The 64,767-nt window shown below is 38.6% G+C and overlaps 4 protein-coding genes across 4 annotated transcripts; 3 read left to right on the top strand and 1 right to left on the bottom strand.

Moving 5' to 3' along the window:
• The first annotated feature begins 11,476 nt into the window (after positions 1-11,476).
• On the top strand, positions 11,477-14,084 carry LOC113168730 (zinc finger protein 726-like). Its single transcript, XM_026369764.2, has 2 exons — positions 11,477-11,590; positions 12,296-14,084. The coding sequence occupies exons 1-2, from the start codon at positions 11,477-11,479 to the stop codon at positions 13,724-13,726; spliced, it is 1,545 nt and encodes a 514-aa protein (XP_026225549.1). The 3' UTR covers positions 13,727-14,084.
• A 7,651-nt stretch (positions 14,085-21,735) lies between these two features.
• On the top strand, positions 21,736-27,058 carry LOC113168241 (zinc finger protein 726-like). The gene is made up of 3 exons (XM_026369248.1): positions 21,736-21,799; positions 24,664-24,770; positions 24,863-27,058. The coding sequence occupies exons 2-3, from the start codon at positions 24,753-24,755 to the stop codon at positions 26,303-26,305; spliced, it is 1,461 nt and encodes a 486-aa protein (XP_026225033.1). The 5' UTR covers positions 21,736-21,799; positions 24,664-24,752; the 3' UTR covers positions 26,306-27,058.
• Positions 27,059-34,592: 7,534 nt separating this feature from the next.
• LOC113168260 (zinc finger protein 239-like) lies at positions 34,593-42,025 on the top strand. The gene is made up of 3 exons (XM_026369272.1): positions 34,593-34,610; positions 39,016-39,122; positions 39,215-42,025. Exons 2-3 carry the CDS (start codon positions 39,105-39,107, stop codon positions 40,223-40,225), a joined length of 1,029 nt encoding a protein of 342 aa, XP_026225057.1. The 5' UTR covers positions 34,593-34,610; positions 39,016-39,104; the 3' UTR covers positions 40,226-42,025.
• Positions 42,026-44,233: 2,208 nt separating this feature from the next.
• LOC113168729 (alpha-tectorin-like) lies at positions 44,234-52,984 on the bottom strand. Its single transcript, XM_026369763.1, has 18 exons — positions 52,925-52,984; positions 50,944-51,020; positions 50,574-50,668; positions 50,186-50,404; positions 49,578-49,689; positions 49,403-49,490; positions 48,851-49,181; positions 48,552-48,708; positions 48,360-48,450; positions 47,950-48,012; positions 47,613-47,815; positions 47,305-47,436; positions 46,801-46,988; positions 46,429-46,580; positions 46,095-46,340; positions 45,810-45,972; positions 45,200-45,295; positions 44,234-44,475 (listed from the first exon to the last, which is right to left on the bottom strand). Exons 2-17 carry the CDS (start codon positions 50,987-50,989, stop codon positions 45,200-45,202), a joined length of 2,382 nt encoding a protein of 793 aa, XP_026225548.1. The 5' UTR covers positions 50,990-51,020; positions 52,925-52,984; the 3' UTR covers positions 44,234-44,475.
• Between the last annotated feature and the right edge of the window lie 11,783 nt (positions 52,985-64,767).

Here is a 64,767-nt window from a genome sequence, read left to right as displayed (position 1 = left end):
GTCACACAACACTCCTGACACTTTCCTCCACCCGCTCCAACCTGCCTGCACTCGCCTCTTCACCTCTTTTCCACACTCCCCATCACACTGAACTGTTGACCCCAAGTACTTAAACTCCTGCACCTTCTTCACCTCAGCCCCCTGTAACCTAACGCTTCTACCTTGATCCCTCTCGTTCAGACACATGTATTCTGTCTTACTACGACTGACCTTCATGCCTCTTCTTTCCAGAGCAAACCTCCACCTCTCCAGCTGTTCCTCTACCTGCTCTCTACTCTCACTGCAAATCACAATGTCAAAGATACTAGCAAAGATACTAACATGTATAATATATAAATATAATGGGAATGCATGTGCCGAGCAAAATAACTCAGATGACACAATTTACTCACACTCTCACTCTTATTCTCTCTGTTTAGTTTAAATAATGTGATTGTTAGTCTTTATATTACACCGTCTATTGTCAGGTAGGGTACATCAGGCATTCTTCTTCCTCCAGACATAGCTATGATCTAGTCCAGAATCGTTACACAGAACTCCACAGAACAGAATCCCAAAACCTCTTGTTTATTTATATGATTTTAAACATACTGCTGCCGGCTTTTAAGATAAGAAAAGATAAGAAACCCTTTATTTGTCGCACAATGGGAAAATTGCATTGTCGCAACAGCAAAGTACAAGTACATAGCACAGTGCCAAAAGAAGCAAAGATTCAAGATAAATAAGAAATTAAAGTGGTATAAAGCTACAAGAGCTATACATGTGTACATTGTGTTCCGATGGGTATGTACAGTATATGGAAATCAATGGAAAAATAAATAAACACAGTAGTGACTATAGTATATTGCACTGGTGGTGATTCACCTTATAATACAACACAGTACTGCACACGATTACAGCAGATAGATGCCAAATGTACAGTGTTAGTAGTGTTTGTTGTAGAATCTGAATGCAGCAGGGAGAAAAGATCAGAGCAGGACTTGATGACTTTGTCCAGCTTCTTCCTCTCCCTCTCATTGACACTGCTGCTCCAGCAGACCACTCCGAGTCATAGAAGGTCCTCAGGGGTGCCCCACTCACCCCAAAGACCTCAGTGTCCTCAGGAGGTTGAGCCGGCTCTGGCCCTTCCTGTACAGTGCGTCTGTCTTATGGGTCCAGTCCAGTTTGTTGTTCAGGTGAACACCCAGGTACTCATAAGAGTCTACTCTCTCAATGTGCCATTCCCTGGATGTTCACTGGGAGGGGTGAGTAATGGGGTACATCTTAGAGGTCTGGGACGGAAACATTCAGCACCTTTCTGTGCAACTGAAACCTCCTTTGAAATGTAGATACAGCTCTTGGTAGCTTGCTTTTTCTGCCACATCCATGTAGTGTCGCCAATGTTTCTTTCAAACTTTCAATGGTGTCTACAAGACCATTTAGTCCTAGATCATAGAGACATAAAGCAACTCAGACTAAAATAATCTTTGAGATTTTAGCACAAAAAGACTTTAAAGTACCACACAAAGAGTTTATCAGCTCCTCTAAAGCTCACTGATTAACACACTGTATTTGTTTAACTTGTAAACAACAAAGGTAGAAACAGCCTCAAAGTCTTAAGAAGGACTACATTTAAAACTGCATGGAAATATGAAACTGTAATTTCAGGAGCAGTAAATGGACTAAAATGTTACAGACAAACACATTGTTTAAATACTTAAGTTGAACTAGAACCTATACACATTTTTTTGAAACACCAGGACCGGTATGAAGACTTTCCCTGGCTCTGACCTTCTCGTGGACCACTAATGAGAAAAAATAATTTGCCTGCTGCAATTTACCACAAAAAGTATCATAATACCAGCATCAAATTTGCAACATGCAAAGAACCTCACAGTCCTGCTTTCACCCGGTCAAGATACACACAATCATAAAAATCAACACACACACACCTGAATAACAGAGATGTATTAATACATTTGGATACCAGTGATCAGCAGTCCAGAGTTCAGAGAGATAGAAGACCAGAATCAGAAACTGAAGGTTGAGGTGTTGAGGTAAGTGTTCTTTAATGGCTACATGACTTGTTAAATAATAACTAAATTTCCAATGTAAAGTAATAAAATGTCAGTTTAAAAAACAATAATTTTGTCTTGTAATGAGTCCAATAATCCATTATTAAGTGAAGCTCATATTTAACACAAAAGACAGATTCCCTGTCAGAAAATGGTTCTGGTCTGGTATAGTTAAAGAAACAGTGACTATATTGGAGGTGTTCACAATATGCAATGATTTAGAGCTAAAACTACATATTATTATTTTAGTTTTAGAGTTTTTTGTGCATTTTATTTTACAGCAGTTTGTTATCCCTTCTTTTCTATTAATCTTCTCATTTCCTCAGGCCTCCATAAAAAACAGATATGGCAGTGAGCTCAGCTTCTCCAGCCAATAACACCTTCAATCTGTTTGATTGCTTGGAAGTCAGTGAAATTATTTCCATTGCCATTGCCTTCACCATTACCAAAGTCTTCCTCGTCTTCCCTCTCTCCATCTTCATCCTGCACCTGGGATGCCAACGATGGCGGCAGCAGCGCTCCTACAAATCGAGCTACTCCGACTTCTACACGTTCCAGATGGCTGTCATAGAGCTGGTCAGCGCTGTGGGATGGGGTCTCCTCTGTTGTAGCTCCTACACACATGTCATGCTGATGACAGAAATTGGGTTTGATGTTTTTGTTGCCCTTTTCCCTGGACACATTCTTTTTCACGTCCTCACCTGTGTGGACCGTTACCTGGCTGTTGTTCACCCCATCACCTACCGGGCAATGAAACAGTCGGGCGGGGTCAGGTTCAGAAACCTCTCCACTGGATGTGTTTGGCTGCTGTGTGTTGGGTGGGGAGGTTTAACGGCTTCGTACTACCCAATGTTGCCAATGATTCCGCTGTTGAGCTTATTGGTTTTGTCTTTGGTTGTTGTCACTTTCTTCAGTATCTCTGTCCTCTGTGTTCTGATTCGCCCAGGACCAGGAGACTTAGGCAAGGACAAGGAGCGGGTTGACCAATTAAAGCAGAGGGCTTTCTACACAATCACCACTATAATGGCAGTGTTGTGGCTGTTGTTTGCGGGGTTTCTAGTTTGCCTTGGTCTCACTGCTTCTCCACTGCTGACCTACAAGACTTGGTGTGTGGCAACAACATCTGCAGTCTGGTTTGATCTGCCCAGCAGTTTGGTGTTGCTTCTGCTGTTTCTGCACAGGACAGGAAAACTACCATTTTGCAGTTCTAATGCTAACTAGCATTAAATATAAAGCTTTTGAGAATCTATTTTTCTGTCATTTTCAACAAAAGCAATAACTGACAAATTTAATTTTCTAGAACAGATGACCATTTCTGTTGGGAACTATTTTCAGCTGTGGATTAATTTGTATTTGGCAAAGTACAGTAGCGAGGATTGTAGGGCAGCTGGATATAAATAGCAGAGGATTAAGATCTATGAGGTTTTAAATAAGTACATAAAAATGGTGTTCTCACCTACATTATGTAATTTGATTTGAATGCAAATTTTCCTCTTGTTTGATTTTACATTTGACATCAGCTTGTTAACATCACCAGTATCTCAACCACAAAGGTTCTGTTTGACCCTGTTGTCTAACAAGGGTAAGTCATAGCATGCACACTTGACATACAATATCTAAGTACCCTAAAGAAAAAGAGGTAATTACCTCAAATTAAAAGTGATATACCTACACTGTAGTTCTGGAGATACCAAAACCACCACCAGTCAATAGTTAGTGTCTAATAGAAGACACATTGACTATATTATAATTGAGTATTGTACCTATTTTTACATAAACATACAGAGGTATATCATCAGCAAACATTGGTACAGTTCCAGTAGCACGTAACAGTTTACCTATGCAATGTTATGTATTTAAAAGGATAATTAATCAATTTGCAGTGATCTTTTAATTAAAAACATAGTAATTCTTATGTGTTAGAGTTTTGTTTAATTTTTAATGCATTAAGTGCATTTCTAGAGTTTGCAAACTGTATTAGACAGACATATCGAATTAAATACACTTCTTTACACTTTATAAGTAATTTTAATCTTAGTAAATGTTTGTCTGTGTGATTGATTAAATGACTGGCAAAGGTCAGTTCAGAAGTTTAAAATTGTTCAATAAAAGTGCTAAACAAAAAATTCTTAAGAAATGCTTTTTGCAAGATTGTAGTGAAACAATACTATATTCCATTAAATGAAATCACAATTAATTAATATGGTGTGTGTCTCAGTTTCTTCGTTTTCACTATTTTTTAGTTTTTACTATTTTTAAAAGAAATAATCCAACCACAAGGGGGCACAATCTAGTGTCATCTTGTGCCAGTCCCAAGTCTGGATATTTGCAGAGGGTTGTGTCAGTTAGGGCATCTGGCATGAAACATTTGCCAAACCAAACATGCAAATTATTAACATGACTTCGATACTGGATCAGTCCCAGCCTTTGTTAACAAGATCGCCGCCGTTGACCTATAAGGTGCTGGTGAAAACTGGGCTACTATTGGTCGAAAAATGAGAGGAGGAAGGTGTGTTTGTAGGCAGAGAGAGAAGAGGAAGAGAAGGGAGGAGGTGAGACAGGCTCTGGGTGTAAGGAGGTATTTTTATATGACTGGACTGGAACTACAGCTGAGATCAGAGAGGTAAGTGGGTAAATGGCCTGTCGTTAGTAGACACGGTGGTAGAATGAGGAAGTCCAGGTGTGTATACAGAGAAAGAGGTTAGCTGGGAACAAGTGGGACACTCAGAGGACTGAAGAGAGTAGACAGGAGGACAGGGAGACACAGCGTAAGGTAGCTGTGGCCAATCAAAGGGCATATGGGGACTTGAATGCTGGGAGAAGTGCATTTGCCAATTTTTAAGAGCAAGGGACATGTTCAGAGCTGTGGCAACTACAGAGGAAAAAAGCTGATGAGCCATACGATGAGTATAAGTATAATATAAAATATAAGTACAAGTTGTGGGAAAGAATAACGGAAGCTAGGATAAGGGCAGAGGTGAGCATTTGGTTTGCCTAGATAGAGAACAACAGATTGAACGTTTGCTCTGAGGATGTTGATAGAGAAGTACAGAGATTAGCAAACGGAGTTGCATTGTGTCTTCATCGATCTGGCTAGTGTAGTGGTAACATCACTGCCTCCCATGTGGGAGACTGGGGTTCAAATCCCAGCAGTGGCCTCCTTAGGCAAGACCTTCTCATGCTGCCCTGCCTCCCCTTGTGAGTCACTTTGAATAAATGTAACTGTAGCAGAAGCAGATTGAGCTGTGGTTTGTATGAAGAAGTCTGGAGTGGCAGAGTAGTGCAGGATTGTTGTAAGACAGTGTAGAGGTGAGCTGTAGACTGCATGACAGAGGAGTTCAAGGGGGAAGTGGGTCTGCATCTGCGCCTCTTCTTGTTTGCCCTGGTGATGGACAGGCTGACAGACGAGGTTAGACAGGAATCTCCATGGACTATGATGTTCGCAGATGACATTGTGTTCTGTGGCGAGAGCAGGGAGCAGGTGGAGGTAGAGAGGTGGAGGTGTGCTCTGGAAAGCAGGTTAGCTGCAGCAAAACAGAAGATGTGTGTACACGAGTGGCTGGTTAGTGTAGTGTAGAGACTGGGGTTCGAATCCCAGCTGTGGCAACCTTCCAGTAGGGGTCCTTAGGCAAGACATTCTTATGCTTATCTTAAATGCTGAGGTTGGAGCTGCCATGAAGGGGACGTACTGAGAGAGGACATGAAGTTAGTTGGTGTGAGATTAGAGGAAGCAGAGGAGAGGGTTAAATTAAGACAAATCATTCATTGTGGCAATAACTGAAATGGAAACAGTCAAAAGGAAAAAAAAAAATGTTTTTCATCACAAAGAAACATGTCGCTCAGTGCAGCAGTGTGTTTTACTGATGAAATTAATAAGAGTAAAAATATGAAAAATGACAGATCTTATACTTGAAGTTAATAAAATATCTGTTCAGTTTCTTGAATCAACATCATTTAACTTAGTAGTAGAAATATTCTGAATAATGCACTTTGGTATTTGTTTTGTGTTGTTTATCTTGTTGTTTGTCGGTGTACAAACACTTTTTCTATCCAGGTTTTATCACATTCAGTTTGACTCAAATCCTTTCTAAATCATTATTTTTCATTTTTTATAAAAATATTATGTCTTTTACAAAACCTCTCTGTGAGGTGCTCAGCATTGGTTCTTTTATCAACAGTTGGGTCTTTAGTATCTGGTGGATAATCTGCTAGAAGAAGGCCTCCAGATTAAAACTGAGTATCATTAAATAGATTTTACCCTTTAAGAAAGCACACACAGTTGCAATGTCTTTAATTTCCATACTTTAATTTGCTCACACACAGATTATTATAATAGTTATTTTCAGAAAACAACCCACAGACTTGAAATTTTTAAATACATCAAACAGATGACAAACTAGAAGGACAGTGACTATACACCTCCAAACACATTTATATTTATGATAAGATACTGTTTCTTTAAAGAAGAAGATCACAGGACAATATTTCCTGAGGTTGTGAACTGTCTCCAAAATTTTAGGAGATGTAGTGATGCAACAAGTTTTCAATTAGAGTTTGTTATGTTTGATATATCACAGATATAATTATGAATATAAAGAAAACCAAATCTAAACCCACACACTTCCCTTTCACCGTGTTATTATGAATAGTGTGATACGTAGATCAGGATCCATCAAAAGTCAGGGATTGTTGTGGTCGACGACCTGGCACCATGGAAACAACCTGAGAAAACAACCAGACCAAACTGTAACTGTTTATTTTCAGTCACACTTTCTGTCGTTAGAGTGGGGACAGCAACCATGCTCCTCGAGGACCACTGTCCTGACTGTTACATTTTCCTAAGGTTATAGTAAAGCTATAGTTCCTCTTTCTCTGCCTGTTGTTACTAACAAACATAACACTACACATAAATGTCTGAAACTAATTGTAACCTACAGCAGAAAAGTTGTGTCTTACCTAATTAGTCCAGGTCATAGTGATGAGTGCTGCAGCTTCATGTTCATATTTAGGAAGTCTGGCAGATCTGTGACTTCGAAGAGGTATGACACAATCCTGGAAAAGGTGAATTCCAGACAATCAATTGTTGTTTTGTTTATTGTTGTAAACAATACAAATTTACAGATCAACTAACGTAACTGGGAAAAGGAAGAAAACAAGATTAGTAATAAAACATTTGACTTGAGTTTAATGATGGATTAAAACACTGTGAATAGACTGTGTCATTATTGTTAGTAGCACATTTTGTGATTGTGAATACAGCTTAATGTTGCTGAGACTCTTAATGCTGACTGTCATTTATTTCTTGGTGAGTGTATATGAACATTGTTCTGTAAGCTGTAGAAACCGGAGGATGTCGTTCAGATATATTTAATTAAACTGGGTGTAATATCACAATATCAGTAATAATGTTGATTCGATATGGGTCTGAGAAGTGTCTGAGGTGATTATTGTAGTGTGTAGTGGAATCCTACAGGTAATCTGGGTCAGGTGAGCGATGCAGGTTAGGAAACGAGGGGGAGGAGAAGACTGAGCAACACAAGCAATGGACCAAAACAATAGAACCACGATTAAAGGATTAAAAACTGACCTTTTATTATGATGTCATCAAACATTCCAGTTTTGCTAATTTGTTGGCTTTTTTCTTGGGCTCTGACTAAAAATAATAGACTAGATATGTAGTTATCATACTCCAGCTGTGTCAGTCCACCAGAAAGACCAGAGTTTCTCTCATATGTCAAAGAATGAACCATTTGATTTTCCCACCACGGCAGCTTAACAGCAACTAACAAACACAAGAGAAAAACTAAATGCTGCTGTAACAGACGGAGTGTGGTAAAATCATCCTGATGAAATATTAACGTTCCTGAAAAAAACGTCGTCTGGATGAAACATCTGCTGCTCTGAAACCTGGATCTATCTTCCAGCATTGATGGAGTTTTTCCAGATGATGATTATTCTGTAGGTGCTAATTCAGCAGATAAGCTGGTTCACATATGTTCACTCTAAAGTCTGCTGATCTGTAGTTTATAGATGTAGATAATAAAGCACTTCATGATGATGATGTAGAAACACAGGTGGTAACAGCATGTCTGACAGTTTTTCTTTCCTTAAGCAGCAACAGGTGACATCCTGTGGTGATGTAATCAGTTGTTGAACAAAGTGAAGCTGCTGTGTTGGTTCTGAGGAGGTGAAGTGTTTCCACCTGCTGCTTCACACAACTCACAACAGGAAATCTACCAGGAATTATTGACTAATGTCTTTTACTGTGTTTGAAATTTAACAAAAACTAATTTAAAACACAACTATTGAACATTTAATTCAAAATAAATCCTAATTTACACAGTACACATGTTTAATGTTAGTAAGTGTAGTTTTGTGTTCTTAACAGAAGTCACAGCCAGGATAAGACATTGAAGTTAGCAACAAATATGTTTCTCTGTTTATGTTTACTCACAAAAATATCAGATTTTGCTCACGCATACAGTTTCAGAAACATGTTTCTTTCCTTTAACCAGTTTCATTTATTAATAAAAAAAGACAAATGGAATAAATAGACTACACGTATTATTAGACCCTTTGGTGTGAATACATTACATATCCTGCCTTTCATTTTGAAAACAGGAACTCAGCCATTGTGTCTTCTTGTCTTGTTGATACGTTGGGTGCTAAACTTGTTTTGTTTGGTAATTAAATGTGTTGAAAGTGATTTAAAACATAGCTTATGTTAGTGTAGAGCAGGTGTAGCAGGTGCATTAATGTGTGTTAATGTATTTTATATTTCAGCAAGAATCCATCTGTTGTGTCTGAACAAATGTCATTTGTTTCTCTGTAGTGGAGCTGAGTCTAAGTTGTGTTGTTTAGTAATAAGACACACATTTCCCAAGACTGTCTTTGAACAATTTCTTCCTGAATCACTTGTAATGGTTTAAAAATCTAACATTCATTGGGTTTCTCTCACATGAAGACTTACATTAAAATTGTAAAACATTATTCAGTCAATAGAAATCCAAGATGTTGCCAACATTTAGATTAATGCTCTGTTTAGACTGTTAGGGCTCAAACATTTGTGCAGATGTTATTTTAGTAACCTGATTTGACTAACATCAACTTTTCTGATAAGTCACAGCATTTATTCTTAAAACGAATGTGACAGTGTGAACTCTACTAGGAAAAAACACTTAAAATAAAAAAATAAAATAAAAAATAAAAGTTTCTATAAAACTTCCTGTGGCTGATCCAACACCTGAACTAATCAGATCCTGGATCAGGGGAGAGCCAGGTGTTTCCCATCAAGCCTTGAGGTCTTACAGTTGATAGAGAACACCTGCAGCACCTGGCTCCACTATCTGCGGCCAAGTAGGTCTCATGAGCATGAAGTCAGAACAAGTCGGGCTAAAGTAGGACAGAACAGAACCGAATATACGGAACTGGAAAGTGGCCTGTACCCACCAAAATAAAAGGATATATTAAACAAGTAGACTTTTACTATAACGTAAAATGCCCTGTTCATATCACAGCAAAACAACATCATTACTACATCTACACGTTTGGATTTGATTTTGTGAACTGTATATTTAATCTTATTTTGAAGGAGCTTTTATTTTCTTAACTAATTTTCTGTACATGACCTATGACCCGATGATGTCACTTCCTGTTTTCCTCCGTCTCTGAGTTGAGGTGAGTCCATGCGGGTTCTCCCGTTTTTACGTCGTTAAAACGTAGTTAAAAGTACTAAATAGTTTTAAACTTATATTTCAAAGAAACTAAACTGAGTTATTTCAGTTTTAGCAACAATCGTGGGTTTTACGTGTTTTTGTTGGACTCTACAGCTCTTTAAAGAAACCAAAGTTTCCACGCTTCCTTTCATAACAGTGTAACCGTGTCTTTGTTTTCACTGTTAATGTTTAACTTTATTTTATGAAGACATATATTTACTACTGAAAACCAAGAAAAATGTTTCTTCCAGGTTGTTTTGATTATGTTCAAATGAATCAATTCATCAACTGTCTTGAAAATGGGTTCATTCATTCAAAGATTTGTGGTAAAAGCAGCGTCTTTATAATGATGTGATGAGTGTAACTAGAGTTTCTGTGAATAATGTTCATACATGTTTGTAAAGATTAGTGGATTATTAGTCAGTAGTTGTTGGTAAAAGGTGTTCTTGGTGAAACATGTTGTGCATTATTTAGAGTGGCTATATACTGTAGTGCTAATACACATCAAGGAACCTGTTGAATGTGTGTCTGACTTCACCTGATCTTACTTTGGTGTTGAAAAAGACACGGGACCAATGACTTTTGAAGCACTGACTGCTTCGGTCTCTAGTGTGAATCACTTGACTGGATCAAACCAGATTCAACTGGTCTGATCCAGTCTTTTTCCAGATCTTTTTCCACAACAAAACAAGATCAGGTGAAGTCAGACAGACATCACTAGTTGGTTTCCAGCCTGAAGGGTTTGTTGTTTGTCTCTAACCAACTTTCCTCAGACTGAAGAAGCGACTTTGATGAGTAGTGAAACATTTCAACCTAACAAGAAAGACGTACAGTTGTCACGACTCAACTTCCAGATAACTTTACCTGGAGGACTGAAAATCTTCACAGACATATTATTATTTGATATTTTACAGCATGTCCACTGTAGTGGACAGCAGAACAAATTTACTGTTAGAAAACAGCTACACTTCAAAATCAGAATAGACTGACAAGAAAACAAGAATGTCAATCCATTTTCTAATGAAACTTTCTAAATGAAACTGAACATGAACATAAATTAAAGTCTCCAGTCCAGAGGTCCTGGGTAGCACAGGTTTGAATCTGTAACACCACCTTCTCTTCCCTGTTCTCCTTCTCTTCCTCTTTCTTTTCTTCCTTCATTAAAGTCTTAGTGACGGTACTTTAGGAAGCAGTTTCTCTGCTTTGTTATGCAGAGGAACATCTTGCAGCTGATGCATGTCATGTATTTTTAGCCGTTGCAACCTTGGTTTCATCAGTCTAGTATCTCTGGTATGTGTCTGGCCCCGTATGTTGTTAATGGTGCTTCTAGTTGTGGAATACGTTTTTTGATGGATGGCTCATACTCTTCGCTCTCTTCACCGTCGTCTACTGTCTTGTTAGTTTTCCTCAGGTTCTAGGTAGTTCAGCAGCTCATATGCAAGATGACGTTTGGAGTCCAGGAACTGTTGAGTTTTTTTTGCTGATCATTTGTTTGTGGTGGTGTGTGTGACGACACCATACAAGAAATAAGAAATCACACACATGCTTCATTTCTTGGTTCTGGTTGCCACAAGGTAGAAGCTCATCATGCAGTCACAGGGGTCCATGCCACCCATGTTGTCATCGTACTCTCTAATGACTGTGGGTCTTCTCACCTGGACCTGGACTTTGTCTTTGTTTGACCATCTGATGAGACCATCATGCTATATGGATTCAGGATCTTTCCCATGTGCCGTAGAGGCCATCAGCACTGGATCGTTGTCAGACCATTTTGTGATCAGGGACCCAGGACTTCTTCTGACCACCATCATTGATCCCCGGGTAGAGGTCTCTCTCTGATACTGGAGAGAAACTGCCCCAGTTATCATCCTTTGACCTTCAAATGTATTGTTCCCTTGGTAGACTTTAGAGTCCAGAATCAGACCATCTGGAGACGCAAGTACAAATACGTTGAAGCTTTAAACTTTTCCTGGTTTCTGAAGGTTAAGACAGCCTTACCTTACCCTCCAAAGAATGTCTCTCTTTGTCTTCTCTATTACTTTTAAGTTATTGACAATTTTCAGTGAGATTCTCAACTTGAAGAACGTGTTCTTGTCATTTTCTAGCTTATTATTGGCCCTGTGGTTTTGCTCTCACAAAACATTTAGAGTCTGGGGAAGCCAAGGCAGGTCATGTGGATTGACAAGCCAGAAAAGATAATTTCTTCAGTGGTGGTGTTAAGAGAGACATTCCTCATCTGTAGCTCCCTCTCATTTGTGAATGCTGCCAAGTCTCTCCTGGACTCCAGTTTCTATAAATGGTGTGTTCACTGTGACAGTCAGGAGGACTGGGTAGGACAGGTTTAAATCTATGATTGGAAAAATACAATCAATGAGGAAATGTCTCTGAACATAGCATCTACCCTTCTGTTAAAAAAGAAAATCCCACAGTCGTCTGAAATAACATGAAAGTGAAAAAAGTAATAAGAAATATACATTTACAAAAATAATAAAGAAGCATTACTAATCATGTGACTTGCGGCTATAGAGTACAGATATAAACACCGGGGAATTGTCTTCATCATACAAACTAAAGATTCATGAGAGAGTTCATACTGGAGAGAAACCATACAGCTGTGATCAGTGTGGTAAGGCATTCAAATCAGTAGGAAAACTAAATGTACACAAGAGAATTCACACTGGAGCTAAACCGCATCAGTGTCAGGAGTGCGGCAGTGCATTCTTATTAAAAGATCACCTAAAAAGTCACTATCAGAGATTTCACAGTGGAGAGAAACCATACAGCTGTAAACAGTGTGACAAAGCTTTCGTAACATTAACAGAATTAAAACTTCATCAGAGAGTTCACAGTGGAGAGAAACCATACAGCTGTGAGCAGTGTGGTAAAGCTTTCTCTTGGTCGGGTTCCCTAAAAATTCACTTTCGCATTCACACTGGAGAGAAACCTTATCGCTGTGATGAGTGTGGGAAAGACTTTACTCACTCAGAAAACCTAAAAAGACATAAACGTATTCACAGTGGAGAGAAACCATACCAGTGCAGACACTGTGAGAAAACTTTCACTTGTTCAGCAAACTGTTACAAACATGAACAAACACATACTAGACTGAAACCATATAGATGTGAGGAGTGTGGAAAAACATTTGTTCACCTAGAAAGATTAAAGGTTCATAGAAACATCCACACTAAAGAAACAATCTATCCTTGTGAGCAATGTGGGAAGATCTTTAGCAGCTCCTCTTCATTAAGGTGTCATGAACGGATTCACACTGGAGAGAAGCCTTATCATTGTGACGATTGTGGGAAAGCTTTTAATCTATCAAAAAATCTAATAGTTCATAAACGTATTCACAGTGGAGAGAAACCATACCAGTGCAGACACTGTGAAAAAACTTTCACTTGTTTAACAAACTGCAGCAGACATGAACGAACACATACTGGACTGAAACCATATAGATGTGAGGAGTGTGGGAAAAGATTCACTCAGAAAGGAGCATTAACAATTCATAGAAACATCCACACTAAAGAAACGATCTATCCTTGTGAGCAATGTGGGAAGATCTTTAGCAGATCCACTTCATTAAAGTATCACGAACGGATTCACACTGGAGAGAAGCCTTATCACTGTGACGAGTGTGGGAAAGATTTTGCTCGATCAGAAAGCCTAAAATTTCATAAATGTATTCACAGTGGAGAGAAACCATACCAGTGCAGACATTGTGAAAAAACTTTCACTTCTTCATCAGCCTGCAGCAGACATGAACGAACACATACTGGACTGAAACCATATAGATGTGAGGAGTGTGGGAAAAGATTCACTCAGAAAGGAGCATTAACAATTCATAGAAACATCCACACTAAAGAAACAATCTACCCTTGTGAGCAATGTGGGAAGATCTTTAGCTGGTTCGCTTCATTAAGGCGTCATGAACGGATTCACACTGGAGAAAAACCCTAATAATGTGAGAAAACATTCCTATCAGCACAGAATTAGGTTTTGTAATCATACATTTACCTGGAGGATTAAAGAGTCTGCGCCACACTTATGTTTGAAGACCTTTTTTGTCACCTTTTATGGATCCTCAGATCTTAAGCTGTTATGCTTTGTTAAGGCGTCATGAACAGAATCACACTGGAGAAAAACCCTATAAGTGCAAATATTGTCAGAAAATATTCCTAAAAGCACAGACGAGCGCAAGAGCGAGTCCACACTGGAGAGAAACCATACAGTTGTAAACAAAGTAGAAAAGGTTACAGCCAGTTATCTTCATATCACAGACACAAGCTTTTCCACGCTGGACTAAAACCACACTGGTGTCAAGACTGTGACAAATGTTTATATACTTCATCCGAACTCTCACGGCATCAACGTGTCCACACTGGACACAAACCGTACTCATGCTCTAATTATGTAAAAGGTTTCTTGCAGAAAAGGTTTTTTAAGAAGCACAAATGTGTTCAAAATCATTAGTTGAATTAATTATAAAATCTGTAACTTTGTAAGCAACTAGATCGTTTAGTGGTAACATCGCCGCCCTCCATGTGGGGGAACCGGGAATTTAAATCTTTCTCGCTCCTTAGGTACGACCCCCTTAACCCTCAACTAGCTGTTCTCAGTAATACAGTTTGTTTTCCATGAGTAAAATTTTAAATCTGTTAAACTAAACTGCTGAAAAAATGTAAGGATCACTTTTAAAACTCATCAGAACTCAATGGGTAAAAAGGTCATGCTGGATATTTACACTGATCTGGACTCGGTTATGTGTAAGAAACAACAGGACGCCACATTGTTTGATGGAAATTCAAGTTATCACCCTACAGAGGACTGAATTCAAAGACACCTTCAAAACCAAAGTGAAAAACATCTGGTGGGAGGTTTGTCCATTTTGTTGAAATGTCATTGCAGCAAGTCAAATGGTTTTCAGTAGCTGTTATGTCCTTGTATACACGACTGACAACATCAGGACATGCTCCTAATGAGACAACAGATGTTGTTATGTCCTTCCAGATCTGGACTTTGCATCACTTTTTTCCTTGTTAAAATCTCCTAAAGTTAGATAAAATTAATTTGATGTATGTTGTTATCTTTTGAAAATATTCTACTCATTGTGTTTTTATTTTAACATGTAGTATTACAGTTGTCTGTTTTTTCATTTTGAATTAGATTAAATTCATTATTGTTCTATTATAGTTAGCTCCAGTAGCTCATATTGTTTTATATCAGCATTCAATAGTCTTTAAAACATATTGGTATTTTCAACACCTAGTATTATTGTCTGTTTTTCTATTTCTTAAACAACTAATTAATTTTACTAAAATGTCAAACAGCAGCATGAATGATGTGAATTCAGTGTTTTAAATTGATGACAGGACAAATGAAACGTGCTGTTGTTGGTGGATAGAAACCTGATGATCTTTAATTATCTTGTGAATCTGAATGTTCATATCATGTCAATATTGTGTTAAGATCCTCAGTATTTGATTGGTTCAGCTATGTGTAGGTCTACAGTAGTAAAACAGACCCTCAGCCACCATCACAGGTAGAATCAACTTCTGGGAGAAACACTGTTTGTTTATTTGTTTGTTTTATTTTTAATTCTGGTCTTTTACTGATAAATGTATTCTGTGATGATGATGTTGAATTGTTTTTTACATTCATAAAGAAATTATAAGACATGAACTGATAACTCTCGTTAGTTCAACATAAAAAAACAACAACAAAGCTGTAGTTTGTAAAAACTGAAGAAGAAAACTGGTTGATATGTAACTAGCAAATATTAAACTAAGAAAATTAAAAAAAATTAAAAATATTTAATTAACTCATGAAGTATGGCTGGAACTAATAAATGTTATCAGGATCAATATTTTCTCCCATAATTGACCTTTTTTGCCTCCTGTGATGATTATAAGGCTAAAGGTTGATTCACAGATCAGTACAACAATTATCAGACCAGAGTACTGACAGTACTGCAGTAAACTCTGGTGATGTAGTTATGTGTTGTAGTAATGTTCTGTTAGCACTACAAGTCTTCAAATGGTCCAGAGTGCTGCAGATTTTAATTTGAACTAAATCCAGAAGGTTCAGACACATTACACCAGTCGTATCTTCCCTTTATTGGATCTCTGTTTGTTTCAGATCAGACTTTAAGCTGCTTCTTTCTGTGGTCAGGAAGTGTTTTCAGATGACAACTACAGCTAATGTGATCAGGGAGACAGGTAGGAGGGTACTTGTTGTGTTATTAAGGAAGTAGACAGTGAGACAAGGAGACTTGGTGGAATGAGGACGTTCAGGTGTGTATATACAAAGAAAGAGGTTAGTTAAGAAGAAGTAGGACACTGAGAGGACTGAAGAGAGTAGACAGGAGTACAGGGAGATACAGTGTAAGGTAAAGGTAGAGTTGGCTAAGGACAAACAATATGACATAGGAATATGAGGACTTACAGGTGGAGCGGCACATTTCGCTGCCTCGTTCCTGCAGGAATTCTGGCTGATCTCTGCATGACATTTGCATGACTTGGGCACCAACTCACTAAGCCCCCCTGCACCAGTCACAACCCCCTACTGTGATGTACTTAATGTGTAGCTACCTTGTTAACGCCCCCTAAACTTTTCCTGAGGAATGAGTTGCAATGGTTGCATTCATGCACCAGGTGGAGCAGTGACGTGTAATCCAGTTATATATAAGTTATATATCAAAATAGAGTATGATGCTCTCCTGCAGGATATATATAACTTTAAATCCATCTGTAAACTACTTCAGATTTTAGACACTGATGAGGTTTGTTCAGCACAAACATGTTGTTGTTCTTTACCTGCAGTATATTTATGGATTGTAACAGCAGAACAAAGTTACAGAAAATTATAGTTTTGAATAAAATACCCTTTAGTCAAACATTAATAATCTACATGGATATTTAATTTGTGTTAATTATACTACTTGCTTACTACTGTTCTAACTTTGACATTTCACTTTAACATTATCTTCCATTTTAGCTTCACTTCACAAATGTAAAGAACCGGGTCGTTAGGTGGACGAAAGACTGAGTAGGTGTGAAGACCATCCCCCAAGAAGGACACAAACTGTAGAAGCTACTGTTTCTGCTCAAGCAGTTGACACGACTGAGCTTTTATGAACTGAGTCATGAGAACCAGATATATTTGTGAACTCCTTAACAAGAAAATTCTTCAGAGATCCATCACTTTAAAGATCGTGGTCAAATCAAGGCTTTGTTAACATTATGCTGTATGAGGGAATTTGCCTAGTGGTTAAGGCACAGAACCTCCCAACTACAGACCCCTGGTTTGAACCTTCCCTCTGGTGTGTTTTGTTTACCGCGCTGCTTCAAGTGACACAAAATACAGACATCCTTGCATCCCATTTACGATGTGTATAAAGCCAGAGCCCTTAGTTTTATTTTTGGAGTCCAACGGTAGAACCACCGTGGCTGTGCAGCTATTTCAGGAAGTGACTCTGGGCTCTGTTGGTGGACCGAGAAGAGTCAGACACAAGGCAAAGCACGTCAGTACCTCAGCTCTGGAGAGACACTGGGCCTAGTTGTACAGCAGGAGATCAGAATATGTGCTGTCCACCTCATACAGTAATAAACATCTGAATACATATATTTGTGTTAGTAGTTATGTCAGGTGATATTTTTTAGTTCTGTTTCATTTCATTCACCTTTTACTGTCAGACGTGACCACAATCTCTTCTGGCTTCTGGATTTACTGTATATAAGTTCCTTTTATTAAACCACCAACTAACAAAAGAGGTTTGTTTAAAAAACTGTGGGTGGGAAGTTGTGTGCTTTAACCACGAGGCTGTTTGAAGTGATGGATCTCTGAAGAAATGTTTGTTCACAAATTCACAAATATGGTGAGTTTGTCTGAAGGTTGAGTCATGTCAACTGATTCTTTCTAGAGCAGAAACATTTCTCCACCAACATAGAAATATGCGTCATTTTAAACAAAGTCTGTCCAGAGGCAACATTTCAGTATCATCAGATCAGGTAACAGCACTGCAGGACTCTGATGCTTTAGGGAGAAGGGGGGTGGTGTAAGACCATTCTAACCAGTGCTGTTGGTTGGTCGTTCTGTCTGAATGGAGGCTCCTATTGTTGTGTTTATCTAAGCTTGATTAGAAGATTCAAATGTCCTTTCTAATGATAAACAGCTCCTGAAGCAGGCAGACTGAGACACACTACATCCAGGTGTAATGAGAATTAGTGAATTTTATTAGGTACATTTGTGAAGTCCAAAGTTTTCTCAGTTGAAGGAGTCATGTGACTTTTGTCTGTCTTACCAAACAGTGTGTGATAGTGACATTATCAATTTTAAATTCTGTTCTCAGAACTCTGCGATGATTTTATTTGTTAAGAAGTTCATTAAATCATTGCTGCTGAGAGTTGAGGGAATACTAGGCTCAACAGAGCTATGACTCTTTGTCAGCCTGGCTACAGTGCTGAGAAGAAACCCAGGGTTGTTCTTATTTGCCTCTATTAATGAGGAGTAATATGAGGTTCTAGCTTTACGGAGTGCTTCTTTATATATTATTAAGCTAGGAAATATTTACCTAAATTGGTAGAACTCCACCTCCTTTCCAGCTTACGTGATTTCTGCTTTAAGCTACAGATTTGTGAATTGTACCATGGAGCTAACTTCCTCTGATTCATTAGCCTCTTTTTCAGAGCAGCAATAGTATCAAGTATTGTTCCAAGTGAAGCTGCAGTATTATCAACAAGACAGTCGACTTGTGCTGGAGTAACATTGAAATAACTGCCTTCCTCTGTGTTGGTACATGGCTCTGAAATAAAAGATGGAATCAGTTCCTTAAATTTGTCAACAGCATTTTCACATAAACATCTACTGTAGAGAATCTTATCAGTAGGTTTAGTAAAGTTTGGTACTGTAAATTCAAATGTAATTAAGAAATGGTCAGACAAAAGAAGGTTTTGGGGGAAAAACTATTAACTGATCAACCTCCACACCGTATGTCAGAATAAGATCAATGGTGTGATTAAAACAGTGAGTGGGTTTATTTTCATTTTTGGTAAAACCAATGGAGTCTAATAGAGAATTAAATGCAGTGTTGAGGCAGTTATCATCAACATCTACATGGATATTAAAGTCACCCACTATAATGAACTAAATCAGATAGAAAGTCTGAGAATTCAGTTAAAAACTCAGAGTAAGGGACAGGAGGACGGTACACAATAACGAACAGGACTGGTTTTTGATTTTTCCAGTTTGGATCAGAGAGGCTAAGAGTGAGGCTCTCAAATGAATTCAAACTATGTTTGGGTCTGGGGTTGATTAATAAACTTGAGTGGCCTCGCCAACCTGTACAAATCCACGTCCCCTTAGTGTCCAACCTCGTATAAGTCCTCATATACCTATGTCATATTGTTTGTCCTTAGCCAACTCTACCTTTACCTTACACTGTATCTCCCTGTACTCCTGTCTACTCTCTTAAGTCCTCTCAGTGTCCTACTTCTTCTTAGCTAACCTCTTTTTTATATATACACACCTGAACTTCCTCATTCCACCATGTCTCCTTGTCTCACTGTCTACTTCCTTAATAACACACCAAGTACCCTCCTACCTGTCTCCCTGATCACATTAGCTGTAGTTGTCATCTGAAAACACATCACAGAAAGAAGCAGCTGAAAGTCTGATCTGAAATGAACAGAGATCCAATAAAGGGAAGATACGACTGGTGTAATGTGTCTGAACCTTCTGGATTTAGTTCAAATTAAAATCTGCAGCAGTCTGGACCATTTGAAGACTTGTAGTGCCAACAACAACAACAACAACAACAAAAAAAAAACATTACTACAACACATCACTACATCACCAGAGTTTACTGCAGTACTGTCAGTACTCTGGACTGATAATTGTTGTACTGATCTCCTGTGACAGGAGCCAATAAAGGTAAATTATGGGAGAAAAAATATTGATGCTAAAAAACATTTATCAGTTGCAGTTATTTTAATATTTATCATTTTGTTTTGTCTCAGTTCTTAGTTTAATATTTGCTCAGTTATAAATCAACCAGTTTTTACACACTTCAGCTTTGTTGTTTTTATTTTCATGTCGACCTCTGAGGCCACAAGAACAGCTGAAGACCAGACAAGATCTGCAGACACAAGAATCAGGTCTGGATCTGTGCAGTGTGGAAGGTTTTATTATCATTTAAGAGTCATCAAAGTTTGTGTTTTGTCTTTGTTATTACTTCAAAAGTATTCTTTAAATAAAACAGCTGCAGGTTTTTAATAGATCACAGGTTAATTATTCACAAACACTCACAGAGAAAACAGATGTGAACACTTTGACCCAATGAAGTCAGACCGGTGTGTGGAGTGTGTTCTGAAATATGTGTTGTTTAGAAACAGCGTGTGTGTGTGTTGGAGGTTCAGTGGCTCCATCGAAGATAAACACGGTTTTGAAGTTAACTCTTGCAGAAATAGACATTTTCCATTAATAGTTTGCTAAGAGTTCATATATCCTTCACTTATTTTACACATCATAAAACTTTCTTTGCTGAAGGAGCAGATGTTTTAGAGCAGAGATACGTTTGACTGAGTTAGAGTGGGAGACAACACAAAGTCTCTGACTATGGAAATGAAGATAGCAAAACAGGGAGTATGAGGAGTGAGAAAGTGAGAGAGGCTTTGATAAATAGCCGAGTAACAGATAGTTCTTGGTTCATTTGCTGAGCCCTCTCTTGAGAGTCCAGTCATGTTCTCCTTTCTGTGCTTTTCTAACTTCTTTATACTTTGTAATAAACTGACTCAAATTATTGATACAAATTCTCTTTATTTGCATAAAATAAACCAGACGGTGAAATTTGGACTGGAAACCTGGATCCACACACTACTAAAGTACAGAAATGTGTTTGAGGGTGTTTTTAATGGAAAATCCCATTTCAGACAGTCAAGGTCAGAATACAGGCTTATCTCAGTATTTCAGAAAGCACTCAGACACTTTATTGACAAGAATCTACTCCCACATCACAGTGTGTATATCATAAAGAGATATGAAGTGATTAGAAAAACTTATAAACCAACCTAAAACAATAAATACAGTTAAAGTAGAGCACTGAAAATCAGCAAACACCAACAGAGACGTGTTTTCTTCATAATTATTATCTGTAAAAATACCAATAAATCCCCCTAAAAAGAGTTGAAAGCTGTAACATTACATCATTAATGTTTAATAAAGTCGATAAATAAAGGTCCAGGAAGTAACAACTGTACTAAAGTACATTTCAGTGTTGTCATTAAAGTCTACTTTGTATTTGTACCGTATCAAATGGAACCAGTTAATAAAGGACTGAATCATTTCAGATTAACCAGCTGTCAGTAGATGAAGTGGATGAAATCAGTGATGTTCAGTCAATAGTTATTAAAATAAGTGTGTAAAAGTTGTCGTTGAGCAGTTTTTCCTTCCTGCAGCTCAGCTCGAAGATCCAACATCCAACATGTGGGACAGTAACAACTGTGGAGACTGATGAAGACAAGAGAAGCAGCAGGAGTCTCACTGAGGATTTAACAAGACTGTGGACAGAAACTGTGCTAAAGGACAGTTTCACACTTTATTCTTCTTTGTTCTTATATTAATAATAATATAATAATAAAATTATGAACACTTTAAATTAGCAAACAAACCGGAGAGTTTAGTACAGACATTATATGATAAGACAAGAAGACTTCCTGTTTTCAAAAAAAAAAAACTAATTATATGTGTAAGTTTTCTTATAGAAATAAAACAAACTACTTGATACTGTAATGTGAGGAGAAGATCTTTTTTAATCTTTTTCAGATTATTTATGGAATTTTTAGTACAACGTAAAATGTCCTGTTCACATCACAGTGCAACAACATCACTCTACTACATCTACATGTATGGAACTGTATATTTAATCTTATTTTGAAGGAGCTTTTATTTTCGTAACTGATTTTCTGTGCGTGACCTATGACCCGATGATGTCACTTCCTGTGGATACTTCCTGTTTTCCTCCGTCTCTGAGTTGAGGTGAGTCCATGCGGGTTCTCCCGTTTTTACGTCGTTAAAACGTAGTTAAAAGTACTAAATGATAGTTTTAAACTTATATTTCTAAGAAACTAAACTGAGTTATTTCAGTTTTAGCAACAATCGTGGGTTTTACGTGTTTTTGTTGGACTCTACAGCTCTTTAAAGAAACCAAAGTTTCCACGCTTCCTTTCATAACAGTGTAACCGTGTCTTTGTTTTCACTGTTAATGTTTAACTTTATTTTATGAAGACATATATTTACTACTGAAAACCAAGAAAAATGTTTCTTCCAGGTTGTTTTGATCATGTTCAAATGAATCAATTCATCAATTGTCTTGAAAATGGGTTCATTCATTCAAAGATTTGTGGTAAAAGCAGCGTCTTTATAAAGATGTGATGAGTGTAACTAGAGTTTCTGTGAATAATGTTCATACATGTTTGTAAAGATTAGTTGATTATTAGTCAGTAGTTGTTGGTAAAAGGTGTTCTTGGTGAAACATGTTGTGCATTATTTAGAGTGGCTATATACTGTAGTGCTAATACACATCAAGGAACCTGTTGAATGTGTGTCTGACTTCACCTGATCTTACTTTGGTGTTGAAAAAGACACGGGACCAATGACTTTTGAAGCACTGACTGCTTCGGTCTCTAGTGTGAATCACTTGACTGGATCAAACCAGATTCAACTGGTCTGATCCAGTCTTTTTCCAGATCTTTTTCCACAACAAAACAAGATCAGGTGAAGTCAGACAGACATCACTAGTTGGTTTCCAGCCTGAAGGGTTTGTTGTTTGTCTCTAACCAACTTTCCTCAGACTGAAGAAGCGACTTTGATGAGTAGTGAAACATTTCAACCTAACAAGAAAGACGTACAGTTGTCACGACTCAACTTCCAGATAACTTTACCTGGAGGACTGAAAATCTTCACAGACATATTATTATTTGATATTTTACAGCATGTCCACTGTAGTGGACAGCAAAACAAATTTACTGTTAGAAAACAGCTACACTTCAAAATCAGAATAGACTGACAAGAAAACAAGAATGTCAATCCATTTTCTAATGAAACTTTCTAAATGAAACTGAACATGAACATAACTTAAAGTCTCCAGTCCAGAGGTCCTGGGTAGCACAGGTTTGAATCTGTAACACCACCTTCTCTTCACTGTTCTCCTTCTCTTCCTCTTTCTTTTCTTCCTTCATTAAAGTCTTAGTGACGGTACTTTAGGACGCAGTTTCTCTTCTTTGTTATGCAGAGGAACATCTTGCAGCTGATGCATGTCATGTATTTTTAGCCGTTGCAACCTTGGTTTCATCAGTCTAGTATCTCTGGTATGTGTCTGGCCCCGTATGTTGTTAATGGTGCTTCTGGTTGTGGAATATGTTTTTTGATGGATGGTTCATACTCTTCGCTCTCTTCACCGTCGTCTACTGTCTTGTTAGTTTTCCTCAGGTTCTAGGTAGTTCAGCAGCTCATATGCAAGATGACGTTTGGAGTCCAGGAACTGTTGAGTTTTTTTTGCTGATCATTTGTTTGTGGTGGTGTGTGTGACGACACCATACAAGAAATAAGAAATCACACACATGCTTCATTTCTTGGTTCTGGTTGCCACAAGGTAGAAGCTCATCATGCAGTCACAGGGGTCCATGCCACCCATGTTGTCATCGTACTCTCTAATGACTGTGGGTCTTCTCACCTGGACCTGGACTTTGTCTTTGTTTGACCATCTGATGAGACCATCATGCTATATGGATTCAGGATCTTTCCCATGTGCCGTAGAGGCCATCAGCACTGGATCGTTGTCAGACCATTTTGTGATCAGGGACCCAGGACTTCTTCTGACCACCATCATTGATCCCCGGGTAGAGGTCTCTCTCTGATACTGGAGAGAAACTGCCCCAGTTATCATCCTTTGACCTTCAAATGTATTGTTCCCTTGGTAGACTTTAGAGTCCAGAATCAGACCATCTGGAGACGCAAGTACAAATACGTTGAAGCTTTAAACTTTTCCTGGTTTCTGAAGGTTAAGACAGCCTTACCTTACCCTCCAAAGAATGTCTCTCTTTGTCTTCTCTATTACTTTTAAGTTATTGACAATTTTCAGTGAGATTCTCAACTTGAAGAACGTGTTCTTGTCATTTTCTAGCTTATTATTGACCCTGTGGTTTTGCTCTCACAAAACATTTAGAGTCTGGGGAAGCCAAGGCAGGTCATGTGGATTGACAAGCCAGAAAAGATAATTTCTTCAGTGGTGGTGTTAAGAGAGACATTCCTCATCTGTAGCTCCCTCTCATTTGTGAATGCTGCCAAGTCTCTCCTGGACTCCAGTTTCTATAAATGGTGTGTTCACTGTGACAGTCAGGAGGACTGGGTAGGACAGGTTTAAATCTATGATTGGAAAAATACAATCAATGAGGAAATGTCTCTGAACATAGCATCTACCCTTCTGTTAAAAAAGAAAATCCCACAGTCGTGTGAAATAACATGAAAGTGAAAAAAGTAATAAGAAATATACATTTACAAAAATAATAAAGAAGCATTACTAATCATGTGACTTGCGGCTATAGAGTACAGATATAAACACTATACACAACATTTATAGTTGGACACACAAGTCATTTTATTTACATTTGTATCCTATAATTTCCAGTTGCATATGAAATGGTCCCAGTGAAAGATGCAGATGTGTTTGCAGATGTTTTTCACTAACTTTACCGGTATGAGAGCAGACATCATGAGATCAGCCTGATTAATCATCTGAAGGATCGACTGGATCAATTACACACAGTGATCCTCATCTGCTGAGTCAGTGATATTCTGTAGCTGTGGTTTTTGTCTTATCTTGTGTCTTTGTTTGTTCACAGATCACATTCATCTCAGGTGAGGACGAGCATTGTTTTGTCTGACATCAGGACAGCTTTGTGAAATCTGGTGCCACTGAGAAAGAAGCAGGATGAGTTCTCCCCAAAAGGTGAGAATTTAAATCTCTTAAATCTCACATACTTTGCATTTTTTATTATCTCCATTAACAAAACCTTAAATTTTCTCTCTCTGTCATTTTAGAAACACAGAAACGCAAAGAAACAATGTAACAAAGAATTCTCTTCATCATACAAACTAAAGATTCATGAGAGAGTTCATACTGGAGAGAAACCATACAGCTGTGATCAGTGTGGTAAGGCATTCAAATCAGTAGGAAAACTAAATGTCCACAAGAGAATTCACACTGGAGCTAAACCGCATCAGTGTCAGGAGTGCGGCAGTGCATTCTTATTAAAAGATCACCTAAAAAGTCACTATCAGAGATTTCACAGTGGAGAGAAACCATACAGCTGTGAGCAGTGTGACAGAGCTTTCGTAACAGCAGGAGAATTAAAACTTCATCAGAGAGTTCACAGTGGAGAGAAACCATACAGCTGTGAGCAGTGTGGTAAAGCTTTCTCTCAGTCGGGTTCCCTAAAACTTCACTTTCGCATTCACACTGGAGAGAAACCTTATTGCTGTGATGAGTGTGGGAAAGACTTTACTCGCTCAGGAAACCTAAAAAATCATAAACGTATTCACAGTGGAGAGAAACCATACCAGTGCAGACACTGTGATAAAACTTTCACTTGTTCAGCAAACTGTTACAAACATGAACAAACACATACTGGACTGAAACCATATAGATGTGAGGAGTGTGGGAAAACATTTGTTCATCTAGGAAATTTAAATGTTCATAGAAACATCCACACTAAAGAAACAATCTATCCTTGTGAGCAATGTGGGAAGATCTTTAGCAGCTCCTCTTCATTAAGGTGTCATGAACGGATTCACACTGGAGAGAAGCCTTATCATTGTGACGATTGTGGGAAAGCTTTTGCTCTATCAGAAAGCCTAAGAGTTCATAAACGTATTCACAGTGGAGAGAAACCATACCAGTGCAGACACTGTGAAAAAACTTTCACTTGTTTAACAAACTGCAACAAACATGAACGAATACATACTGGAGTGAAAGCATATAGATGTGAGGAGTGTGGAAAAACATTTGGTCACCTAAGTAGTTTAAAGGTTCATAGAAACATCCACACTAAAGAAAAAATCTATCCTTGTGAGCAATGTGGGAAGATCTTTAGCAGATCCACTTCATTAAAGTATCACGAACGGATTCACACTGGAGAGAAACCTTATCACTGTGACGAGTGTGGGAAAGATTTTGCTCGATCAGAAAGCCTAAAATTTCATAAATGTATTTACAGTGGAGAGAAACCCTACCAGTGCAGACATTGTGAAAAAACTTTCACTTCTTCATCAGCCCGTGGCAGACATGAACGAACACATACTGGACTGAAACCATATAGATGTGAGGAGTGTGGGAAGAGATTCACTCAGAAAGGAGCATTAACAATTCATAGAAACATCCACACTAAAGAAACAATCTACCCTTGTGAGCAATGTGGGAAAATCTTTAGCTGGTTCGCTTCATTAAGGCGTCATGAACGGATTCACACTGGAGAAAAACCCTAATAATGTGAGAAAACATTACTATCAGCACAGAATTAGGTTTTGTAATCATACATTTACCTGGAGGATTAAAGAGTCTGCGCCACACTTATGATTGAAGACCTTTTTTGTCACCTTTTATGGATCCTCAGATCTTAAGCTGTTATGCTTTGTTAAGGCGTCATGAACAGAATCACACTGGAGAAAAACCCTATAAGTGCAAATATCGTCGAATCGAAAAATATTCCTAAAAGCACAGACGAGCGCAAGAGCGAGTCCACACTGGAGAGAAACCATACAGTTGTAAACAAAGTAGAAACAGTTATAGCCAGTCATCTTCATATCACAGAGACGAGCTTTCCCATGCTGGACTAAAACCACACTGGTGTCAAGAATCTGACAAATGTTTCTATACATCATCCGAACTCTCACGGTATCAACATGTCCACACTGGACACAAACCGTACTCATGCTCTAATTGTGTAAAAGGTTTCTTGCAGAAAAGTTTTTTAAGAAGCACAATTGTGTTCATAATCGTTAGTTTAATTAATTATAAAATCTGTAACTTTGTAAGCAACTAGATCGTTTAGTGGTAACATCGCCACCCTCCATGTAGGGGACCAGGCATTTAAATCTTTCTCGCTCCTTAGGTACGACCCCCTTAACCCTCAACTAGCTGTTCTCAGTAATACAGTCTGTTTTCCATAAGTTAAATCAAAATCTGTCGATCTAAACTGCTCAAAAAATGTAAGTATCACAACTCAATGGGTAAAAAGGTCATGCTGGATATTTACACTGATCTGGACTCGGTTATGTGTAAGAAACAACAGGACGCCACATCGTTTGATGGAAATTCAAGTTATCAACCTACAGAGGACTGAATTCAAAGACACCTTCAAAACCAAAGTGAAAAACATCTGGTGGGAGGTTTGTCCATTTTGTTGAAATGTCATTGCAGCAAGTCAAATGGTTTTCAGGAGCTGTTATGTCCTTGTATACACGACTGACTACATCAGGACATGCTCCTAATGAGACAACATATGTTGTTATGTCCTTCCAGATCTGGACTTTGCATCACTTTTTTCCTTGTTAAAATCTCCTAAAGTTAGATAAAATTAATTTGATGTATGTTGCTATCTTTTGAAAATATTCTACTCATTGTGTTTTTATTTTAACATGTAGTATTACAGTTGTCTGTTTTTTCATTTTGAATTAGATTAAATTCATTATTGTTCTATTATAGTCAGCTCTAGCTAGTATCTCACATTGTTTTATATCAGCATTCAATAGTCTTTAAAACATATTGGTATTTTCAACACCTAGTATTATTGTCTGTTTTTCTATTTCTTAAACAACTAATTAATTTTACTAAAATGTCAAACAGCAGCATGAATGATGTGAATTCAGTGTTTTAAATTGATGACAGGACAAATGAAACGTGCTGTTGTTGGTGGATAGAAACCTGATGATCTTTAATTATCTTGTGAATCTGAATGTTCATATCATGTCAATATTGTGTTAAGATCCTCAGTATTTGATTGGTTCAGCTATGTGTAGGTCTACAGTAGTAAAACAGACCCTCAGCCACCATCACAGGTAGAATCAACTTCTGGGAGAAACACTGTTTGTTTGTTTGTTGTCGATTTTTAATTCCGGTCTTTTGCTGATAAATGTCTTCTGTGATGATGTTGAATTGTTTTTTACATTCATAAAGAAATTATAAGACATGAACTGATAACTGTAACAATCAAGCAACCTTTTTATTAAACAATATATGGTTTGAAGCGATTTAATAAACCAGTGTTAGTGTTGTGTCTTTTGAGAAGTTTTAACATTTGAATAAGAAACTGACTCTCGTTAGTTCAACATAAAAATAAAAACAACAAAGCTGTAGTTTGTAAAAACTGAATAAGAAAATTGGTTGATTTGTAACTGAGCAAATATTTAAGTAAGAAAATTTTAAAAAATTATAAATATTTAATTAACTCACGAAGTATGGCTGGAACTAATAAATGTTATCAGGATCAATATTTTCTCCCATAATTGACCTTTTTTGCCTCCTGTGATGATTAGAAGGCTAAAAGTTGATTCACAGATCAGTACAACAATTATCAGACCAGAGTACTGACAGTACTGCAGTAAACTCTGGTGATGTAGGGATGTGTTGTAGTAATGTTCTGTTAACACTAAAAGTCTTCAAATGGTCCAGAGTGCTGCAGATTTTAATTTGAACTAAATCCAGAAGGTTCAGACACATTACACCAGTCGTATCTTCCCTTTATTGGATCTCTGTTTGTTTCAGATCAGACTTTAAGCTGCTTCTTTCTGTGGTCAGGAAGTGTTTTCAGATGACAACTACAGCTAATGTGATCAGGGAGACAGGTAGGAGGGTACTTGGTGTGTTATTAAGGAAGTAGACAGTGAGACAAGGAGACTTGGTGGAATGAGGAAGTTCAGGTGTGTATATACAAAGAAAGAGGTTATTTAAGAAGAAGTAGGACACTGAGAGGACTGAAGAGAGTAGACAGGAGTACAGGGAGATACAGTGTAAGGTAAAGGTAGAGTTGGCTAAGGACAAACAATATGACATAGGTATATGAGGACTTACAGATGGAGCGGCACATTTCGCTGCCTCGTTCCTGCAGGAATTCTGGCTGATCTCTGCATGACATTTGCATGACTTGGGCACCAACTCACTAAGCCCCCCTGCACCAGTCACGACCCTCCACTCTGATGTACTTAATGTGTAGCTGCCTTGTTAACGCCCCCTAAACTTTTCCTGAGGAATGAGTTGCAATGGTGCATTCATGCACCAGGTGGAGCAGTGACGTGTAATCCAGTTATATATAAGTTATATATCAAAATAAAGTATGATGCTCTCCTGCAGGATATATATAACTTTAAATCCATCTGTAAACTACTTCAGATTTTAGACACTGATGAGGTTTGTTCAGCACAAACATGTTGTTGTTCTTTTATTTATGGATTGTAACAGTAGAACAAAGTTACAGAAAATTACAGTAGTTTTGAATAAAATGCCCTTTAGTCAAACATTAATAATCTACATGGATATTTAATTTGTGCTAATTATACTACTTGCTTACTACTGTTCTAACTTTGAAATTTCACTTTCACATTTTCTTCCAGTTTAGCGTCACTTCACAAATGTAAAGAACCGGGTCGTTAGGTGGACGAAAGACTGAGTAGGTGTGAAGACCATCCCCCAAGAAGGACACAAACTGTAGAAGCTACTGTTTCTGCTGAAGCAGTTGACACGACTGAGCTTTTATGAACTGAGTCATGAGAACCAGATATATTTGTGAACTCCTTAACAAGAAAATTCTTCAGAGATCCATCACTTTAAAGATCGTGGTCAAATCAAGGCTTTGTTAACATTATGCTGTATGAGGGAATTTGCCTAGTGGTTAAGGCACAGAACCTCCCAACTACAGACCCCTGGTTTGAACCTTCCCTCTGGTGTGTTTTGTTTACCGCGCTGCTTCAAGTGACACAAAATACAGAGATCCTTGCATCCCATTTACGATGTGTATAAAGCCAGAGCCCTTAGTTTTATTTTTGGAGTTCAACGGTAGAACCACCGTGGCTGTGCAGCTATTTCAGGAAGTGACTCTGGGCTCTGTTGGTGGACCGAGAAGAGTCAGACACAAGGCAAAGCACGTCAGTACCTCAGCTCTGGAGAGACACTGGGCCTAGTTGTACAGCAGGAGATCAGAATATGTGCTGTCCACCTCATACAGTAATAAACATCTGAATACATATATTTGTGTTAGTAGTTATGTCAGGTGATATTTTTTAGTTCTGTTTCATTTCATTCACCTTTTACTGTCAGACGTGACCACAATCTCTTATTTCAACTGGATGTTTATAATAAAATTGTAAATATAATCAGCAGTGCTTGGTTAGGCTTGTTAAAAAAGAAAGCGGTAAGTTTGTGGCTTCTGGATTTACTGTATATAAGTTCCTTTTATTAAACCACCAACTAACAAAAGAGGTTTGTTTAAAAAACTGTGGGTGGGAAGTTGTGTGCTTTAACCACGAGGCTGTTTGAAGTGATGGATCTCTGAAGAAATGTTTGTTCACAAATATGGTGAGTTTGTCTGAAAGTTGAGTCATGTCAACTGATTCTTTCTAGAGCAGAAACATTTCTCCACCAACATAGAAATATGTGTCATTTTAAACCAGATCTGTCCAGAGGCAACAGTTCAGGTATCATCAGATCAGGTAACAGCACTGCAGGACTCTGATGCTTTAGGGAGAAGGGGGGTGGTGTAAGACCATTCTAACCAGTGCTGTTGGTTGGTCGTTCTGTCTGAATGGAGGCTCCTATTGTTATGTTTATCTGAGCTTGATGAGAAGATTCAAATGTCCTTTGTAATGATAAACAGATCCTGAAGCAGGCAGACTGAGACACACTACATCCAGGTGTAATGAGAATTAGTGAATTTTATTAGGTACATTTGTGAAGTCCAAAGTTTTCTCAGTTGAAGGAGTCATGTGACTTTTGTCTGTCTTACCAAACAGTGTGTGATAGTGACATTATCAATTTTAAATTCTGTTCTCAGAACTGTGTGATGATTTTATTTGTAAAGAAGTTCATTAAATCATTGCTGCTGAGAGTTGAGGGAATACTAGGCTCAACAGAGCTATGACTTTTTGTCAGCCTGGCTACAGTGCTGAAAAGAAACCCAGGGTTGTTCTTATTTGCCTCTATTAATGAGGAGTAATATGAGGTTCTAGCTTTACGGAGTGCTTCTTTATATATTATTAAGCTAGGAAATATTTACCTAAATTTGTGGAACTCCACCTCCTTTCCAGCTTACGTGATTTCTGCTTTAAGCTACAGATTTGTGAATTGTACCATGGAGCTAACTTCCTCTGATTCATTAGCCTCTTTTTCAGAGCAGCAATAGTATTGAGTATTGTTCCAAGTGAGGCTGCAGTATTATCAACAAGACAGTCGACTTGTGCTGGAGTAACATTGAAATAACTGCCTTCCTCTGTGTTGGTACATGGCTCTGAAATAAAAGATGGAATCAGTTCCTTAAATTTGTCAACAGCATTTTCACATAAACATCTACTGTAGAGAATCTTATCAGTAGGTTTAGTAAAGTTTGGTACTGTAAATTAAAATGTAATTAAGAAATGGTCAGATAAAAGAGGGTTTTGGGGGAAAAACTTTTAACTGATCAGCTTCAACACTGTATGTCAGAATAAGATCACGGGTGTGATTAAAACAGTGAGTGGGTTTATTTTCATTTTGGGTAAAACCAATGGAGTCTAATAGAGAATTAAAGGCAGTGTTGAGGCAGTTATCATCAACATCTACATGGATATTAAAGTCACCCACTATAATGAACTAAATCAGATAGAAAGTCTGAGAATTCAGTTAAAAACTCAGAGTAAGGGACAGGAGGACGGTACACAATAACAAACAGGACTGGTTTTGGATTTTTCCAGTTCTCAGGCTCTCAAATGAATTCAAACTATGTTTAGGTCTGGGGTTGATTAATAAACTTGAGTGGCCTCGCCAACCTGTACAAATCCACGTCTTCCTCCTTAGTGTCCAACCTCGTATAAGTCCTCATATACCTATGTCATATTGTTTGTCCTTAGCCAACTCTACCTTTACCTTACACTGTATCTCCCTGTACTCCTGTCTACTCTCTTCAGTCCTCTCAGTGTCCTACTTCTTCTTAAATAACCTCTTTCTTTGTATATACACACCTGAACTTACTCATCCACCAAGTCTCCTTGTCTCACTGTCTACTTCCTTAATAACACACCAAGTACCCTCCTACCTGTCTCCCTGATCACATTAGCTGTAGTTGTCATCTAAAAACACTTCCTGACCACAGAAAGAAGCAGCTTAAAGTCTGATCTGAAATGAACAGAGATCCAATAAACAGAAGATACGACTGGTGTAATGTGTCTGAACCTTCTGGATTTAGTTCAAATTAAAATCTGCAGCACTCTGGACCATTTGAAGAATTGTAGTGCTAACAGAACATTACTACAACACATCACTACATCACCAGAGTTTACTGCAGTACTGTCAGTACTCTGGTCTGATAATTGTTGTACTGATCTCCTGTGACAGGAGCCAATAAAGGTAAATTATGGGAGAAAAAATATTGATGCTAAAAAACATTTATCAGTTGCAGTTATTTTAATATTTATCATTTTGTTTTGTCTCAGTTCTTAGTTTAATATTTGCTCAGTTATAAATCAACCAGTTTTCTTCTTCAGTTTTTACACACTTCAGCTTTGTTGTTTTTATTTTCATGTCGACCTCTGAGGCCACAAGAACAGCTGAAGACCAGACAAGATCTGCAGACACAAGAATCAGGTCTGGATCTGTGCAGTGTGGAAGGTTTTATTATCATTTAAGAGTCATCAAAGTTTGTGTTTTGTCTTTGTTATTACTTCAAAAGTATTCTTTAAATAAAACAGCTGCAGTTTTTTAATAGATCACAGGTTAATTATTCACAAACACTCACAGAGAAAGCAGATGTGAACACTTTGACCCAATGAAGTCAGACCGGTGTGTGGAGTGTGTTCTGAAATATGTGCTGTTTAGAAACAGCGTGTGTGTGTGTTGGAGGTTCAGTGGCTCCATCGAAGATAAACACGGTTTTTAAGTTAACTCTTGCAGAAATTGATATTTTCCATTAATAGTTTGCTAAGAGTTCATATATCCTTCACTTATTTTACACATCATAAAACTTTCTTTGCTGAAGGAGCAGATGTTTTAGAGCAGAGATACGTTTGACTGAGTTAGAGTGGGAGACAACACAAAGTCTCTGACCCTGGAAATGAAGAAAGCAAAACAGGGAGTATGAGGAGTGAGAAAGTGAGAGAGGCTTTGATAAATAGCCGAGTAACAGATAGTTCTTGGTTCATTTGCTGAGCCCTCTCTTGAGAGTCCAGTCATGTTCTCCTTTCTGTGCTTTTCTAACTTCTTTATACTTTGTAATAAACTGATTCAAATTATTGATACAAATTCTCTTTATTTGCATGACATAAACCAGAGGGTGAAATGTAGAAGAACAGGTGAGAAACTTAAAAAAAGTTAAAGTTTAGAAGTTTAGAAACGGGTGATTGAGAAGAGAAAGGGTGCTCCCTCCTGGACTGGAAACCTGGATCCACACAGTACTAAAGTACAGAAATGTGTTTGAGGGTGTTTTTAATGGAAAATCCCATTTCAGACAGTCAAAGTCAGAATACAGGCTTATCTCAGTATTTCAGAAAACACTCAGACTCTTTGTTGAGGAGAATCTACTCCCACAGCACAGTGTGTTTATCATAAAGAGATATGAAGTGATTAGAAAAACTTATAAACCGACCTAAAAAAATAAATACAGTTAAAGTAGAGCACTGAATCAGCAAACACCAACAGAGACGTGTTTTCTTCATAATTATTATCTGTAAAAATACCAATAAATCCCCCTAAAAAGAGTTGAAAGCTGTAACATTACATCATTAATGTTTAATAAAGTCGATAAATAAAGGTCCAGGAAGTAACAACTGTACTAAAGTACATTACAGTGTTGTCATTAAAGTCTACTTTGTATTTGTACCGTATCAAATAGAACCAGTTAATAAAGGACTGAATCATTTCAGATTAACCAGCTGTCAGTAGATGAAGTGGATGAAATCAGTGATGTTCAGTCAATAGTTATTAAAATAAGTGTGTAAAAGTTGTCGTTGAGCAGTTTTTCCTTCCTGCAGCTCAGCTCGAAGATCCAACATCCAACATGTGGGACAGTAACAACTGTGGAGACTGATGAAGACAAGAGAAGCAGCAGGAGTCTCACTGAGGATTTAACGAGACTGTGGACAGAAACTGTGCTAAAGGACAGTTTCACACTTTATTCTTCTTTGTTCTCATATTAATAATAATATAATAATAAAATTATGAACACTTTAAATTAGCAAACAAACCGGAGAGTTTAGTACAGCGACTATATGATAAGACAAGAAAACTTCCTGTTGTCAGAATAAAATACCTAATTATATGTGTAAGTTTTCTTATAGAAATAAATCAAACTGCTTGATACTGTAATGTGAGGAGAAGATCTTTTTTAATCTTTTTCAGATTATTTATGGAATTTTTAGTACAACGTAAAATGTCCTGTTCACATCACAGTGCAACAACATCACTCTACTACATCTACATGTATGGAACTGTATATTTAATCTTATTTTGAAGGAGCTTTTATTTTCGTAACTGATTTTCTGTGCGTGACCTATGACCCGATGATGTCACTTCCTGTGGATACTTCCTGTTTTCCTCCGTCTCTGAGTTGAGGTGAGTCCATGCGGGTTCTCCCGTTTTTACGTCGTTAAAACGTAGTTAAAAGTACTAAATGATAGTTTTAAACTTATATTTCTAAGAAACTAAACTGAGTTATTTCCGTTTTAGCAACAATCGTGGGTTTTACGTGTTTTTGTTGGACTCTACAGCTCTTTAAAGAAACCAAAGTTTCCACGCTTCCTTTCATAACAGTGTAACCGTGTCTTTGTTTTCACTGTTAATGTTTAACTTTATTTTATGAAGACATATATTTACTCCTGAAAACCAAGAAAAATGTTTCTTCCAGGTTGTTTTGATCGTGTTGAAATGAATCAATTCATCAATTGTCTTGAAAATGGGTTCATTCATTCAAAGATTTGTGGTAAAAGCAGCGTCTTTATAATGATGTGATGAGTGTAACTAGAGTTTCTGTGAATAATGTTCATACATGTTTGTAAAGATTAGTTGATTATTAGTCAGTAGTTGTTGGTAAAAGGTGTTCTTGGTGAAACATGTTGTGCATTATTTAGAGTGGCTATATACTGTAGTGCTAATACACATCAAGGAACCTGTTGAATGTGTGTCTGACTTCACCTGATCTTACTTTGGTGTTGAAAAAGACACGGGACCAATGACTTTTGAAGAACTGACTGCTTCGGTCTCTAGTGTGAATCACTTGACTGGATCAAACCAGATTCAACTGGTCTGATCCAGTCTTTTTCCAGATCTTTTTCCACAACAAAACAAGATCAGGTGAAGTCAGACAGACATCACTAGTTGGTTTCCAGCCTGAAGGGTTTGTTGTTTGTCTCTAACCAACTTTCCTCAGACTGAAGAAGCGACTTTGATGAGTAGTGAAACATTTCAACCTAACAAGAAAGACGTACAGTTGTCACGACTCAACTTCCAGATAACTTTACCTGGAGGACTGAAAATCTTCACAGACATATTATTATTTGATATTTTACAGCATGTCCACTGTAGTGGACAGCAGAACAAATTTACTGTTAGAAAACAGCTACACTTCAAAATCAGAATAGACTGACAAGAAAACAAGAATGTCAATCCATTTTCTAATGAAACTTTCTAAATGAAACTGAACATGAACATAACTTAAAGTCTTCAGTCCAGAGGTCCTGGGTAGCACAGGTTTGAATCTGTAACACCACCTTCTCTTCACTGTTCTCTTCATTGTTCTTCCAACTAGAAGCCTTCTCTGGGATCCAGAGAATGCTTCTTCTATAGTGGAGTAATCTGGGCCTGCTTGAATGAGGTGGGAAAGGTGCCTGTTGTGAAAGAGGTGTTGATGATCTGTGTAATGGCTGGTATTAGTGTTGGTGCGATAGCTTGAAGAAGAGTAGAGGGGATCGGATCCAGAGAGCAGGTGGTCGGGCGATTTGAGAGGAGGAGGTGGATACATCGTCCTCTGACAGTGTTGAAAAAGTGAAGTGAGATGCATCGTCAGGTTTAGTAAGCAGAATGTCATTGTCAGGAGGAGAGAACTGGGAGCTGATGGCTGCCACCTTGTTGGTAAAAAAGGAGGCAAAGTCGTCAGCTGTGAGACAGGTGGGTGGTGGAGGTGGGGGTAGATAGAGTAGAGACTTGAAAGTTGCTTTCTGGTGTCTGTGGTGTTGCTGAGCTTGTCCTGGTAGTATTCAGTCTTCGCCCTGGTGACTCTGTAAGAGAAAGATTGAAGCAAATCCTGATACTCAGTTAGAGCAGGTTGAGACTTGGATTTGCGCCACTTCCTCTCAGCACTTCTGAGCACCGTGCGTTGTTCACGGATCTGGTCGGTGAGCCACGAGTTGGAAGCTGAAGGACCAGCAGGTCTAGTAGATGTTGGGCACAGACTATCCAGGCAGAATGAAAGACTATCGCAGAGCCTGTCCGTGGCTGCGTCGGTGTCGTAGGTGGATAAGACCTGCGATGAGGGCAGTGCTGCAGACCCAGGGAAGAAAACTGCTCCGGGTTGAGAGATCTGAGGTTGCGGCGGAATGTTTCCAATGCAGTGGAAGAATGAGATGGTCTAGAGATGAAGACTGTGAGCTGAATGAAGAAGTGATCCGACAAATGCAGAGGAGTGACAGAGATGTTGTCCATAGTGCAATGTCGGATCAGAACGAGGTCCAGGTTGTTGCCAGCTTTGTGAGTTGGAGGAGTGGAGACTAGTCTAAGGTCAAACGTGTTCAGAAGAGCGAGCACTTCAGATGCCTGTGGTTTATTGAGGTGGATGTTGAGATCTCCTAAGACAATAAGAGGAGTGCCATCCTCAGGGAACTGAGACAATAGCATATCAATATAACAATAGCTTACCATTAAAACAGTAAAGAGGTGGACAGAGGGGGCACACCTTGCCCTGCAGGGATGCTTTGAAGAGACAGACTGGAAGACTCTCTGTGACCCTCACGGTGAGGACATTGATGGACTGACGGACTGCATCTCTGACTACATTAATTTCTGTGTGGACACCCACGTACCCACAAAAACCATTTGCTGCTTCCCAAACAATAAGCCCTGGGTCCTCTTCACCCTGTACACCTCAGACTTCAGGTACAACTCAGAGTCCTGTCATCTTCAGAAGTTCTCTGATGACTCTGCAATTGTAGGATGTATTAAGGGTGGCAATGTCACAGAGTACCGTGGAGTGGTGGACAGTTTCGTTGACTGGTGTGGACTCAACCATCTGCAAATCAACATCAACAAAACAAAGGAGCTGGCGATGGACTTCAGGAAATCTGGGAGTCCTGTCATCCCTCTCTCTATACAGGGGGAGGAGGTGGAGGTTGTATCTGAGTACAAATACCTGGGAGTGTACTTGGACAACAAACTGGACTGGACCAGAAACTCATCAGCATTGTACAGAAAGGCTCAGAGCCGGATGTACTTCCTGAGGAGACTCAGGTCCTTCAACGTCTGCAGCACCATGCTGCGAATGTTTTATGAGTGTCATCTTCTATGCTGTGGTCTGCTGGGGCAGCAACATGAAGGTGGCAGACACTAACAGACTAAACAAGCTGATTAGGAGGGCTGGCTCTGTTCTGGGGGTGGAGCTGGACCCTCTACATGTTGTGGCTGAGAGGAGGATGCTGTCCAAACTCCTCTTAATCTTGGACAATCCCTCCCACCCACTGCACAGTGTGTTGGTTGGACAGAGGAGCACGTTCAGCCAAAGACTTATTAACATTAAATGCTCCACAGAGCGCCACAGGAGATCCTTTCTACCTGTGGCCATCAATCTGTACAATTCCTCCCCCCTCTGTAAGGGGTGGGGGAAGTGAAACTCATATACTTGTGGTGAATGTATTGACCCAATTTCATTTATCTATTTTACATATTCTGTATATATATTGAGTTTTTCGATATTGATGTTATTGTGTATTTATGTTGGTGTTGGATCTTTCCTGGTTGTGGTTCCTTTTCTTTCTGTCTGTTTTGAGAACAATGGTAATGAGGCAAAACAATTTCCCTCTGGGATTAATAAAGTTTTTTGAATCTTGAATATCCAGCTCGTCACAAAAGTCCCCCAGTTGGCCCGGCGGTCGGTAGATCACAATGATGTGGGCTGTGATCGGTGCTGTAATCCTAACGGCATGATATTCCAATGAAGACAGACTACTAAAGGGTGCCGTAGTGAAGAACTTTCACGTATCTGCTACGAGGAGACCAGTCCCGAAACAGACTGACAAACAGGCTAAATCAGCAGACTAGAGAGAAATGACACAAACAAATTTCAAACAACCCTTACTTATTCAGTAGATCTCCTGTCCTAGTTTGGTGCTTGTTATGCAGAAGAATATCTTGCAACTGCGGTCACAGAGGTCCACCCCACCCAGTACAAATACCTTTAACCAGTAGAGTACGGCTTACCTGGAACAAATTGCCTGATGAAACAGTGGCCCATAAAAATAATCATTTGCTTGTCAATGCAGACTTTTCTAGTTTCTGGAGGTTAAGACAGCCTTACCTTACCCTCCAAAGGATGTCTCTCTTTGTCTCCTCTATTACTTTCAGGTCATTGACAATTTTCTGTGAGATTCTCAACTTGAAGAACCTGTTCTTGTCATTTTCTGGCTTATTATTGGCCCTGTGGTTTTGCTCTGACAAAACATTTTGAGTCTAGGGAAGCCAAGGCAGGTCATGTGGATTGACAAGCCAAAAATGATTATTTCTTCAGCGGTGGTGTTTAGAGAGACATTTCTCATCTGTAGCTCTCTCTCATTTGTGAATGCTGCCAAGTCTCTTCAGGACAGAAGTTTTTTTTACTAACTTACCGGTGTGAGAGCAGACATCATGAGATCAGCCCGATTAATCATCTGAAGGATCAACTGGATCAATTGCACACAGTGATCCTCATCTGCTGAGTCAGTGATATTCTGTAGCTGTGTTTTTTGTCTTATCTTGTGTCTTTGTTGGTTCACAGATCACATTCATCTCAGGTGAGGACGAGCATTGTTTTGTCTGATATCAGGACAGCTTTGTCAAATCTGGTGCCTCTGAGAAAGAAGCAGGATGAGTTCTCCCCAAAAGGTGAGAATTTAAATCTCTTACATCTCACATACTGTGCATGTTTTATTATCTCCATTAACAAAACCTTAAATTTTCTCTCTCTGTCATTTTAGAAACACAGAAACGCAAAGAAACAATGTCAGTATTGTAACAAAGAATTGTCTTCATCATACAAACTAAAGATTCATGAGAGAGTTCATACTGGAGAGAAACCATACAGCTGTGATCAGTGTGGTAAAGCTTTTGTAACATCAACAGAATTAAAACGTCATCAGAGAGTTCACAGTGGAGAGAAACCGTTCAGTTGTGATCAGTGTGGCAAAGCTTTCTCTCGGTCATGTTCCCTGAAAAGTCACTTTCTCATTCACACTGGAGAGAAACCTTATCACTGTGATGAGTGTGGGAAAGATTTTGCTCAATTAGAAAACTTAAACAGTCATAAACGTATTCACAGTGGAGAGAAACCATACCAGTGCAGACACTGTGAAAAAACTTTCACTTGTTTAACAAACTGCAGCAGACATGCACGAACACATACTGGACTGAAACCATATAGATGTGAGGAGTGTGGGAAAAGATTCACTCAGAAAGGAGCATTAACAATTCATAGAAACATCCACACTAAAGAAACAATCTATCCTTGTGAGCAATGTGGGAAGATCTTTAGCAGATCCACTTCATTAAAGTATCACGAACGGATTCACACTGGAGAGAAGCCTTATCACTGTGACGAGTGTGGGAAAGATTTTGCTCGATCAGAAAGCCTAAAATTTCATAAATGTATTCACAGTGGAGAGAAACCATACCAGTGCAGACATTGTGAAAAAACGTTCACTTCTTCAGGAAACTGCAACAACCATGAACGAATACATACTGGAGTGAAACCATATAGATGTGAAAAGTGTGGGAAGAGATTCACTCAGAAAGGAGCATTAACAATTCATAGAAACATCCACACTAAAGAAAGAATCTACCCTTGTGAGCAATGTGGGAAGATCTTTAGCAGGTCCTCTTCGTTAAGGCGTCATGAACGGATTCACACTGGAGAAAAACCCTGTGCAAGAAAAAAAGTGCAAATAATGTCAGAAAACATTCCTATCAGCACAGACTTGCTCAATACATGAGCGAGTCCACAATGGAGAGAAACCTCACAGTTGTAAACAAAGAAGAAAAAGCTTCAGCATTTCATCTTTATATCACAGACACAAGCTTTTCCACGCTGGACTAAAACCACACTGGTGTCAAGACTGTGACAAATGTTTCTATACATCATCCGAACTCTCACGGCATTAACGTGTCCACACTGGACACAAACCGTACTCATGCTCTAATTATGTAAAAGGTTTCTTGCAGAAAAGGTTTTTAAGAAGCACAAATGTGTTCAAAATTATTAGTTGAATTAATTATAAAATCTGTAACTTTGTAAGCAACTAGATCGTGTAGTGGTAACATCGCCGCCCTCCATGTGGGGGAACCGGCATTTGAATTTTTCTCGTTCCTTAGGCACGACCCCCTTAACCCTCAACTAGCTGTTCTCAGTAATACAGTTTGTTTTCCATGAGTAAAATTTAAAATCTGTCAAACTAAACTGCTGAAAAAATGTAAGGATCACTTTTAAAACCCATCAGAACTCAATGGGTGAAAAGGTCATGCTGGATATTTACACTGATCCGGACTCGGTTATGTGGAAGAAACAACAGGACGCCACATTGTTTGATGGAAATTCAAGTTATCAACCTACAGAGGACTGAATTCAAAGACACCTTCAAAACCAAAGTGAAAAACATCTGGTGGGAGGTTTGTCCATTTTGTTGAAATGTCATTGCAGCAAGTCAAATGGTTTTCAGTAGCTGTTATGTCCTTGTATACACGACTGACTACATCAGGACATGCTCCTAATGAGACAACAGATGTTGTTATGTCCTTCCAGATCTGGACTTTGCATCACTTTTTTCCTTGTTAAAATCTCCTAAAGTTACATAAGATGAATTTGATGTATGTTGTTATCTTTTGAAAATATTCTACTCATTGTGTTTTTTATTTTTAACATGTAGTATTACAGTTGTCTGTTTTTTCATTTTGAATTAGATTAAATTCATTATTGTTCTATTATTGTCAGTTCTAGTAGCTCATTTTGTTTTTTATCAGCATTCAATAGTCTTTAAAACATATTGGTATTTTCAACACATAGTATTACTGTCTGCTTTTCAATTTATTAAACAACTAATTAATTCTACTAAATTGTCAAACACCAGCATGAATGATGTGAATTCAGTGTTTTAAATTGATGACAGGACAAATGAAACGTGCTGTTGTTGGTTAATACAAACGTGATGATCTTTAATTATCTTCTGAATCTTTCAGTTAAAATGTTCATATCATGTCATTAATGTGTTAAGATCCTCAGTATTTGGTTGGTTCAGCTATGTGTAGGTCTACAGTAGTAAATCAGACCCTCAGCCACCATCACAGGTAGAATCAACATCTGGGAGAAACACTGTTTGTTTGTTTGTTTGTTTTATTTTTAATTCTGCTCTTTTGCTGATAAATGTATTCTGTGATGATGTTGTTGAATTGTTTTTTATATTCATAAAGAAATTATAAGGCATGAACTGTAACAATCAAGCAACCTTTTTAATAAACAATACATGGCTTGAAGCGATTTAATAAACCAGTGTTAGTGTTGTGTCTTTTGAGAAGTTTTAACATTTGAATAAGAAACTGACTCTCGTTAGTTCAACATAAAAATAAAAACAACAAAGCTGTAGTTTGTAAAAACTGAAGAAGAAAACTGCTTGATTTGTAACTGAGCAAATATTAATGTAAGAAAATGGAAATTAAATTATAAATATTAAAATAACTCATGAAGTATGGCTGGAACTAATAAATGTTATCAGGATCAATATTTTCTCCCATAATTGACCTTTTTTGCCTCCTGTGATGATTAGAAGGCTAAAGGTTGATTCACAGATCAGTACAACAATTATCAGACCAGAGTACTGACAGTACTGCAGTAAACTCTGGTGATATATAGATGAGTTGTAGTAATATTCTGTTAGCAGTCTTTATATGGATTGAAGGATTTTAATTTGAACTAAATCCAGAAGGTTCTGACACATAACACCAGTTTTTTCTTCCCTTTATTGGATCTCTGTTCATTTCAGATCAGACTTTAAGCTGCTTCTTTCTGTGGTCAGGAAGTGTTTTCAGATGACAACTACAGCTAATGTGATCAGGGAGACAGGTAGGAGGGTACTTGGTGCACTGAGCTCCTCTCCTCTCTCCTTTCTCCTCTATCAATTCAAATGCCACCATTTCATGTCATTAACTTTGTGTCTTCTCTCTCCTGTAGTTTTGTTTCCTCCTCTCTGTCTCCTGCTCTCTCTGTTCTCCTCTGCAGGTATCCTCCTCCTTGGAGCTGTATATCTCCAGTTACTGGTCCCACTGACAGCCATAGAGTTTCTGACTAGTTTGTTTAACAACATCTTACAGAGCTGTGGCAACTACAGAGGAATAAAGCTGATGAGCAATAAAATGAATTTGTGAGAGAATAGTGGAAGCTGGGCGAAGGGCAGAGATGAGCAGCAAAGAAAGAGTAGAACAGATGCAGTATTTGCTCTGAAGATGCTGATGGAGAAGTACAGAGATGGACAAAAGGAGCTGTATTGTGTCTTTGTAAATCTAGAAGAAGCACGTTACAGAGAGGAGCAGTGGTTTTCATAAGGAAGTGGCAGAGAAGTTTGTCAGAGTAGTGGAGGACATCTATGAGAGCTGTAAGACAGTGGTGAGGTGAGCTGTAGGTGAGACAGAGGAGTTCAAGGTGGAGGTGGGTCTCCATCAATGATCAGCTCTGAGCCTCTTCTTGCTTGCTCTGGTGATGGACAGGCTGACAGACGAGGTTAGACAGGAATCTCCATGGACCATGATGTTCACAGATGACATTGTGTTCTGTGGGGAGAGCAGGGAGCAGGTGGAGGTAGAGAGGTGGAGGTGTGCTCTGGAAAGCAGAGGAATGAAGGTTAGCTGCAGCAAAACAGAAGACCTGAGTGTGAATGAGAGGAAACAGGTGGAACAGTGAGGTTACAGGGAGCAGAGGTAAAGGTCCAGGACTTTAAGTACTGACGGGTCAACGGGTCAGAGCAATGGAAAGTGTGGAAAAGAGGTGAAGAGACGTGTTGACGGGTGGAGAAAAGTGTCAGGAGTGTGGATCAGAGAGAATGCAAGGAAAAGTGTTCAAGAGGGTGGTGAGACCAGCGATGCTGTACGACTTAGAGACAGCGGCAGGGAGAGAGGACATGAAGTTAGTTGTTGTGAGAGAAGAGGAAGCAGAGCAGAGGGTTATATTAAGACAAATCATTCACTGTGGAGACAACTGAAAGGGAACAGCTGACAGGAAAATAACAAATAAACATGTCAGTCAGTGCAGCCGTTTGTTTCACTGATGAAATTAATACGAGTAAAAATATGAAAAATGACAGAACTTATACTAAAAGTTACGAAAATATCTGTTCAGTTTCTAGAATCAACATCGTTTAACTTAATAGTAGAAATATTCTGAATAATACACTTTGGTATTTGTTTTGTGTTGTTTATCTTGTTGTTTGTCGGTGTACAAACACTTTTTCTATCCAGGTTTTATCACATTAAATTTGACTCAAATCTTTTCTAAATCATTATTTTTCATTTTTTATAAAAATATTATGTCTTTTACAAAACCTCTCTGTGAGGTGCTCAGCATTGGTTCATTTATCAACAGTTGGTTCTTGAGTATCTGGTGGATAATCTGCTAGAAGAAGGCCTCCAGATTATAACTGAGTTTCATTAAATAGATTTAACCTAATAAGAAAGCACACACAGTTGCAATGTCTTTAATTTCCATACTTTAATTTGCTCACAAACAGATTATTGTAATAGTTATTTTCAGAAAACAAGTTACAGACTTGAAATTTTAAAACACATCAAACAGATGACAAACTAGGACAGTGCCTTCTAGTTTGTCAGAACAGAACATATTTTATTACCTTTATATTACTTCACTGCCCCATATGTATCTATTTAATGTCCCTATACACCTCCAAACACATTTATATTTATGATAAGATACTGTTTCTGTAAAGAAGAAGATGACAGGACAATATTTCCTGAGGTTGTGAACTGTCTCCAAACATTTAGGAGATGTAGTGATGCAACAAGTTTTCAATTATAGTTTGTTATGTTTGATATATCACAGATATAATGATGAATATAGAGAAAATCAAATCTAAACCCACACACTTCCCTTCACCGTGTAATTATGAATAGTGTGATACGTAGATCAGGATCCATCAAAAGTCAGGGATTGTTGTGGTGGACGACCTGGCACCATGGAAACAACCTGAGAAAACAAACCAGACCAAACTGTGACTTAAGTATTTTCAGTCACTCTTTCTGTGATTAGATAAGCAACCATGCTCCTCGAGGACCACTGTCCTTCCTGTTTCCTTTTCCTTCCTGCTGCTGAGTTCCTGGATTAGGAGTGTTCACTAATCAGGTGCTGAACCTCTCTGGTTCTGGTTCTTCTCAGACGAACCCAAGCCGACATGGACAACCTTCGTCCAGACTACATTTCCCATCAACCCCTTGGTTGTTTTCTCTATATGCTTCAGGTATCACCATCATCCCCCAGGTAAACTTCCACCTAGTCTGCACTATACTGTTTCCGAGGCGAACGAAACCCAAGCACTCACCATTCACCTCATTTCTCATTGACCCCTTTTTAAGTCTTCTTCGATCTACTGGGAGTAAGAGTCACTATCCTCTCAATCTTGCACTTCTTACATTCCTAACTGATTTGGATCAGGGTTATGTTTTAATCAATTGCTCACTTGATTTCTTTCAATAGTTTAACTAAAATGTTGTTTTCTTAAAGGCTCAATTAAGAGCTCAACGTATTCTGTTGCTCCATGTACAACACAACTATTAACCCCACATGTATCATCTAGTAATGTTTCAGTAAAGCTATAGGTCCTCTTTCTCTGCCTGTTGTTACTAACAAACATGACACTACACATAAATGTCTGAAACTGATTGTAATCTACAGAAGAAAAGTTGTGTCTTACCTAATTAGTCCAGGTCATAGTGATGAGTGCTGCAGCTTCATGTTCATATTTAGGAGGTCTGGCAGATCTGCGACTTCGAAGAGGTATGACACAATCCTGGAAAAGGTGAATTCCAGACAATCAATTGTTGTTTATATATTGTTGTAAACAATACAAATTTACAGATCAACAAACGTAACTGGGAAAAGGAGGAAAACAAGATTAGTAATAAAACATTTGACTTGAGTTTAATGATGGATTAAAACACTGTGAATAGACTGTGTCATTATTGCTAGTAGGACATTTTGTGATTGTGAATACAGCTTAATGTTGCTGAGACTCTTAATGCTGACTGCCATTTATTTCTTGGTGAGTGTATATGAACATTGTCCTGTGCGCTGTAGAAACCGGAGGATGTTGTTCAGATATATTTAATTAAACTGGGTGTAATACAGAGATGACAGGAAATAAGGAAAGTGAGCAGAGGAACCACATGAATCAATCCACAGATGTGATAACAGTTTACAGTCTGTGTGTTAACCAGCAGAACGTCTTGTTCTAAGTGTTTTCCAGTGAGGAGGATCTGGTTACATCAGTGTACATGTGTGATGTGTTTGGCTGCGATGTGTACCGGGACACAGTTGTTGTTCTGTTTGACACACAGCTGGACTTTGCAGTGCAGGTAGACGTCACCAGAGTGTCCAGAGAACTGGAACATGTTGAAAGAGAAGTAGTTGGATGTTCCCAGTCCATTTCCCTGCACTCGCACAGTCTGGTCAGCGGGATTTGGACAGCTGCTCACAAACAGGGAAACAAACATCACATCAGGACAGATGTTGTTTTTAGAAGTCAAACATCTAATTAATGAATCTCTTGGATCATCAATGAGCAGCTGACACCTCTGTGTGTGTCTCACCTATTCTTGATCAGGTCGTATCTCAGAGTACTATTGGGTGATGGTTCATTGGTTGCCCAGCAGGAGTCAGTCACCACCGCAATGACCCTGCCATCCAGACCATCAGTTTTTATCTCCACCCAGATCCTCTGGTCCAGCAGAACTTCAGTGCTGGAGTCCACAGCTTGCCTTCGAGCGGCATCAGTGTAGGACTTCATGGTCAGAGTGTAATCCCAAGGTCCAGATTTGATGTTCTGGATCACAGAGCTGCAGAGTAAACACACAACACACACTTGAGTTTTACATTCACTACAAGCTTCACATACAGTAATTTAAACAAACATCTGTCACACACCTGTCTTTAATTCTGAATGACACGCTCTTGATGTCTGGTTGAATATAGAAGCAGGAGAAGTCGATGTAGACCTGGTTTTTGCGAGAAATGACCTCAGAGGAGCTGCTCTGCTTCATGATGGTGTTCTCATAGATTATTTGACTGTTGTTGGCCTGTAGAACCACAGGGATTCAAATCACTGCTCAAGTTCCTCACAAGTTTAAACTATTTAACAAACTTTAGTCTTCAAATAAGTCTGTTGTGTGGCTCAGATAGACAACATAGAGGTCCAACAGTACTAGAAAAACAGAAGTTTAGATCTGAACTCACACAAAGATCTCAAGCTATAGAATATCAGAAAAGATCAGTAAAGAGGTGGAGGAGAGAACCCACCTTGACCACAGCCCCACAGGTGTTGGTGCTGTTGAAGCTGAAGGTCACCAAGTGGGTCAGCTCGTCCATCTGACCTCTGCAGGTCTGGTTTTTGAGGTGTAACGCTGAGTAGTCGATGTTTCTGTCCTCCAGGAGACAACCGACCAGAGTAAGTGAAGCAGAGTTCTTGCTGCAGACCGCTGGATCACCTGAAACCCAAGCAGCACAGACGAGGGAAATAATGACATGAAAATGTTACTGAACCTTTGTCTCCGTAAACTGTTTTCATGTTAGAGAATTTAAAACAGTCTGAAAGCAACAAAAAATTCAAGAACGTAGAAGAAAAGCTGATTTAATGACGTCCAATCTATGTTCCTGACAACAATCTGATCTTTAGCCATCAGCAGCACTGTGATCATTTCTTCCTCCAACACAGTTCATCTGTGTGAAACCTTCCAAACTCTGAAGATCAGAACTCTGCACAAGTGAGTCAAACATGAGCTCTTTGTGTCACAGCTGTCGTACCCAAAGCGCCCGTTGAACTGTACTTGTCGGCAAACAGGGCTCGACAGAAGCAGCGAGTTCCACCGTCTGTGTTGTCACCACAGAACTCATGAGCACTGCAGATCCTGTCCTGACAGAAGGCCTGAGGGGGGGCTGAGAGAGACAAACAAGGACACATAATGTTTAATATACAGAAGTTACTGTACATGGCTCAGTACTTAGTTCTTACTGTGGCTGTTCATGTCCTGTCTTGTCTTTAAAACCTTGTTATCTTACAACATTCATTGTGTTTCTCTGAGAACATCACAGAGTGAAAGTGAAGGTCTTACAGCAGCCGATCGTTGACCACCAGTCCTCCATTGTGTTGTTGTTTAGCAGGCTGCAGGCTCTGGCGTAGGCCTCCAGGAACTGACAGTCGAGTCCGTCCACTGCAGGATATTTGCACAAAGTGTCGGTGCAGGCGGTGATGTAGGGCTGTGGGTCAATGAGGTTGTTACAGGCGGTGAAGGGCGCCTCCTTCAGGAGGTTACAGCTGCTCCACAGAGGTAAGGAGACAAAATAATGAAGACTCACATCTCATGACACCAAACAAGGTGTAACGTAACTAACCACAAAGATTACAGTGTAACACACATAAATACTCTGTGTATGGATAAATCTGCTCACCGTTCAGTCTCCATGGTGCAGTCGATCGTACTGTCAGCAGTGTCATTGTACAGAACTTCACAGCTAGGGAGCAAAAACATGATCAGGACTGTTCCTGCTCTGACTCATTCAAAACCACAAAGAGACTTTCTGAGCATAACTGGGTCAAATAAAGATGCACATAGACTTGTATTTTTGTTCTACAAGTCAGAAGGCCGGTAATCTTTATCCTCAAGACAGAAACTGTAAAAGTCAAGTAGAGGAAATCCATTTACCACAATATATACAACTAAACATACAGAGTCAACCAAAGTATGAACACATTTACATTATAAGGTAAAAGTTTAATGGATTAAATCTCAAAACAAACTTCAAAGCATCCTGAAAGACTTTCATGAAAAGAATTCAGTGGTTTGTGATTGAAGTCTTACCCACTAACACTGTAGTTAGAAATCCTCAGTTCACTCAGAGACCTGCTGGAGTTTCCACACAAACCAGAGACAAGAGATGGTTCACCAGGTCCTGGACAGGTTCATGTTCAGGACAGAGTGTGGGTCAGATCAGTTGTTGCCCGTTTCTCAATTTATCCCATGTGCTGAATGATAGGATTTTATTTTCTGTACCTTTGAAAGTGATCTGTGTGGTGTAGCCATCAAAGAAAACTGACGTGGTGTAGTTGGGGAGTGATATGTTTGCAGTGACTCCGCTTTGGTTTTTGGAGAGCTCCACACCGTGAACCAGCTGAGCTGAGCTGTTGAGGGTCAGAACTGTGTCGTCCAGCTGCATCACAGCAAAGAGACAAAGTGGAGGAATCACTGATCGAACATGTCAGACACACAAAGAGATGTTTTCACAACAACAACTGAGAGAAACAATGAGAACCGACCGAGCTCTGACACGACCGTGGCTGCAGGAACCTTACCTTCACCACCCCGCCTTGTTCCAGGTGGATGAGAACACCTGACCCGTCCACTGTCAGTGTCACACTGTCCAGAAAGCTCACATCTTTACGACGACGTTCCTGGAAGTTCGCCAGGACCTGGAAGTTGGGGACTGATGGATCCGACAGCAGAGAGTACGCACATCGATCCTGGATAGAGTTCACTTGGCCATGAAAGTCGATGACAGTGGGTCCAGTCACAGTGCAGGTGGTGCTGGTGCTGGTGGTGGGGCTGGTGGTGCTGGTGGTGGTGATGGTGGTGGTGGTGGTGGTGGTGGTGGTGGTGGTGGTGGTGGTGTTGTCCATCATGCAGCTGATGAAAGTAGAAAGAAACAGAAACAACTGTTCAGTTTCCAGTAACTTTGAGATTTCCACTTGTCCAGAACCCAGTTGTAATCCAGTCATTACAAAACCTTTTATTTTTATTAATATAATTATTTGTTAAATAGTTTTATTGGTCGTATGCAGAAGGTTTTTCTTTTAAACACGTATATTTATGTGCTGTTGTCTTGACAACGCTTCAAGGGACCTTACTCAGAGGTCTGAAGAACTGCAGTGTCACTACAGTTTAGACAAGTTCCTGTGTTAGAGTTCACCACCGTACCAGGTTTATACATAACACCTGAGAAACAAAGAAAAGTTTGTGTTAGTTTAAATAAATTACAGATGAAGAATATAAAAATGTTATGTTAATGTTTTTCAGGACAACCTGAATGTCGGCATCCGCTGGTGTCTATTATTGTCAGATATTGAGAGATGGAATCAGTGTTTGTAACATTCAGCTTATCAACCGTGTCACCATTGACCTTGACGTCATACACCTAAACAGTGACAAACACAACCAGAGTTACCATCACAGAGTTAACATACAGGGTATTGTACAAAATCAAGAAAAGGGATTAAGCTGGGATTTTATTTCTGTCTGTATTTAGATTTGTCCTTCTTGTACAAAAACAGGTTAAATACAGTGAAGTTACCATGAGAATTATTCTGAGCAGCCAAACTGGGTTTTTCCAGTTGTTCAGGTTTCAGGTTAAATTAAGCTGAATTAAGTTACTATGGAGATTTATTTCTGCCTACGTTACAAAGCAACTGGATGTACTCACCCACGATCCCGTGTTGTAATTCACAAAATATAAAGCTGCTTGTGTCCCCATGTTAAACAGTGCTAATGCAGACTGTAAATTCAGAACAGGAGAAACAGATGTTAGTAGGCAGTGACCTCCAAAAGCTTTTAGTTTAGATTCAGTAATTGTAAGTTGTTGTGAGTGTTTTATTTGGACTAGTTAATTTCACTCATTCATCAACAATACTCACATTTGATCCCACATAGAAAATCCCAATGCATTCCAGAGGAGTCTTAATGGTTGGCAGTTTCTGGTGGACATATTCGTCAACATTAGAAGAGTATGAAACTATTATGAATGAGACAGATCTCTGGGCTGAGAGTTTGGGCCCCACGATACAGTCTTGTCTGGTTTCAGGGTTGTAAAAGCCGTTGAAACAGATGGTAAGGAATTCACTGGAGATATTCACCTGTTAAAACAAAAGACACAAGTAAAACAACATTTCTACAAAGGCTTGTGATCAGCTTGTGATTCAGTCAGAGCTCTCACTCTGCTGCTGCTTCAGTGGATGATCAGATGTTCGGTGTCACTGCAGTGGACATTAAAGAGCCGTTCACACATAGCTTCATATGACTCACATAGATTTGTTCGTACTCCTGTCCATAAAAGTTGACAGGACACGAGCTGATGTTCAGTACTGAAAAGTCAGTAATGATCTCTTGTGCAGCAGCACCTGGAGACATGGAGACATATGAGAGGTTTGACCTACTGTCAGATTGAAGTGTGACGTAATGAAGGTTTAAGAGAGTTTGTTCACCAGCAAGTCAAAGGAATCAAGAAAAGATACTTAGAAAGTAAAATGTCTACTGAATCTTATCATCTAAATCTGTTTTGCTCTTTGTTCTTGAGATTCTCTGCTAATTCTTCATGTTAGTTCAGCTGACGTCCCTCAACAAGTCTTGTGAGTACAGTTGACAAACTGTGTACATGTAGTGTGTGTTAACTCACCTGCCAGCAGGCTGAGAGCAGACAGGTAGATCAGGGGGTGGAGCATGTTGGGAGACGTCAGTACAGCTGACAGAGACCTACAAATCACAGTTGGACGTCTTTGATTGGACAGAAAGTCACATCTACCTTCAAAGTCCTGTATGTTTTCAGACTGATGGTTGTGATGTGTGTGTCTTGTGTCGTTAAATGTTGATGAAATGTCTTGTCAATAATGAACTGATTAGATTTTAGTGGTCAAAAGTCACGTACGTCACATTCTCATCAAGACTACATCTCTGAAAGTAATTTAGATTCATAAGAATATGAGTCTCGACAGACATGTGCATAAACTAAAACATCACTGAGTAGCAGAGGCCAAAAACCACAGTGGGGTAATTCTAGTTTGATCAGTCTCTGTTGGTTTGATTATTGTTCAGTTTTAGCAACTTCAGATATTCAAATTGTTAACCAAAGTAATATTTACTAGTTTTAGAATCAGCTAATCCAACAACAAGTCCCCCTGAAATCAGTTTAAATTTAAGATGTCGGCATGTGATATTTTACAGAAAATATTTTCAAATGAGAGAACCAGAGCGTTAATATAAGGAAAACAAATATTCATGGCAGAACATTTCACATAATACTGTTTTTTTAACAGCTTCAGCTTGAACAAGAAATACAAATGTACAGCTGTGTATGAGGAGGGGTCAAAGTGTGAGTACAACACTCAGCAACTATAGGAGGATTCAAGTAGCAAAAGTAAATTGATTATTGGGGTGTAAGGGACCAAGCAGCCAGGCAAGAGGAAACACAGGTAGATTGTCAAAAAAGGAATTTATTTATCCAAAAATGTGAAAGGAAAATTACACAAAATACTTAAGAACTCTTAGGGCCCATAAAAGAGGTCAACAAAAGAAACCACATATAACGGAATAGACTGGACAAACATAACTTCAACAGAATAAACAGACTAACAAAAACCAACTGACCTACCCAAAGGAACACACGAGGGAACATATATAATGGCTGATCAGACCATTTGACACACACACACACACACACAGGGGATAACTACAAACAACGAATACTAACAAAACCCCAAAGCCCACTAAACATAACAGCAAGTCTTTTCAGTTGTAAATAATTAAACAATTAATCAAAAACAACTCCCTCAGCAAAGGACTAATATTAACATAGACCAACATAGTATACAATATGCCAACCTAAATCCCCCTCAAAGGTGGTAGGCTATGGTATAATCCAATCTTCCTGTATAAAACAGGTCTGTTATTCAGGGCCGCGTCCTTTGCCCTCGGCCTGAGAAGATGACGAGCAGCAGCAGCAACAGCAACTAGCCTCGGCCACCTCTGCACTGGTAACTCAAAATAATATAAATTAACACCAACAAGAACTGTTAAACATAGGATGACAGTACAGAAGATAACTAAATGTGCGCGCTACAAATAGAAACTAATCTACTGGCAAACAAACTAAATAAAGTATATGAAATAAACTTTGACTGTTGTCTTGCTTTACATTCTACGGGTATAAACTTAATCTTTCTAAATGTATCAACTGAATATGATGGTTAAGGTGTATAAATCCAAACCAATACATGAGGTTACCCATAGTTCACTTGTGTGGCAGCAAGTGCGGCCATCACATGGGGCTTTAACAGAACAGAAAATTAACTGAAAAATTTGAAATGTTATTCAGAAACAGTAATGGTAACCATCGAAAATGTTACTGTGTTTTTAATGTCTTATTGTTTTAGTGTTGTTTTTACGCTTTTCATTGTCAACAACTTCAGCAACACCAATATTTTTTTATTGTTAATTTTACACAATCACTGTTAATTTTGTCTCCTATCAGATATACTGACAGTACATTATGAAATTCTTTTTTATTGCCCATTAAGAAAATATAAATATTTATATTATATTATATTTTTCTACTTTTAGAGCAGATGTTTGTTTACCACATCTTTTGAACGTTGTCTTACCTTTGGGATCTTTGCTGGAGGATGGAGAAGATAAAGGTTGTTGGAGACTCTGATGATTCTGCAGATGTTGGACAAGTTTGTCTCTGTGTGAAGGACGAGGACGGTGCTCTCTGTCTGTCTCTGTCTCTTTTTATGTGCATTTGTCATGTTGTCTACACCCAGGAGGGAAGAATTGTTGGAGGTGGAGTCAGCAGTGATGATGCCTCCTGTACATCTTTCCAGCTAACTTTTCTAGTCTGTCCTCTTCAGGTTTGTCAGGATAGTGTGACAGCTTCATGGGGCATTTGTTATTGTGGTATTCCACCTTTTTGTTGCTTGAGAATAAAATAATTACACTCATATACTGGATGTTTGCCTCTTGTGTTTTGCCTAAACCATCAGTCATGTTCCAGTGACCATCCATCTTTCAAAACCAGCTTCCTTTGTGTCTGGATTATCTTTGTCCCCTTAGATTCCCTCTATAATTTATGAAAAATAATGTTAATAATGAAGATATTTGTTTAAGTACGTTTTTAAGTGACAAGAACTACTAAAAACCTTTTGATAGGACATTTTTTTAAAAATGGTAGTAAAGGTGTCTAATGTCAACATGTCTAGTGTATAACTTAACATTCTCTAACACCTAAATGTAGCTACGTGTTTCACAAGATTCACACATTCACATGCTGTGATACACAGTAATAACAGGTATTTGTCTGAAATGGAACCTGCAGCACTTTAAAACATTTCTCACAGTTGAGAAGGTCTGAAGGTTGTGTTCGAGCAGTTTCTTTTTAATTTTTCAATAATAACAGTGGAATTTAGTATCCTCCAAGCTTGTTCTTCCTGAGAGGGCTCAGGAAGAACAATGTAGGTCAGGAGCTGCTGGTTTTAACCTTCTACCCATCAACCATCGAGAGCATCCTGTCCTACTGCATCACAGTGTGGTTTTCCCACTGCACTGAGGCAGAGCGGCAGAGGCTCCAGACAGTGGTAAAGACAGCGCAGAGGATCATCGGCTGCCCTCTCCCCTCCCTGAAGGACACTTACTTGTCACGCTGCCTCAGCAGAGTGACCAGTATGACCAGTGACTTCACCCATCCTGCCTCCCCCCTGTTTGACCTGCTACCCTCTGGCAGGAGGTACAGGTCCATCAGAACCAGGACAAACAGACTCAGGAACAGCTTCTTTCCACAAGCAATCACCATACTGAACACACACATACACTAACTACACCCACTCTGACTTGTCTTACACACACCTCTATATACTACACTATACAGCAGGACTTCTCATTCTACACCCAATAGACAACTTCTGTGTGCAATAACTGCAATGTGCAATACAGCTCTACCTCCATTCCATACACAATATTTATATTAATGTTAATTATGTTTTTCTCTACTTACTGCACCTTATTCTATTATATTTTATTCTATTTTTACAAGTATTACTTTATTTTGTATTTGTATACTTGTACATACTTAGATTTAGACTTTTAGTACCACCACTCCAAGGCTTCTACACTTCCGTTGTATTCTTTACAATGACTAAAGGCTTCTGATTCTGATTTTTGTTTCACTTGTTTCATTTGCTTCTTTGTTCTATCTATCTGATTCTCGCTGAATAATTTCTCTGCCACACATTGTTTAGTTTCAGACCACATCAATTTAAACAGTCGCTAGTTAAACTTTACTTCAATCATGTGATCTTCAGCTGGAACTATAATACAATCAGCAGTAAATCACATCATCTTTTTAATTTTCTGGATATGCTAATTTTAATGACTAACTTCTCTTCTTCTTCAGTCAAATCATCTTTCAAACTATCACCATCTCTTCTTACTGCTGCTTCTCTTCTTCAAGTCTTTTCTCATCCTTTGTTGTTTTATCAAAATTAGAGACAAACAGTTGATGAAAATGAAAACTGCACCTTAAAGCTTCTTAGAATATTTTATGAATGAAAACTTTTCTTGTTGGCAAATATTGGAGAGCTGCTACATTATTAATGGGTCAGAAACCTAATTTCAATTTAAAATTTTTTAAAGAATCATATTAAGAGACTTTGTTCATGGTTCATAATTCTTATTTAGTGACAAAAAAAGGTTAACATTTTGTAATAATTCTCATTTTGAAATATTTTTATCTAGTTGTAGTCTCATTTTCATCATAACGTTTATTATAAAGATGGGCTCAAACCATTAAGAACATATCTACAAACATATAAACTATATATTTAAAACAGGACATGTCATGATCCTGGTCCTCTCTTCCTGGCCCATGCTTTTATTTTGACTTTCATTTCCTGTCCTTGCTTTTCCAGCTTTCCTTATCGCTAAACTCTCCCTCTGTCAGTTCTCACCTGCAACATTGTCAGTTTTTATTACTGTGCTCCTGCAGTTTTTGCATCCAGCCTTGTTTTCTGTATCTATCTTTGTGTTTAGTTTCTAGCTTCTCGTTTTGATCTTGCCATATTCTGGACCTTGCCTCTGCCTTGCCCATGTGTGAGTTTTTCCTGCCTTAGTTGCAGTGAGTTTCTGTTGTAATTTTTGCTGGTATACACTGCACACTTATATCTTTTGACTGTAGTTCTTTTTGGTTTTTGTTTGCTACTTTGCGTACTCTCATGTTTCTCCTGTTTGGACATTAAAGCTTGTTTCATTTCTACTTGTGTCTGGCATTTTAATTGGGCCCTTAAAACGAAAACCCATACAAGAGAGATAATTAAATGACACATCTGTCAAACATCTTTAGGGTTGAACCTGTCCCCATTCCAGAAATTACAGAGAAGGTCAGAACGACTGCACCTAAATTTAGGTGGAAAAAAGGCGTCTTTATGTGATGTCTCATCCCACATTATGTTCTCCTGTGTGGGTGATATGCACAACAGGCTTAGCATGCGTGATGAACACTGTGCTTAAATGTAACCTAAGAAGTTACATGTCTTAAAAGTATTTCTTCCTGCACGGCATGGACACCATTTTACTTTTACTTCTTGTTTATCCTGTCTAAATAATAGTCATAGTTGTCAAGTGAAATTCAGTAAGATTGGCTTTACATTTTACCACACACAAATATTTAAGATTGAATAATTTTCAATCAAGTACATTTTTTTTTCACCTGTTTCATTGGGTTTATTGTTCTAACTATTTGCTGCTCTAATTTCTCAGCTACACATTGCTTATTTACTAAGCACATAATTTTAAACAGTCGCTAGTAAAACATCGCTTTAAATGCATTTTTATTTATTTTAATTTTATTTATTTTCTGGATATCATAATTTTAATAACTAACTTTTCTGTCAATCTGTCAAATCATCTTTAACTCTATCACCATCTCTTCTTCCTGCTGCTTCTCTTCTTCAGGTCTTGTCTCTTTTTTTTGTTTGATGGGAAAAGAGAACACACATTAAAGCTTCTTATAATATTTAATGAATGAAAACAGTTCTACCTTTTGTTGTTTGGAAAATGTTGGTGTGTTGCTGCATTTATATTTGGTTGGGAACCCAAATCCAATTTGAACCAGAGATATTTTTTAAACCTTTACATTTAGAGGGTTTGTTCATATTGATTTATCCATCTTTCACATTATCATTTGGTCTTATTTACTTATTTACTGAAAATGGTAAAACATTTCATTATAATTTTTATTTTTAAAGCAGACTTCTGATGTAGTTTTAGTCTCACTTTCATCATGAAAGATTGATTTTTAACATATTTTTCTACAAAGTGGAAAAATAGGAAAATTATGGCGAAGGGCTCAAATCAAAAGGAAAACATATAGAAAAAAAATGAGACCAGAGAGACAATTAAGTGACACATCTGTCAAACAATGCACGTCACCCAGGTTATCTGGAAGTTGGCAAATATACTTATTTGTTGTTACCACTGCTGCTTTTTCTTTACACACCTCAAAGGAGAAAATCCATATGTTTACGATGTGCTGAAAGAAATTAAAGTAAACAATGAAACAATCTCATCCACACCCACTCCTGGTAAAGAAAAGAAAGCATCTGGCTGGCTGGGAACTTCATTCGTTCTTCATGGGCGGGCCCTGAAATTCTAAGTAAGTAGGTCTATTATCTGATGAATGAAACCAAAGAGCAGAGTAGTTTTATCTTGTATGTAGCTAAAAATATTTTATTTTAAAAAGTAACAATGTTATATGATAGTTGAGTGTGGACAATGATACACAACACAACAAACATGAGACAGTACATTCTCCTTAAAAGAGCCATGTCTGTTTGTAAGACTCACTTCCAGTGTCTGCAGCCTTTTACTAAATGTTAAATAGCAGCTAGATAGTGTAGTTAAGATCGCCAGCCTCCATGCAGCAGACTGTGGTTTGAATCCCAGCTGTGGCCAACCTTCAGTAAGGGTCCTTATACCTATAACCTTACACCCTGATTTTATCTTGCAGCATGTAAGGAGCTTTAAGTAAAAGCATCTGTCAAATGATTAAATGTAGATTATGCATGATGCACATAGCATCACTATCCAGAGTAGACCACTTAGTCTGGTGTGACGTGAGTTGGAGGAAGAAATGTAACAGACAAATAACCACTGAAATGTACTGGTCATGACTTTCTTGTCAGCTCAGCAGAAATGAACCAGGGATGTTCTCATGTCAGATTTTATTAATGTTTTGCACCAGAAAGCTCACAGTGACACAGGGAGTGTGATCAGTCTGTGCACATACTGAAACTTTCAAGACTGAAAACTCTCTGAAAACTGTCAAGATTACACTTCACTAAAAACAAAGATGATGGATGATACGTAATGAACGTAGTGTTTAGTGGAATAGCACAGGTAATCTGGGTCAGGTGGGAGACGCAGGGTAGGAAACAAGGGTTAGACAATGGAACCACGATTAAAGAATCAACACAGAGACAAACTACAGCATTTCATCCATTTCCACACAGACTCATCAACACTAACTCCACAGTCTGATCTTACCAGAGACAGTGATGTTGATGATGGTACTGGTTGATCCCTCTCTGGACTCACACCAGTAAACTCCACTGTCCAGTGGGACAATGTGGCTGATCCTGCAAGAAGAACCAGCTGGTTCTCCCTAACAATCTCCACACTGAGTCCTGGTTTCTTTGTTTGTGTTCCTCTTCAGTGTCCATCCACCAGAGCTGTCGTCTTCCTGTGAAAACACTAAGAACTCTGTTAAAACCATCATTTACCTCTGAATCTCTCACAAACCTACATTATTATTAGAGAGGAGATCTGAGACCAACATTTCCAGATGGATACAACAACATTAGACACAGAGAGAACTTACAGAGCAGCCACAGCAGAGATGTTTCCTCCATCTCCATCTTCATTATTCCCTGGTTAATAAAATCCCCCCTCTTTCCTGTGTTACTGTGGCTCAGTGCTGTGGTTTCCGTCCCGCCACGACCACTGCAGCTTAACACCACCTAACAAAAGACTAAAAAATAAAATGCTGTTGTAGACGAAGTGTGTGATTTATACCATCATCACTGAGAGATCTCTGTCATCACGTTGTTCATATTGAAAAAAACTTCAGATGCTTCACAGTTTAGAGCAGCTGTTTGCTGTTATTTCATCAGTCTGCATTATGTTGAACTTGTGTATAAAATAAAGCCATGACAGAGAAATCAGCTTTCTACAGATGAAGTCTGTTTTGGGAATTTTAGATTAGGAATATGTAGCAGGTGTACTAGGCTACTTCATCACATCATAAGTGATGCCATCTATGTAACCAAATAAATATTATTTCAAGTGTGAACAAATAAGATATGGCTAAAAACAAATAAATTAACTACATACAGAAAACGTATGTTTATTTAAAAGGCTTCCTACGCATTCGTTATTTTGTTTTGAAGGAAATTGGGCGGAAGTGTCCTTCCAGACATTTTTTTCTGAAACCCTACTGCTGTACATTTACATTTTACATTTAGTCATTTAGTCATTTCATATTTTTATCCAAAGCAACTTACAAGTGAGGAACAAGGCAAGCAAACAAACTCTAAGTCAAGAAGAAACAACATCAAAGCAAAGTGCTATTAAAAAAGTGTTTGTGAGATGTGAGAATGAAAGGGTAGAATTGTTTTTTTTTTTTTTTAAGTGCAAAGGAAGATGCAGAAGAGTTCTGTTTTCAGCAGTTTTTTAAAGATTGCAAGTGAGGTGGCTGAGCGTGCAGAGATAGGCAGCTCATTCCACCATCGTGGGATCACTGAGCTGAACAGTTTTCCTTGGTGTCGACTGTGTGGTGCTGGTACCACCAGACGACGTTCCCTGGTTGAGCGCAGTGGACGGGAGGGGATGTAGACCTGAATGATTGAACTGAGATAAGATGGAGCTGTGGAGTTAACCACTCTGTAGGCAAGAGACAGAGCTTTGAACCTGATCCTTGAAGCCACAGGAAGCCAGTGCAAAGATCTGAAGAGCGGTGTGACATGAGACCTTTTTGGTTGATTAAAAATGAGGCGTGCTGCCGCATTTTGGATCATCTGGAGGGGTTTGGTCGTGGATGCCGGTAAACCCATCAGTAGTGCATTGCAGTAATCCAGGCGAGCAGTAATCCTCCTCCTTCATTTTCATTTCTGAAATTGTAAATAAGTCGGTCTATTTTATTATCTTTTAATGAAGCCAAAGAAAATTTCAATTCATTTTTTTTTTAATAGAGCCAAGTCAAAATAGATGCCACTCTACCCATAAGATTTAATACTTCACAAAATATGAATGCATACAGAATTATATAGAAAACGCAACAATTGCATTTGAGCAGCATTAGGTGACAGCATATGTTACGACCTTCACTTCAGTTGCTGTCTATTAAAAGTAGGTATTTAGCTTTGAAACGAGTAACACAGCTAAAGTAAATTTGCATGAACACAACACATAAACAATCTAATTTATAAAGTAACAATATTATAAGATTGACTTTGGACAATTGACACAACAGACATGAGACAGCATATGCTCCTTAATAGAGCCATGTCTACCTGTACTACTTCTAGTGACTGCAGCGTTTTATTAAATTTTAAATTATGCATGAAGCACGGAGCATCATTATTCAGAGTAAACTACTTGTCTGGTCATGTTAACTGGACTCCATATTAACTTAAAGACATTAACTGTTATACTGGACTGCCTGCTCCCTACACAGCATGTAATCACCCATATGAGGATGGGTTCCCTGTTGAGTCTGGTTCCTCTCAAGGTTTCTTCCTGTTGCCTTCTCAGGGAGTTTTTCTTGCCACCGTCGCCCTCGGCTTGCTCATCAGGGACAATCTGATTATTATGATTCATACACATTCACTGTTCCTGTACTGTTCTTTGATTGTGTAAAGCTGCTTTGTGACAATGTCAATTGTAAAAAGCGCTCTACAAATAAAATTGAATTGAATTGAATTGGTGTTGTGTGAGTTGTGGGGACAAACGTTACAGACATGTAGCTGCCACTGAAATATACTGGTCATGACTTTCTTGTCACCTCAGCAGAAATGAACACGGGATGTTCACAGTGCTCACAGTGACACAGAGAGTCAGATCAATCAGTGTTGATTCCAGAACATGTTCCTGTCACATGAGATCAAACTTTGCTAAATGTGTGTAAAACAACACAGAGGTTCCAGTGGTGACAGGTGTATAAGGTATACAGTGTTATTCCAAATGTACTTAGTAGATACTGTCACTGAGTTAAAGAAAGCCTGCCCTTCTAAAGATCGTGTTGGCCCAAAGTTCTGTTGACCTATCCCAGAAGGTTGGAAGACACTGGAGAATCGTGAAGAACGTCTCCTCGACGTTCTGGATTGACTGAAGGAATGTGGCCTAAAAGTCTCCATCGACAAATGTCAATTACATCAGACCAGGGACTTCGAAATCAGAGTCGTTAAAGATCCTCCTCACAGCTCAGAGAGACAGAAAGAAATTAGAAAAATTAGCATTTTTTTAGTAAACGCTTGATGTATTCAGTATCAACTTCTTATTAAGAAGGAACAGGAAGGTTAATTTATTGTTTCTCCTCTAAACATAAGACATTACAGTATTTTAATAATCAACCTCACAGGACCGAATAAAAAAACTAATAATGATAAAAAACGTTTAAATTCTTGTGCTCACCTCACCTAAACAAACAAAGTAGCCCCAGTGTTTCAAGACTTTCAGGTGAGACTGTTTGTTATTGTCAACATGTTTTCATTTAGCTTACAATACAAATAATAATACAAAAACATACGAGAGAATGCACTTGATTTGCATATAGTGAACTTAATTTGCATATAGTGAACTTGATTTGCATATAGTGAACTTAATTTGCATATAATGCACTTGATTTGCATAAAAATGTGTGTCAGGAGGTGGGGTGGAAGAAAAGGCGTCTTTATGTAATGTCTCAAACATGTCAAATATTTTATTTTCCTTTGTAGGTGATGTGAACAACAGGTTTAGCATGTTGCTATTATCATGTTCTTCTAATAATGATTGTTGTGATGGAAAAACACTGTTGTTGAGTACGTGGTGAAGAACACTGGGCTGAAATGTTGCCTAAGAACGTACTTGTTTTAGTATTTAGTATTTCCTTTTTGCAGGGTGTGGACACCATTTTACTTTCACTTCTTGTTTATTCTTGATGCCAATTAAAACAAAAATTGTTAAGTTAACAAGTTTAACAGAGATTGGCTTTAACATGTTGGAACACACAAATATTTAAGATTGCATAATTTACTAAGATAAATGAATTCTTTGTTCTAACTATCTGCTGCTCGCTGAGTATTTCTCTGTCACACATTGTTTATTTACAGACCACATCGTTTTTAACAGTCGCTAGTTAAACTTTCCATGTGATCATGTGATCTTCAGCTGGAACAATAATATTATTAACAGTAAATCACAATCTTTTTTGGATATGCTACTTTTAGTGACTAACTTCTCTGTCAATCTGTCAAATCACCTTTCAATCTACCAGCTTCTCTTCTTACTGCTGCTTCTCTTCATCTGAAAAAGAAAATAGCACCTTAAAGCTTCTTATAATATTTTCTACCCTTTCTTGTTGGCAAATGTTGGTGTTCTGCTGCATTTTCATTGGGTCAGGAACCTAAATCCTAAATCCGTTATTGTTCAAATGTTTTCTGTGTAACGGCTGCTGCAACACCAAAACCAAAGTCTCCTCTTGGGGATCAATAAAGTATCTATCTATCTATCTATTTAACTAAAACCACATTTCCTCCTCCTCAAGTGTTTATTGTTGCATAAACCACAGATGAGACTGTGAATCCTGTTCTCTGATGACAGTCGCTGGTTTTTACCGTCACAGAAATGATCATCAACCTCACTGATATCAAAGGACTCAAGTCTCAAACCACAGACCAGGTCAGAACTGATGCTCAGTGATGACATCATCATAGTCATCATCCAATCCCTGTTCAGCCTGTGTGGGTGAGGTCATCACCATGGAGACAGGCAGGTGATTTTCTAGAGTCAGAGGTTGGAAAGAAAACGTATCAACAGTTAACACCTGAAGATTTGAGTTAGAGACAACTGAGACTGACTGATGAGTGTTTAGGTGTCAGGTCAGGGACTGATTCAGAGAGTTACCTGTGGGTCTGTGTCGATATAAAGACACCATGAGGAGAGTGGAGATGAAGAGTGGACAGAACACCACCAGGTGGAGGACCAGTCTGAACAAGAGCTGGAGGGAGGTGGAGGCAGGTGGTGAGGCTGTAGTTGTAGGTTCTTCTGTAGAGAGAATCCACCTGTTCAGGTGAATGTGTGGATGAAATAAATGTTGAACTCAGAGTTTTCCTCCTGACCTGTGACGGAGATCCAGCTGGGTGGAGACTCTCCATGACTGCTGATGTGACACTTGTAGAGGCCTTCATCAGACTTGGTAACATGGTGGATGGTCATGTGACCTGTAGGCTCAGTCCTGATGAGGGAGCCATCTTTATAGAAATCAGCTGGGAGCTTGGAGGAGTTCTTTGTTTGACCAGGATGCAGAGACGCAGTCTTACACACCTCTCTGCAGCTTCCTTACAGCTGTCACCCCCCAAAAACCAAAACCCCATAGAGACAGTGTCTGCTCCCCGAGTACCTAAATTATTTATGTCAAGAACAAACACAAGAGGAGTGATTCAGAAGACCCTAATACAAATAAAGACGACTCCTCTTTCAGAACAAAATAAAAAGACAACAATCAAATGTGGACTTTTAAATATCAGATCTCTCTCGTCTAAATCCCTGTTAGTGAATGATTTGATAAGTGACCATCAAATAAACTTATTCTGTCTTACTGAAACCTGCAGCAGGATGAATATGTCTCTCTGAATGAGTCGACCCCCTCAAGTCATGTTAATTATCATGTTCCTAGAAACACAGGTCGGGGTGGAGGAGTAGCAGCAATCTTCCACTCAAGTTTGTTAATCAACCCCAGACCTAAACATAGTTTTAATTCATTTGAGAGCCTCACTCTTAGCCTCTCTGATCCTAACTGGAAAAATCAAAAACCAGTCCTGTTTGTTATTGTGTACCGTCCTCCTGTCCCTTACTCTGAGTTTTTAACTGAATTCTCAGACTTTCTATCTGATTTAGTTCTTAGTGCAGATAAAGTCATTATAGTGGGTGACTTTAATATCCATGTAGATGTTGATGATAACTGCCTCAACACTGCATTTAATTCACTATTAGACTCCATTGGTTTTACCCAAAATGTAAATAAACCCACTCACTGTTTTAATGACACCCTTGATCTTATTCTGACATACGGTGTGGAAGTTGATCAGTTAATAGTTTTTCCCCCAAACCCTCTTTTATTTGACCATTTTTTAATAACATTTAAATATACAGTACTAAACTTTACTAAACCTACAGATAAGATTAACTACAGTAGATGTTTATGTGAAAATGCTGTCGACAAATTTAAGGAACTGATTTCATCTTTTATTTCAGAGCCATGTACCAACAGAGAGGAAGGCAGTTATTTCAATGTTACTCCAGCACAAGTGGACAATCTTGTTGATAATACTGCAGCCTCACTCCAAACAATATTCAATACTATTGCTCCTATAAATAAGAAGCTAATGAATCAGAGGAAGTTAGGTCCTCACTTATAAATCACTTAATAATCAGGCTCCATCTTATCTTAAAGACCTCATGGTTCCTTATCTTCCAAGCAGAACTCTACGTTCTCAGACAGCAGGTTTACTTGTGGTTCCTAGAGTTTCCAAATGTAGAATGGGAGGCAGAGCCTTTAGCTATCAAGCCCCTCTCCTGTGAAACCAGCTCCCAGTTCAGGTTCTGGAGGCAGACACCCTCTCCACATTTAAGACTAGACTTAAAACTTTCCTTTTTTATAAATCTTATAGTTAGAGATGGATCAGGTGACTCTGAACTATCTCTTAGTTATGCTGCTATAGGTTAGTCTGGGGGACCTCTACTGATAAACTGAGCTCCTCTCTTCTCTCCTTTCTCCTGTATCAATTCAAATGCCACCATTTCATGTCATTAACTTTGTGTCTTCTCTCTCCTGTAGTTGTGTTTCCTCCTCTCTGTCTCCTGCTCTCTCTGTTCTCTTCTGCAGGTATCCTCCTCCTTGGAGCTTTATATCTCCAGTTACTGGTCCTACCGACAGCCCAATGTTTTTGTTGCCTGCTGTTCTTTTCTTTCTCCTCGTTCCACTCACCCCAACCGGTGCTCAAATAGGATTGTTGGGTTTTCTATATAATTCTGAATATTTTTTCTTTACACTGTAAACTGCCTTCTGTTGTTATTTTTTTAAAGGTAATAGTCAAGTCAAGTCAAGTCAAGAAGCTTTATTGTCATTCCAACCACATATAGCTGAAGCAGTACATAGTGAAATGAGACAACGTTTCTCCAGAACCATGGTGCTACA

Source organism: Anabas testudineus, chromosome 18 (assembly GCF_900324465.2).
Source record: "Anabas testudineus chromosome 18, fAnaTes1.2, whole genome shotgun sequence".
Taxonomy (NCBI): domain Eukaryota; kingdom Metazoa; phylum Chordata; class Actinopteri; order Anabantiformes; family Anabantidae; genus Anabas; species Anabas testudineus.
This window is presented reverse-complemented; position numbering and strand designations above follow the sequence as displayed.

What these genes read in the sequence shown, in the direction of transcription:
- LOC113168730 (XM_026369764.2), top strand. Translation starts at nt 11,477, where the DNA reads ATGGATTCAGGATCTTTCCCATGTGCCGTAGAGGCCATCAGCACTGGA. An exon ending in CCACCATCATTGATCCCCGG is followed by an intron (nt 11,591 to 12,295) that starts GTAGAGGTCTCT and finishes TTGCGGCTATAG; the next exon opens with AGTACAGATATAAACACCGG.
- LOC113168729 (XM_026369763.1), bottom strand. Translation starts at nt 50,989, where the DNA reads ATGCTCCACCCCCTGATCTACCTGTCTGCTCTCAGCCTGCTGGCAG. An exon ending in CAGCGGATGCCGACATTCAG is followed by an intron (nt 49,491 to 49,577) that starts GTTGTCCTGAAA and finishes TTTGTTTCTCAG; the next exon opens with GTGTTATGTATAAACCTGGT. An exon ending in AACAAGGCGGGGTGGTGAAG is followed by an intron (nt 48,709 to 48,850) that starts GTAAGGTTCCTG and finishes GCTGTGATGCAG; the next exon opens with CTGGACGACACAGTTCTGAC.